General features: G+C 45.5%; 2 protein-coding genes and 1 pseudogene across 3 annotated transcripts; 1 reads left to right on the top strand and 2 right to left on the bottom strand.

Annotated features, from left to right (window-relative positions):
• Positions 1-29087: 29087 nt before the first annotated feature.
• LOC125516322 (autophagy-like protein) lies at positions 29088-34866 on the top strand. Its single transcript, XM_048681801.2, has 5 exons — positions 29088-30713; positions 31216-32887; positions 32996-33213; positions 33749-33962; positions 34246-34866. Exons 1-5 carry the CDS (start codon positions 29749-29751, stop codon positions 34606-34608), a joined length of 3432 nt encoding a protein of 1143 aa, XP_048537758.1. The 5' UTR covers positions 29088-29748; the 3' UTR covers positions 34609-34866.
• A 20548-nt stretch (positions 34867-55414) lies between these two features.
• Positions 55415-56729, bottom strand: LOC147964477 (uncharacterized). The gene has a single exon (XM_087531119.1). It carries the CDS (start codon positions 56671-56673, stop codon positions 55627-55629), a length of 1047 nt encoding a protein of 348 aa, XP_087387245.1. The 5' UTR covers positions 56674-56729; the 3' UTR covers positions 55415-55626.
• Positions 56730-62656: 5927 nt separating this feature from the next.
• LOC125517387 (protein SRG1-like) lies at positions 62657-64148 on the bottom strand (annotated as a pseudogene). Its single transcript, XR_015609361.1, has 3 exons — positions 63639-64148; positions 63223-63550; positions 62657-63121 (listed from the first exon to the last, which is right to left on the bottom strand). The product of XR_015609361.1 is annotated as a protein SRG1-like (transcript).
• Between the last annotated feature and the right edge of the window lie 7941 nt (positions 64149-72089).

The following is a 72089-nucleotide window of genomic DNA, read 5'->3' as shown; positions in this document are numbered from 1 at the left end:
CTTTTTGACTTCTACCTCTGCTGATTTCAGCATTGCAAATACTTCAGGAATGGTCTTTTCCATCCCCTGCATATTGAAGTTCATCACAAAGCTCTTATAGCTCGGTGGGAGCGACTGAAGGATTCTGTCAATGACCGCGTCATCCGGGAGATTAACTCCCAGCTGAGTCAAGTGGTTATGCAACCCAGACATTTTGAGTATGTGCTCACTGACAGAACTATTTTCCTCCATCTTACAGCTGAAGAACTTGTCAGAGACTTCATATCTCTCGACTCGGGCATGAGCTTGGAAAACCATTTTCAGCTCTTCGAACATCTCATATGCTCTGTGTTGCTCAAAACGCTTTTGGAACCCCGGTTCTATGCTATAAAGTATGCCGCACTGAACGAGGGAGTAATCATCAGCACGTGTCTGCCAAGCGTTCATAACGTCTTGGTTCTGTGGGACGGGTGCGTCACCTAGCGGTGCTTCTAGGACATAATCTTTCTTGGCAGCTATGAGGATGATCCTCAGGTTCCGGACCCACTCCGTATAGTTGCTGCCATCGTCTTTCAGCTTGGTTTTCTCTAGGAACGCATTGAAGTTGAGGACAACGTTGGCCATTTGATCTACAATACATATTGTAAAGATTTTAGACTAAGTTCATGATAATTGAGTTCATCTAATCAAATTATTCAATGAACTCCCACTTAGATAGACATCCCTCCAGTCATCTAAGTATAACATGATCCGAGTTAGATAGGTCGTGTCCGATCATCACGTGAGACGGACTAGTCAACATCGGTGAACATCTTCATGTTGATCGTATCTTCTATACGACTCATGCTCGACCTTTCGATCTTCTGTGTTCCGAGGCCATGTCTGTACATGCTAGGCTCGTCAAGTCAACCTAAGTGTATTGCGTGTGTAAATCTGTCTTACACCCATTGTATTCGAACGTTAGAATCTATCACACCCGATCATCACGTGGTGCTTCGAAACAACGAACCTTCGCAACGGTGCACAGTTAGGGGGAACACTTTCTTGAAATTATTACGAGGGATCATCTTATTTAAGCTACTGTCGTTCTAAGCAAATAAGATGTAAAACATGATAAACATCACATGCAATCAAATAGTGACATGATATGGCCAATATCATATAGCTCCTTTGACCTCCATCTTGGGGCTCCATGATCATCTTGTCACTGGCATGACACCATGATCTCCATCATCATGATCTCCATCATCGTTTCTTCTTGAAGTTGTCTCGTCATCTATTACTTCTACTACTATGGCTATAAATAAATAATTATAAAGTAAAGTAATTACATGACGTTTATGTTGACACGCAGGTCATAAATAAATAAAGACAACTCCTATGGCTCCTGCCGGTTGTCATACTCATTGACATGCAAGTCGTGATTCCTATTACAAGAACATGATCAATCTCATACATCACATATATCATTCATCACAACCTTTGGCCATATCACATCACAAAACACTTGCTGCAAAAACAAGTTAGACGTCCTCTAATTGTTGTTGCAAGTTTTTACGTGGCTGCTATAGGTTTCTAGCAAGAAAGTTTCTTACCTACGCCAAAACCACAACGTGAATTGCCAATTTCTATTTACCCTTCATAAGGACCCTGTTCATCGAATCCGATCCGACTAAAGTGGGAGAGACGGACACCCGCCAGCCACCTTATGCAACTAGTGCATGTCAGTCGGTGGAACCGGTCTCACGTAAGCGTACGTGTAAGGTTGGTCCGGGCTGCTTCATCCCACGATGCCGCCGAATCAAGATAAGACTAGTAACGGCAAGCAAATTGACAATATCGACGCCCGCAACTACTTTGTGTTCTACTCGTGCATAGTAACTACGCATAGACCTAGCTCATGATGCCACTGTTGGGGAACGTTGCAGAAAACAAAAAAAATTCCTACGTTTAACCAATATCAATCTATGGAGTCAACTAGCAACGAGAGGAGAGTGCATCTACATAACCTTGTAGATCGCGTGTGGAAGCGTTCCAGAGAACGGGGATGATGGAGTTGTACTCGCCGTGATCCAAATCACCGATGACCAAGTGCCGAACGGACGGCACCTCCGCGTTCAACACACGTACGGAGCGGATGACATCTCCTCCTTCTTGATCCAGCAAGGGGGAAGGAGAGGTTGATGAAGATCCAGCAGCACAACGGCGTGGTGGTGGATGCAGCAGTGAATGCAGCAAGGCTTCGCCGAGCTTCTGCGAGAGGGAGAGGTGTAGCAGGGGAGAGGAAGGCGCCAAGGCTTGAGGTGTGGCTGCCCTCCCTCCCCCCTTTTATATAGGCCCCCTAGGGGGTGCGCCGGCCCTAGGAGATGGGATCTCCTAGGGGGGGCGGCGGCCTAGGGGGTGGAGTACCCCCAAAGGCAAGTGGAGGCGCCCCTTCCCTAGGGTTCCCAACCCTAGGCGCATGCGGGGCCCAAGGGGGGGCGCACCAGCCCACTATGGGCTGGTTCCCCTCCCCACTTCAGCCCATGGGGCCCTCCGGGATGGGTGGCCCCACCCGGTGGATCCCCAGGACCCATCCGGTGGTCCCGGTACAATACCGGTGACCCCGAAACTTTCCCGATGGCCGAAACTACACTTCCTATATATAATTCTTCACCTCCGGACAATTCCGGAACTCCTCGTGACGTCCAGGATCTCATCCGGGACTCCGAACAACTTTCGGATTACTGCACACTCATATCTATACAACCCTAGCGTCACCGAACCTTAAGTGTGTAGACCCTACGGGTTCGGGAGACAAGCAGACATGACCGAGACGACTCTCTGGTCAATAACCAATAGCGGGATCTGGATACCCATGTTGGCTCCCACATGCTCCTCGATGATCTCATCGGATGAACCACGATGTCGAGGACCTAATCAATCCCGTACTCAATTCCCTTTGTCAATCGGTATGTTACTTGCCCGAGACTCGATCGTCGGTATCCCAATACCTTGCTCAGTCTCATTACCGGCAAGTCACTTTACTAGTACTGTAATGCATGATCCCGTGATCAACCACTTGATCACATTGAGCTCATTATGATGATGCATTACCGAGTGGGCCCAGAGATACCTCTCCGTCATACGGAGTGACAAATCCCAGTCTCGATTCGTGCCAACCCAACAGACACTTTCGGAGATACCTGTAATGTACCTTTATAGTCACCCAGTTATGTTGTGACGTTTGGCACACCCAAGGCACTCTTACGGTATCCAGGAGTTGCACAATCTCATGGTCTAAGGAAATGATACTTGACATCCAGAAAAGCTACAGCAAATGAACTACACGATCTTTGTGCTATGCTTAGGTTTGGGTCTTGTCCATCACATCATTCTCCTAATGATGTGATCCCGTTACCAATGACATCCCCATGTCCATAGCCAGGAAACCATGACTATCTGTTGATCAACGAGCTAGTCAACTAGAGGCTCACTAGGGACACATTGTGGTCTATGTATTCACACATGTATTACGATTTCCGAATAATACAATTATAGCATGAATAATAGACAATTATCATGAACAAGGAAATATAATAATCATTTTATTATTGCCTCTAGGGCATATTTCCAACATACTGTCACTGGGAAAGAACACCGCAATATTGAACCCAAAGCTAAGCACTTCTTCCATTGCAAGAAAGATCAATCTAGTAGGCCAAACTAAACTGATAATTCGAAGAGACTTGCAAAGATATCAAATCATGCATATAAGAATTCAGAGAAGAACCAAATAATATTCATAGATAATCTTGCTCATAAACGCACAATTCATCGGATCTCGGCAAACACACCGCAAAAGAGTATTACATCGAATAGATCTCCAAGAACATCGAGGAAAACTTTGTATTGAGAATTAAAGGGAGAGAAGAAGACATCTAGCTAATAACTATGGACCCGAAGGTCTATGGTAAACTACTCAAGCTTCATCGGAGAGGCTATGGTGTTGATGTAGAAGCCCTCCGTGATCGATTCCCCCTCCGGCAGATCGCCGAAAAAGGCCCCAAGATGGGATCTCACAAGTATAGAAGGTTGCAGCGGTGGAAAAGTGGTTTCGTGGCTCTCTGTGATCGATCTAGGGTATAAGAGTATATATAGGCGGAAGAAGTACGTCGGTGGAGCTACGTGGGGCCCACGAGGGTGGGGGCGCGCCTACCCCCCTGGGCGCGCCCTCCTGCCTCGTGGCCGCCTCATGGAGTTCCATACTTCGACTCCAAGCCTTCTGGTTTGCTTTCGGTCCAAGAAAGATCATCACGAAGGTTTCATTCCGTTTGGATTCGTTTGGTATTCCTTTTCTGTGAAACTCTAAAATAGGCAAAAAAATAGAAACTGGCACTGGGCCTCCGGTTAATAGGTTAGTCCCAAAAATAATATAAAAGAGCATATTAAAGCCCATTAAACATCCAAAACATATAATATAATAGCATGGAATAATTAAAAATTATAGATACGTTGGAGACGTATCACACCTCTATTGGTGCCTCTCTGATGATGCGCGAGTAGTTCTTTGTAGACCTTCGGGTCCGTAGTTACTAGCTAGATGGCTTCCTCTCTCTCGTTTGATTCTCAATACAATGGTCTCTTGGAGATCCATATGATGTAACTCTTTTTGCGGTGTGTTTGTTGGGATCGGATGAACTTTGAGTTTATGATCAGATCTATCTTTTTATATCCATGAAATTATTTGAGTTTCTTTGATCTCTTTTATGCATGATTGCTTATAGCCTCGTATTTCTCTCCGATATTTGGGTTTTGTTTGGCCAACTTGATCTATTTATCTTGCAATGGGAAGAGGTGCTTTGTAGTGGGTTCGATCTTACGGTGCTTGATCCCAGTGATAGAAGGGGAACCGACACATATGTACCGTTGCTACTAAGGATAAAACAATGGGGTCTATCACTCTATATATAGATCTTGTCTACATCATGTCATCGTTCTTATTGCATTACTCCGTTTCTCCATGAACTTAATACACTAGATGCATGCTGGATAGTTGTCGATGTGTGGAGTAATTGTAGTAGATGCAGGCAGGAGTCAGTCTACTAATCTTGGACATGATGCCTATATAATGATCATTGCCTGGATATCTTCATGACTGTTTGAAGTTCTATCGATTGCCCAACAATAATTTGTTTACCCACCGTATGCTATTTTTCTCGAGAGAAGGCACTAGTGAAACCTACGGCCCCCAGGTCTTTTTCTCATATTATTTCCCTTCGCGATCTATTTTATTTGCCTTTTATTTTCAGATCTACTAAACCAAAAATACCCTGCTGCAATTTATTTTATTTGGCGTTTGATCTATCAATATTTACAACTTTCCCCCGTCCACACACCAATTTGTAGTGCCATTACCCGGAAGGGGACAACCCCTTTAACATGTCGGGTTGCGAGTGCTTGTTATTTGTGTGCAGGGGATGTTTACGTTGTGTTGCTTGGTTCTCCTACCGGTTCAATAACCTTGGTTTCATATCTGAGGGAAATACCTACCGTCGTTGTGCTGCATCATCCCTTCCTCTTTGGGGAAATACCGATGAAGCTTCAAGCGACATCAAAAGGAATTTCTGGCGCCGTTGCCGGGCAGGATCTTCAACATATACCAGGTTCCTAATCACAAATCTCATTGTCAGATCTGCTACTCCATTTAGGTTTTTGTCATTTTTGCCATGATTATTGTGTGCATGATATGCCCTGATGCTCTACACATGTTTTGTTAAGGGTTTTGTCATCTTTCCAGAGGTGCAACCCATGTATTTTTGTGATGTGTGAGGTGACTAGTACAAGCTTGCAAAGTGGTTCACTTGTTAATTCTGTTTTCAGGGACTTAGCAATTCCACTAAGTCCTTGATCTGTTTATCTCATATGACCATATGTTCATGTTGTTTCCTAGTGATCCGTGCCTCTTTTGAGGATGATCAGTAAGGATGTTTTGTTAATATTGTAGTGCTCTATCCATCCATGTCTTTGTTTGCAATTATGGAGCACCCTAGCTTGAGTCAATCGAGCTCTACTTTTGCTACTTTGTGAATCTGGGCAGATTGTCAACTTGTTTGCAATTTTGCCGATGATGTTGTAGTTGATCCGTGCATGCTATGCTATTGTTCTTGCCATGTCTAGCTTGAATTTTGTGCCTTCTTGATGGATGTATGCTTATCTTGTCATGACTTGCACCGTAGTGAGTGCATCGATCTCGTAAACATGCCTACTTGAGTTGTGTTCCAGCATGTGTCAGTTTTCACTAAGTCTGAAAACTGATTATGTTTTTGCTATGTTCACATGCTTGCAATTGTATTTTCTGATCCCTTTTGGCTCAAGGTCACTAAGGGACTTTTGTTAAGCTCTTTGAGTAGCTCCATGCCATGCTTTACTTTGCCATGTTCAGTTCCTGTAGCATGTAGTTTTGTTGCTCCGAAGAGTGCTACCTGATCTGAAATTCCAGACAAGTGTTAATTTCACTAAGTCTGAGATCTGTTTGTCATATGCATTTTTTCCATGCTTGTTTGAACCTGTTAATGGATGAATTGGCCGTAGCTCAGTGCTAGACTTTTGTTAAGCATCTTGAATACATCCCTGCCATGTATTTTGTTGTCATGTTTGGGTGCTATAGCATGTTCATATCATTGCATTTAGATGGCTACTTGCTGTAAATCGCAGACCGGTGTCATATTTGAATCGCTTGCCATTTCCAAACCGTAACTCCGATTCCGGTGTTCTTTATATCGTTTTCAAGCGATTTCATCTCATCTTTCCAGTGGAACACTTGGATTTCCAAGTTGAGTCCAGGTTCTTGCTTTTCCTGTCATATCTTGCATTTTGCATCCCGCATAGCATATCATCATTGCATCATATTGCTTGATCCTTGCACGTGGTTGATTGTGTCCTTGTTGCTTGTTTGTCTTGTTTGGGTAGAGCCGGGAGACGAGTTTTCTAATGAGGAGCCCGTTGAGTTGGATTTTGAGGATCCAGTCAACTCTGACAACTGTGCAGGCAAGATGATCATACCCTCGAAATCACTACTATCTTTGCTATACTAGTTTGCTCGCTCTTTTGCTATGCCAATGCTACGATGCCTACCACTTGCTTTCAAGCCTCCTGAATTGCCATGTCAAACCTCTAACCCACCATGTCCTAGCAAACCGTTGATTGGCTATGTTACCGCTTTGCTCAGCCCCTCTTATAGCGTTGCTAGTTGCAGGTGAATATTGGAGGCCGTTCCTTGTTGGAACATTTATTTACTTGTTGGGATATCATTATATTGCTATGTTATCTTAATGCATCTATATACTTGGTAAAGGGTGGAAGGCTCGGCCTCTCGCCTAGTGTTTTGTTCCACTCTTGCTGTTGGAAATATGCCCTAGAGGCAATAATAAATTGGTTATTATTATATTTCCTTGTTCATGATAATCGTTTATTATCCATGCTAGAATTGTATTGATAGGAAACTCAGATACATGTGTGGATACATAGACAACACCATGTCCCTAGTAAGCCTCTAGTTGACTAGCTCGTTGATCAATAGATGGTTACGGTTTCCTGACCATGGACATTGGATGTCGTTGATAACGGGATCACATCATTAGGAGAATGATGTGATGGACAAGACCCAATCCTAAGCCTAGCACAAAGATCGTGTAGTTCGTTCGCTAAAGCTTTTCTAATGTCAAGTATCATTTCATTAGACCATGAGATTATGCAACTCCCGGATACCGTAGGAATACTTTGGGTGTGCCAAACGTCACAACGTAACTGGGTGGCTATAAAAGTACACTACAGGTATCTCCGAAAGTGTCTGTTGGGTTGGCACGAATCGAGACTGGGATTTGTCACTCCGTGTAAACGGAGAGGTATCTCTGGGCCCACTCGGTAGGACATCATCATAATGTGCACAATGTGATCAAGGAGTTGATCACGGGATGATGTGTTACGGAACGAGTAAAGAGACTTGCCGGTAACGAGATTGAACAAAGGTATCGGCATACCGACGATCGAATCTCGGGCAAGTATCGTACCGCTAGACAAAGGGAATTGTATACGGGATTGATTAAGTCCTTGACATCGTGGTTCATCCGATGAGATCATCGTGGAACATGTGGGAACCAACATGGGTATCCAGATCCCGTTGTTGGTTATTGACCGGAGGACATCTCAGTCATGTCGGCATGGTTCCCGAACCCGTAGGGTCTTCACACTTAAGGTTCGATGACGCTAGGGTTATAAAGGAAGTTTGTATGTGGTTACCGAATGTTGTTCGGAGTCCCGGATGAGATCCCGGACGTCACGAGGAGTTCTGGAATGGTCCGGAGGTAAAGATTTATATATGGGAAGTCCTGTTTTGGTCACCAGAAAAGTTTCGGGGTTTATCGGTAACGTACCGGGACCACCGGGAGGGTCCCGGGGGTCCACCAAGTGGGGCCACAAGCCCCGGAGGGCTGCATGGGCCAAGTGTGGGAGGGGACCAGCCCCAGGTGGGCTGGTGCGCCCCCCCACAAGGGCCCAAGGCGCCTCCAAGAGGGAAGGGGGGCAAACCCTAGGGCAGATGGGCCCTAAGGCCCACCCCAGGTGCGCCTCCCCCTCTCCCCCCTTGGCCGCCCCACCAGATGGGATCTGGGCTGGCCGCCGCCCCTAGGGTGGAACCCTAGGTGGGGGCGCAGCCCCCTCCCTCTCCCCTATATATAGTTGAGGTCTTTGGGGCTGCCAACACACGAGTTCCTCTCCTTCTTGGTGCAGCCCTACCCCTCTCCCTCCTCATCTCTTGCGGTGCTTGGCGAAGCCCTGCAGGAGTTCCACGCTCCTCCACCACCACCACGCCGTTGTGCTGCTGCTGGATGGAGTCTTCCTCAACCTCTCCCTCTCTCCTTGCTGGATCAAGGCATGGGAGACGTCACCGGGCTGTACGTGTGTTGAACGTGGAGGTGCCGTCCGTTCGGCACTAGGATCTCCGGTGATTTGGATCACGACGAGTACGACTCCTTCAACCCCGTTCTCTTGAACGCTTCCGCTTAGCGATCTACAAGGGTATGTAGATGCACTCTCCTTCCCCTCGTTGCTGGTCTCTCCATAGATAGATCTTGGTGACACGTAGGAAAATTTTTGAATTTCTGCTACGTTCCCCAACAGTGGCATCATGAGCTAGGTCTATGCGTAGTTACTATGCACGAGTAGAACACAAAGTAGTTGTGGGCGTCGATATTGTCAATTATCTTGCCGTTACTAGTCTTATCTTGATTCGGCGGCATCGTGGGATGAAGCGGCCCGGACCAACCTTACACGTACGCTTACGTGAGATCGGTTCCACCGACTGACATGCACTAGTTGCATAAGGTGGCTGGCGGGTGTCTGTCTCTCCCACTTTAGTCGGATCGGATTCGATGAACAGGGTCCTTATGAAGGGTAAATAGAAATTGGCAATTCACGTTGTGGTTTTGGCGTAGGTAAGAAACGTTCTTGCTAGAAACCTATAGCAGCCACGTAAAAACTTGCAACAACAATTAGAGGACATCTAACTTGTTTTTGCAGCAAGTGTTTTGTGATGTGATATGGCCAAAGGATGTGATGAATGTTATATATGTGATGTATGAGATCATGTTCTTGTAATAGGAATCACGACTTGCATGTCGATGAGTATGACAACCGGCAGGAGCCATAGGAGTTGTCTTTATTTTTTGTATGACCTGCGTGTCATTGAGAAACGCCACGTAAATTACTTTACTTTATTGCTAAACGTGTTAGCCATAGTAGTAGAAGTAATAGTTGGCGAGCAACTTCATGAAGACACGATGATGGAGATCATGATGATGGAGATCATGGTGTCATGCCGGTGACGATGATGATCATGGAGCCCCGAAGATGGAGATCAAAAGGAGCAATATGATATTGGCCATATCATGTCACTATTTGATTGCATGTGATGTTTATCATGTTTATACATCTTATTTGCTTAGAACGACGGTAGTAAATAAGATGATCCCTCATTAAAATTTCAAGAAAGTGTTCCCCCTAACTGTGCACCGTTGCGAAAGTTCGTCGTTTCGAAGCACCACATGATGATCGGGTGTGATAGATTCTTACGTTCGAATACAACGGGTGTTGACGAGCCTAGCATGTACAGACATGGCCTCGGAACACATGCAAGACACTTAGGTTGACTTGACGAGCCTAGCATGTACAGACATGGCCTCGGAACACAAGAGACCGAAAGGTCGAGCATGAGTCGCATGGTAGATACGATCAACATGAAGATGTTCACCGATGTTGACTAGTCCGTCTCACGTGATGATCGGACACGGCCTAGTTGACTCAGATCATGTAATCACTTAGATGACTAGAGGGATGTCTATCTGAGTGGGAGTTTATAAGATGAACTTATTTATCCTGAACATAGTCAAAAGGTCTTCGCAAATCATGTCGTAGCTCGCGCTTCAGTTCTACTGTTTAGATATGTTCCTAGAGAAAATTTAGTTGAAAGTTGATAGTAGCAATTATGCGGACTAGGTCCGTAAACTGAGGATTGTCCTCATTGCTTCATAGAAGGATTATGTCCTTAATGCACCGCTCAGTGTGCTGAGCCTCGAATGTCGTCTGTAGATGTTGCGAACATCTGACATACACATTTTGATAACTATGTGATAGTTCAGTTAAACGGTTTAGAGTTGAGGTACCGAAGATGTTTTTGAAACGTCGCGAAACATATGAGATGTTTCGAGGGCTGAAATTGGGATTTCAGGCTCGTGCCCACGTCAAGAGGTATAAGACCTCCGACGATTTTCTTAGCCTGCAAACTAAGGGAGAAAAGCTCAATTGTTGAGCTTGTGCTCAGATTGTCTGAGTACAACAATCATTTGAATCAAGTGGGAGTTGATCTTCCAGATGAGATAGTGATGTTTCTCTGAAGTCATTACCACCAAGCTGCTAGAGCTTCATGATGAACTATAATATATCAAGGACATATATGATGATCCTTGAGATATTTGCGATGTTTGACACCACAAAAGTAGAAATCAAGAAGGAGCATCAATTGTTGATGGTTGGTGAAACCACTAGTTTCAAGAAGGGCAAGGGAAAGAAGGGATACTTCATGAAACGGCAAATCAGCTGCTGCTCTAGTGAAGAAACCCAAAGTTGAACCCAAGCCCGAGACTAAGTGCTTCTGTAATAAGGGGAACAGTCACTGAAGCAGAACCACCCTAGATACTTGGTAGATGAGAAGGCTGGCAAGGTCGACAGAAGTATATTGGATATGCATTATAATGTGTACTTTACTAGTACTCCTAGTAGCACCAGGGTATTAGATACTGGTTCGGTTGCTAAGTGTTAGTAACTCGAAACAAAAGGTTACGGAATAAACGGAGACTAGCTAAAAGGTGAGATGACGATATGTGTTGGAAGTATTTCCAAGGTTGATCAAATATCGTACGCTCCCTCTACCATCAAGATTGGTATTAAAACCTAAATAATTGTTATTTGGTGTTTGCGTTGAGCATAGACATGATTGGATTATATCTATCGTGATACGCTTATTCATTTAAGGAGAATAATGGTTACTCTGTTTATTTGAATAATACCATCCCGATCGTAGTGATACACATTTTCAAGCCAAAGGTATAAGATAGTAATGATAGTACCACACTAATGTGGCACTGCAATTTGAGTCATATTGGTATAAAACGCATGAAGAAGCTCCATGTTGATGGATCTTTGGACTCACTCATTTTTGAAAGGATTGAGACATGCGAACCATGTTTGTTGGTAGATATGCATGAAGAAACTCTATACAGATGGATCGTTTGGACTCACTTGATTTTGAATCACTTGATACATGCAAATCACACCACATGGGCAAGATGACTGAAAGCCTCATTTTCAGTAAAATGGAACAAGAAAGCAACTTATTGGAAGTAATACATTTTGATGTGTGCAGTCCAATGAGTGCTGAGGCGTGTAGTGGATATCGTTATGTTCTTACTTCACAGATGATTTGAGTAGATGTTGAGTACATTTACTTGATGAATCACGAGTCTGAATTATTGAAAGGTTCAAGTAATTTCAGGGTGAAGTTGAAAGATCGTCGTGACAAGAGGATAAAATATCTATGATATGATCATAGAGATGAATATCTGAATTACGAGTTTGGCACAGAATTAAGACATTGTGGAAATTGTTTCACAACTAATATAGCCTAGAACACCATAGTGTGATGGTGTCTCTGAACATCATAACTGCACCCTATTGGATATGATGCATACCATGATGTTTCTTATCGTATTACCACGATAGTTTATGGGTTAGGCATTAGAGACAACCACATTCACTTTAAATAGGGCACCACGTAATTCTGATGAGATGACACCGTATGAACTATGGTTTAGAGAAACCTAAGCTGTCATTTCTTAAAAGTTTGGGGCTGCGACGCTTATGTGAAAAAGTTTCAGGCTGATAAGCTCGAACCCAAAGCGGATAAATGCATCTTCATAGGACACCCAAAACAGTTGGGTATACCTCCTGTCTCAGATCCGAAAGCAATAAGGGATTGTTTCTAGAATCGGGTCCTTTCTCGAGGAAAGGTTTCTCTCGAAAGAATTGAGTGGGAGGATGGTGGAGACTTGATGAGGTTATTGAACCGTCTCTTCAACTAGTGTGTGGCAGGGCACAGGGAGTTATTCCTGCGGCACCTACACCAATTGAAGTGGAAGCTTATGATAGTGATCATGAAACTTCAGATCAAGTCACTACCAAACCTCGTGGGATGACAAGGATGCGTACTACTTCAGAGTGGTACGTAATCCTGTCTTGGAAGTCATGTTGCTAGACAACAATGAACCTACGAGCTATGGAGAAGCGTTGGTGGGCCTGGATTCCAAAATGGCTCGAGGCCATATAATCCGAGAGAGGATCCATGTATGAAAACAAAGTGTAGACTTTGGAAGAGCTACTTGATGGTCGTAAGGCTGTTAGGTACATATGGATTTTAAAAGGAAGACGGACAATGATGGTAAGTATCACCATTAAGAAAGCTCGACTTGTCGTTAAGATGTTTTCCGACAAGTTCAAGGAGTTGACTACGACGAGACTTTCTCACTCGTAGCGATGCTAAGAGTCTGTTGGAATTATATTAGCGATTACTGCATTATTTATGAAATCTTGCAGATAGGATGTCAAAACATTGTTTCCTCGACGATTTTCTTGAGGAAAGGTTGTATGTGATACAACCGGAAGGTTTTGTCAATCCTGAAAGATGCTAATAAGTATGCAAAGCTCCAGCAATCCTTCTAAGGACTGGAGTAAGCATCTCGGAGTTGGAATGTATGCTTTGATGAGATGATCAAAGATTTTGGGTGTATACAAAGTTTATGAGAAGCTTGTATTTCCAAAAAGGTGAGTGGGAGCACTATAGAATTTCTGATGAATATACGTTGTTGACATATTGTTGATCAGAAATGACGTAGAATTTCTGGAAAGCAAATAGGGTTATTTGGAAAGTGTTTTTCAATGGAAAGCCTGGATTAAGCTACTTGAACATTGAGCATCAAGATCTATAAGGATAGATCAAAACGCTTAATGGTACTTTCAAATGAGCACATACCTTGACATGATCTTGAAGGTGTTCAAGATGGATCAGTCAAAGAAGGAGTTCTTGCCTGAGTTGTAAGGTATGAAGTTAAGACTTAAAGCTCGACCACGGCAGAAGAAAGAGGAAGGACGAAGGTCCTCCCCTATGCTTTTGTCATAGGCTCCATACGGTATGCCATGCTGAGTACCACACCTGATGTGTGCCTTGCCACATATTTGGCAAGAGGGTACGAAGGTGATCTAGGAGTAGATCACCAGATAGCGGCCTAAATTATCCTTAGAGGAATAAGGATATGTTTCTCGGTTATGGAGGTGATAAAGAGTTCGACGTAAAGAGTTACGTCGATGCAAGCTTAACACCTATCCGGATAGCTCTGAGTAGAGATACCGGATATGTATAATGGAGCAACAATTTAGAATAGCTCCAAGTAGAACAGTTATTTGAAATGGCTCCAAATGTAGCGTAGTAGTTGCATCTACAAGATGACATAGAAATTTGCGAAGTACATACGGATCTGAATGTTGCAGACCCGTTGACTGAAACCTCTCTCACAAGCATAACATGATCAAACCCAGAACTCTTGGGTGTTAGTCACATGGGGATGTGACCTTGAGTGTTAATCACATATCGATGTGAACTGGATTATTGACTCTAGTGCAAGTGGGAGACTGTTGGAAATATGCCCTAGAGGCAATAATAAATTGGTTATTATTATATTTCCTTGTTCATGATAATCGTTTATTATCCATGCTAGAATTGTATTGATAGGAAACTCAGATACATGTGTGGATACATAGACAACACCATGTCCCTAGTAAGCCTCTAGTTGACTAGCTCGTTGATCAATAGATGGTTACGGTTTCCTGACCATGGACATTGGATGTCGTTGATAACGGGATCACATCATTAGGAGAATGATGTGATGGACAAGACCCAATCCTAAGACTAGCACAAAGATCGTGTAGTTCGTTCGCTAAAGCTTTTCTAATGTCAAGTATCATTTCCTTAGACCATGAGATTGTGCAACTCCCGGATACCGTAGGAATACTTTGGGTGTGCCAAACATCACAACATAACTGGGTGGCTATAAAGGTACACTACAGGTATCTCCGAAAGTGTCTGTTGGGTTGGCACGAATCGAGACTGGGATTTGTCACTCATGTAAACGGAGAGGTATCTCTGGGCCCACTCAGTAGGACATCATCATAATGTGCACAATGTGATCAAGGATTTGATCACGGGATGATGTGTTACGGAACGAGTAAAGAGACTTGCCGGTAACGAGATTGAACAAAGGTATCGGGATACCGACGATCGAATCTCGGGCAAGTATTGTACCGCTAGACAAAGGGAATTGTATACAGGATTGATTAAGTCCTTGACATCGTGGTTCATCCGATGAGATCATCATGGAACATGTGGGAACCAACATGGGTATCCAGATCCCGCTGTTGGTTATTGACCGGAGGACGTCTCGGTCATGTCTGCATGGTTCCCGAACCCGTAGGGTCTACACACTTAAGGTTCGATGACGCTAGGGTTATAAAGGAAGTTTATATGTGGTTACCGAATGTTGTTCGGAGTCCGGGATGAGATCCCGGACGTCACGAGGAGTTCCGGAATGGTCCGGAGGTAAAGATTTATATATGGGAAGTCCTGTTTTGGTCACCGGAAAAGTTTTGGGGTTTATCGGTAACGTACCGAGACCACCAGGAGGGTCCCGGGGGTCCACCAAGTGGGGCCACAAGCCCCGGAGGGCTGCATGGGCCAAGTGTGGGAGGGGACCAGCCCCAGGTGGGCTGGTGCGCCCCCCCACAAGGGCCCAAGGCGCCTCCAAGAGGGAAGGGGGGCAAACCCTAGGGCAGATGGGCCCTAAGGCCCACCCCAGGTGCGCCTCCCCCTCTCCCCCCTTGGCCGCCCCACCAGATGGGATCTGGGCTGGCCGCCGCCCCTAGGGTGGAACCCTAGGTGGGGGCGCAGCCCCCTCCCTCTCCCCTATATATAGTTGAGGTCTTTGGGGCTGCCAACACACGAGTTCCTCTCCTTCTTGGCGCAGCCCTACCCCTCTCCCTCCTCATCTCTTGCGGTGCTTGGCGAAGCCCTACTGGAGTTCCACGCTCCTCCACCACCACCACGCCGTTGTGCTGCTGCTGGATGGAGTCTTCCTCAACCTCTCCCTCTCTCCTTGCTGGATCAAGGCATGGGAGACGTCACCGGGCTGTACGTGTGTTGAACGCGGAGGTGCCGTCCGTTCGGCACTAGGATCTCCGGTGATTTGGATCACAATGAGTACGACTCCTTCAACCCCGTTCTCTTGAACGCTTCCGCTTAGTGATCTACAAGGATATGTAGATGCACTCTCCTTCCCCTTGTTGCTGGTCTCTCCATAGATAGATCTTGGTGACACGTAGGAAATTTTTTGAATTTCTGCTACGTTTCCCAACACTTGCCGCCCTAGTTTCCGTCATATCGGTGTTATGTTCCCGGATTTTGCATTCCTTACGCGGTTGGGTTATAATGGGAACCCCTTGATAGTTCGCCTTTATTAAAACTTTTCCAGCAATGCCCAACCTTGGTTTTACCATTCGCCACCTAGCCTCTTTGTTTCCCTTGGGTTTCCGGAGCCCGAGGGTCATCTTATTTTAAACCCCCCCTGGGCCAGTGCTCCTCTGAGTGTTGGTCCAAACTAGAGTCCTGTGCAGCGCCCCCTCGGGGAAACTCGAGGTTTGGTTTTAGTTATATGGAGCACTCATCTGAGTGTGCCCTGAGAAAGAGATATGTGCAGCTCCTATCACATTCGGGCGGTGTTGCTGGTCTTGTTTTAACCTGTCGAAGTGTCTTGAAGAACCGAGATACCGAGTCTGATCGGAACGTCTTGGGAGGAGGTCTATTCCTTCGTTGACCGTGAGAGCTTGTCATGGGCTAAGTTGGGACTCCCCTGCAGGGATTGAACTTTCGAAAGCCGTGCCCGCGGTTATGGGCAGATGGGAATTTGTTAATGTCCGGTTGTAGATAACTTGAACCTTAACTTAATTAAAATGAATCAACTGAGTGTGTTACCGTGATGGCCTCTTCTCGGCGGAGTCCAGGAAGCGGACACGGTGTTGGAGTAATGTTTGCGCAGGTTGCTCTCTAGTTTCTCGCTCGCGCTTTGCCTCCTCTTCTCGCTCTCTTTTGCGTATAAGTTAGCCACCATACTTTGCTAGTCGCTTGCTGCAGCTCCACATATTTTTACCTTGCCATACCTATAAGCTTAAATAGTCTTGATCGCGAGGGTGCGAGATTGCTGAGTCCCTGTGGCTCACAGATTACTATTACACCAGATGCAGGGCCTGATGATTCCGCTCCAGGAGACGCGCTTGAGCTCAAGTGGGAGTTCGACGAGGACTCTCAACGTTACTATGTTTCTTTTCCCGATGATCAGTAGTGGTGCCCAGTTGGGGGTGATTGGGACCGTGTCGCATGTTGGGTTCTCTTTTATTTTGGCACCGTAGTCGGGCCATGAGTGTTTGGATAATGTAATGTTATTTATGTACTTGTTTGATGTGGCGAGTGTAAGCCAACTATGTTATCTCCCCTTTTATTATCATATTACATGGGATGTTGTGAAGATTGCCTAACTTGCGACATATGCCTTCAATGCGATTATGCCTCTAAGTCATGCCTCGACACGTGGGAGATATAGTCGCATCGAGGGTGTTACACTCATCTCCTCGTAATTTACCTTATTTGCCATTTGCCTCTCCCCCACTTCACAAAAAATGTCGTTTTATTCGCCCCTGTTTTCCATTCACCGTTTTCTTGCCGGGTCTGTTTTTGTGTGTGTTCTTGTTTGCATAGTCATGATGCCTCAAAGAAAATATTTTGATGTTCCTTACCCCAATGTTTTTGCTTGAAATTGAGAAAAGTACTAAGGAATATATGACTACACAACTTGAGCATAATAAGTATTTTATCGAAGAACTTAAGGAGCATTTCGTTGCGCTAGATGCTATAACAAAATAACTTGATGATATTAGTAGAGAAGTTTGCAATCTCCAATCTAAGTATGCTTTTGCTGAAAGTTTGTTAGGAAAAATATCCGATGCACAAGCTACTCTAGTAAATCAAATGGCCGCTAAACCAATCTCGCTAGAGGATAAAAGTGATGAAGATCTTAAAATGATTGGTGTTTCTTATATTGATTCCTTGTTTAGTAAAGTTAAGATTGATGAAAAAGGGACTAGAGAAGAGTCAACTTTAGTTAGAAGGCGTCCCGATGATTCGGAGGGTGAAAATCTTGTTGAGAAAATTGATTAAAGTGGGTTTGAAGAGGTCAAAACTTTAGCTAGTGATGTGCCCACACTTTTGGATTACAAAGACTTTAATTATGATAGTTGCTCTTTGATTGATTGTATTTCTTTGTTGTAATCCATGATAAATTCACCCCATGCTTATGAACAAAATAAAGCTTTTACTAAACATATTGTTGATGCTATGATGAAAGCTCTTGAAGAAAAGTTGGAATTAGAAGTTTCAATTCCTAGAAAATTGTGTGATGAATGGGAACCTACTATCAAAGTCAAGATTAAAAATTATGAGTGTTTTGCTTTATGTGACTTGGGTGCTAGTGTTTCTACTATTCTGAAATCTTTATATGATGTGCTTGGTCTTGCCGATATTGAATCATGTTCTTTGAATTTGCATTTGGCGGATTCTACTATTAAAAATCCTATGGGAATAATTAATGATGTTCTTATTCTTGAAAATAGGAATTATGTGCCCATAGATTTTATTGTTCTTGATATTGATTGCAATCCGTCTTGTCCAATTATTCTTGGTAGACCGTTTTTACGCACCATTGGTGCCGTGATTGATATGAAAGAAGACAATATTAAGTTCCAATTTCCTTTGAGGAAGGGTATGGAACACTTCCCTAGAACAAGAATAAGGCCACCATGATGAATCAATCATGAGGGCATCTTATGGATCTTGAACCAAAGATGACAAAACTTAGATCTTTGCTTTATGCCTAGCTAAGGGCGTAAAACTATAGCGCTTGCTGGGAGGCAACCCAATGAATAAATTAAATTTTTTTACTTTTTGCTTCCTGTTTTTGAGTGTTAGCACAATTATGCTACTGTTATGATTGTGTTTTTATGTTTTAATTAGTGTTTGTGCCAAGTAAATCCTTTAGGATCTTCTTGGGCGATAGTTGTTTGATCTTACTGAAAAAACAGAAACTTTTACGCTCGCGAAAACAATTCTCATTTTTAACCAAAGAGTGATAAAATACCCATTCCTTTTGCAGGAGATCAATATACAAATTTATCAGGTCATCCTAACTTTTCAGAATTTTTGGAGTAACATAAGTATTCTAAACACCCAGATTACTACAGACTGTTCTGTTTTTGACAAATTCTGTTTTCTTTGCGTTGTGTGCTTGTTTTGATGGCTCTATGGTTTTCTTTGATGAGTTTTTGCCATAGAAAAGTTGGAATGCAGTAGATATAATGCAAGAACAGAATATGAATTGGTTTGATACAACACTTATAGTAGTGATTTATTTTCTTATACTAACGGATCTCATGAAGGTTTTGTTGAGTTTTATGTGATTGGAGTTTTCAAGTTTTGGGTTATCTTACGATGGATGAAGGAATAAGGAGTAAGAAGAGCCTAAGCTTGGGGATGCCCCATCATCCCCTGATATTATCCAAAAGAGAGCAAGCAACTAAGCTTGGGGATGCCCCCGAGTGGCATCCCCTCTTTCTTCTAACGACCATCGGTATTTTACTCGAAGCTATATTTTTATTCTCACATACTATGTGTTTTGCTTGGAGCGTCTTGTATGATATGAGTCTTCGATTGTTTTATTTTGTGTTTTAAGTCTTGATTCATTGCTGAAGACACCTATTTGAGAGAGCCAAAATTATGTCATGACTTGTTAGAATTGCTCTCTATGCTCCACTTAAATTTTTTATAAGCTATGGACTTGCTCTATTGCTTCACTTATATCTTTTTTAGCACGGTGTGCTTTAGTATTTTTGAACAAATGCTCTCTTGCTTCACTTAGATTTATTTGAGAGTTAGTAAAATTTTCACACCGATAATAATTGCAAACCCGCGTCCTGTCACATTCCAAATTACTACCACGCTATATTTAATTGCAAACCTGTTCACACTGATCAAAACCTAAACGGTTTCCCACTTAGGAGCGTATTAGTACTCGGTTATAAATACTTCTACTCCAATATGACTGCGCATTCCTCCTCAACTCCTCATCCAAAAAAACAAACAAGTCATTCATCATCGTTCCCTTGCGTCTGCCATGGCCAGCGTGAGTTCTGGGTCAAGAGATTGCCACTAGGGAGAGGCGAGCATGAAAGCGGAAGCACGAGAGATGTCCCACCTCACCGCAAAAGCAGCCATCATGTCCCGCCGCGCGGTCGTAGCAGCATAGAGGTCCCGCCGCGCCGCCGAAGCAACACGGAGGTCCCGCCGCACCGTCGATGCAGCAGACTGGTCCGGCCACGCCGCGAAAGCAGAAGAGATGTCCTGCTGCGTCGCGGCGGCCTGGGAAAATGTATCGCGGGCAGGCGACGACTCTTACAGGGGCATGCATGTGATCGTCCATAGCCAGATGGATCAGATCTCTGGCTGGGCGAGGGTGCAGGACGACATAAAAGCCTCATTTGAACAGGCTACCAGCGTCATCCGGCAACTATGGGAGGGCAATGCGAAGCTTCGGGCCGAAAGGGCGAAGCAGGCGGAGGAGACCGCTGCTTTGTTGAAGAGGACGGGTGCCATCGTCAAGAAACTTATGGACGAGAATGCCATGCTCCGCATCGAGCGCGAAAGGCTAGTAAAGGAATTCGTGGATGCTGCCAGGCAGCATGTTAAGGACATGAATCTGATGAAAGAGATCATCGCAGCTCGACGCGAGAACTAGTCTCCGCAACCTGCAACGCATCAAGAAAGTAGAGATTAGCGAGCTAGATCGTTGTATGTGTCTTCCTTCTTCTTTTTCCCTTGTGTATTTCGGGCGTAGCCGCATGTGGCTTTTTTATTTATCTTTCTAATTATGTAAGACAATTATTATGCACTATCATCATCTTTATATTCATCAGTCTTGCTATAAGTCGCATTCGATGCTATATGGGTCCGTCGGATCTTACATCAAGATCCGCGCAAAACTTTCTTTTCAGATTTTTTTCTCTCTCTTAAATCTAAGTCCAGTGAGGCATTGCCACGCCATGAAACAGGGGCTCGGGCGCCATTAATGGAGACGTTGGATGGGAGGTGCGCGGCCGATAGAGGTCAAAGCGCACTCCTCCCGATGAGCACGCATAGGGGTCTGATAGCATGCCTCCCGTACTCAAATAGCTACCCCGCACGGCACCTCCTAGCCAATAAAAAATGGGACGTGTGGCCGCACGTAAATGGTAAGTAGAACGCCCACTGTTTCAATAATATTTGTGTTTCCGATTTGTAACGTGACATCACTTGTTCCAAATGACTTTGTTGATTGTTAATGTGTGCGCCTTTGCAAATCGCACAGAAAAATTACCACATCATGTTGGTGCCATGTCATGACACCATGCCAAGTTTCATGATTTCCAGGCGTGTTTTGGATTTATAGGAATTAAAAACCAAGTTTCTCAATATTTCCAGCCGAGCCACGATGCCCAGATGTTTGAGTTTCTTTCCCATTTCTTGCATGGGACCTAGAAATTCACCCAAGGACACACATGTGATTTTTCAACCAACTTTGGTGCACTGGAGCATGTGCTTGTAGTTCAAATTTGAATTATGCACATTAAATGCCCAGAATTCAAGTAATGTATAAAAGGCCAAACGAACCCGAAATAATTCCAAAATTTAGCACGATACTTCTATTTGGTCTAATCTACCTGTGTAAAAAAATAAGGCTGGAGAAGGCAGTTTATGTCATTTCGCACACGAATGTGACACATTCCCTCTCGGAACCACGAGTCTTCTTGAGAGAAGCTCCAGTTTACAAGAAGCTTATACCAATGCTTGTCCCAATTCGGCCAAAAAAATTTACCACGGCATGTTGGTGCCATGTCATGACACCATGCCAAGTTTCATGATTTCCAGCCATGTTTTGGATTTACATGAATTAAAAAACCAAGTTTCTCAATCTTTCCGGCTGAGCCACGACAACCAGATGTTTGAATTTCATTCTCATTTCTTGCAGGGGACCTAGAAATTCACCTAAGGGCACACATGTGATTTTTCGACCAACTTTGATGCACTGGAGCATGTGCTTGTAGTTCAAATTTGAACTATGCACATTAAATGACCATAAATTCAATTAATGTATAAGAAAGTCCAAACGAACCCAGAATAATTCCAAATTTTAGCATGATACTCATATAGTTCTATGTTGCCTCTGTAAAAAATCAAGGGGGGAGGCAGCGTATATCGTTTCGCACACAAAGGTGACACGTCCCCCCTCGGGAACCATGAGTCTTCTCGAGAGAAGCTTTGGTTTGCAAGAAGCTTATACCAAAAAACTTGTCCAAATGTGGCCAATTTTTTTACCACAACATGTTGGTGCCATGAAATGATACTATGCCAAGTTTCATGATTTTCAGGCTAGTTTTTGATTTCCAGGAATTTAAAAACCAAGTTTCTCAATGTTTTCGACCAAGCCACGACGCCCAGATGTTTGAATTTCATTCCCATTTCTTGCATGGGACCTATAAATTCACCCAAAGACACACATGTGATTTTTTTAACAAACTTTGGTGCACCGGAGCATGTGCTTGTAGTTCAAATTTGAATTATGCACATTAAATGCCTAGAAACTCAATTAATGCATAAAAATGTCAAACGAACCCGAAATAATTCCAAACTTAAGCTCGACACTCATGTAGTTGCATGTTCACTGTACATAAATGTTCTAGCATACACTTCACCATCCTTTTCCCTCCGTAAAACCATTTTGTCTTTCAAAACATAATGGAAAAATCAGGTATACTACAAACAGTTTACTAGAAAGAATCGTGTGGGATGCGATATAAAATAACTTGGAACACCGTCTTGTCTGGCTTACGCAGGAAGCTTCATCGTCTACAGTCCACCGCCCCCGCTTGAACCACACTTGCGCGCCAGTTTCTCGCGGCACCGAGCGAATTTTTTCTGCCATCGTGGAAATATCTATCTTCCCGCCCCCTCCCTCCCACCAAAAGCCACATTTCCACTGTTCCTCCTTGCTTTCCAAGTTCAAACCTTCACTGCTACTTACTGGTAGCTCAGCTTCCTTGCCGGCGACCCTTCTTCTTGCAACGCTGCTTCCTTGCCGGCTACCCTTCTTCTTGCAGCGCCGCCTCCTCGCCGGTGACCCTTCTTCTTGCAGCGCCACCTCCTTGCCGGTGACCCTTATTCTTGTTGCGCGGCCTCCTCGCCGTCGATCCTTCTTCTTGTTGTGCGGCCTCGTTGATATGGTCAGGTAATCCACACCCTACCCACACCATCCTCCTCCTTCCTTGTCCCACATGGCCCGACCGACGGCGCGACACCTTCCGTCGAAATCACCGTCCTCCTCCTCCAATTAAGCGTTGCCCACAGACATTTTGCACGCAGTATAACGTGGAGCTTAGTAGCATCTGGCAGCGGAGAAGCAAATCACGGCCGCATGCATGCACGAGGTCGCTATGGCTGCCATGCGTGTCGACTGCCAGATCTTGGAGGAGCACCTCGTCTTCGAGGCCACCGTCGACACCGCCATGCGGTTGTCTACTTTAAAACAAAGTTCATGTTGTTTTCTCGAGGCCACTGCCAGTGCCTTCTAGTGATTTGTCCTCTGTAATGTTAATATGCAATCTGATGTTCAGTTAACAGTTTGGTCCTCTGAATTGTAATGTTCAGTTAACAGTTTGGTCCAACAATTGCTACATTTCGTAGTACTGTTCTCAAGCATTCTTTATTTTGTTAACTGTCTTATCTTCTAGTACATATTTCTATTCTGCAATGTCGTGCTCAGTTAACTGTTTTGGTTCATTTGGTCTGCTGTCCATTTAATTGTTTGGTTCATTTCTGCAATTTGATTTTCATTTGATGTGGGTACAATTTTGTATTGTTATGCATGTGAAATAAATCGAATTTGGCTGTACTCAATACATATTCTACTGATAGTATGGCAACTCTCAGTTAACCTGATCAAGATCTTCCTTATGTGTGTTGCAGGGAAACAATGGGAGAAACTGCGGTTTACCATCGAGGTATGCTCATGCATGGTCCTTTCGCTAATAGCACATTGTTGTGCAGTTGCAGGAATCATTCTAATATTTAGGTTTCTTACAATTTGGTCTTGCACATGTAGGTCCTGCTGTCATAGGCTTAGACCCACTGTCCGGCCTGTTCTGCATATGGGGAAATGAGATGTCCATGAATATCAGTTGATAACCCACAAGTATAGGGGACCAATTGTAGCCTCTTTCGATAAGTAAGAGTGTCGAACCCAATGAGAAGCTAAATGTAGAACAAATATTCCCTCAAGTTCTATCGACCACCGATACAACTCTACGCACGCTTAACGTTCGCTTTATCTAGAACAAGTATGAAACTAGAAGTACTTTGTAGGTGTAACGGGATAGGTTTGCAAGAATAAAAAGAGCACGTAAATAAAAACTAGGGGCTGTTTTAGGTAAAGAAGCAATAAAGTTAGTATAACGAGTGTGGAAAAGTGATGGTAGGAGTTGCGAAATTGTCCCTAAGCAATTGACTGCTTTACTAGACCGATAGCAAGTTTTATGTGGGAGAGGCTACTGCTAGCATGTCATCTCTGACTTGGAATTCTATGCACTTATGATTGGAACTATTAGCAAGCATCCGCAACTATTAACGTTCATTAAGGTAAAACCCAACCATAGCATTAAGATATATTGGTCCCCCTTCAATCCCGTATGCATCAATTTCTATGCTAGGTTGAAGCTTCTATCACTCTTGCCCTCCAATACATAGTCCTATCAACATACAACTAACCCTATGGTGTGATCCACACGCGCGCTCATATGATGGGCGCCAAAGGATAGCAACATAACCACAAGCAAATTAAACCAATCATAGCAATTCACCAATTACCGATAGAACAACGAAAATCTACTCAGACATCATAGGATGGCAACACATCATTGGATAATAATATGAAGCATAAAGCACCATGTTCAACTAGAGGGTACAATGGGTTGCGGGAGAGTGGACCGCTATAGATAGATGGGGGAAGGTGATGAAGATGTTGGTGAATATGACGGAGGTATTGGTGTAGATCGCTGTCACACGATGATGGTCCCGGCGGCGTTCCGGTGCCACTGAGAGAGAGGGGGAGAGGGGCCCCTTCTTCTTCTTCCTTGACCTTCTCCCTAGATGGGAGAAGGGTTTCCCCTCTGGTCCTTGGCTTCCATGGCATGGGAGTGGCGAGAGCCCCTCCGAGATTGGATCTGTCTCTCTGTCTCTCTCTGTTTCCGCGTTCCAGATTCTGGCCTTTCACAGTTTCTTATACTCCTGGAGATCCGTAACTCCGATTGGGCTGAAATTTTAACACGATTTCTATCCAGATATTGGCTTTCTTGCGGCAAAAGAAGGGCACCAACCGCCTTACGGGGTGGCCACGAGGGTTAGGGGCGCGCCCACCCCCTGGGACATGCCCCCTGCCTCGTGGCCCCCTCGAGCATCGTATCGCGTTGATTCTTCTTCCCAAAATCACATATATTCCAAAAAAATCTCTGTAAGTTTTTATCCCGTTTGGACTCCGTTTGATATGGATTTTCTGCAAAACAAAAAACATGCAACAAACAGGAACTGGCACTGGGCACTGAATCAATATGTTAGTCCCAAAAATAGTATAAAAAGTTGCCAAAAGTATATGAAAGTTGTATAATATTGGCATGGAACAATCAAAAATTATAGATACGACGGAGACGTATCATCAGTCAAGTCAAGAAACTCAGAAGATTGTTAGTATGAAGAAACTTGTGACAAATAACAACAAGATCTTTGTTTGCACAATGAAGAAGACATCAGTCAACTATAGGATGGTACTAACTCTTTTACCTTGTTTTTACCCCTTGCGCCATTTCAAAATCTATAACAGCGGTTTATGCATATCTTTGTTTTTAGTACTTTTCAAAGTAGTTCACCGATGATTACCTCTCAAACCACCTGCATGGTCAAGAGGCGAGGAAGGTATTCATTCAACACCCATGGTACAATATTGAAGTCTTCCTGAAGAGGACGAAGGTTGGGCGGACAATTATCCATAGCCACTGGCCTAAAGTCGCAAGGACATTCAACATCACTAAAGGCTCAATATTTGCCTTCCGTTTCTGCAGTTTCCCAGATGAGATTCATCTGTCTATTTACCGTGTATGATGCTACTTTCCAAAGGTTTTCGATGTTGCATGTGAAACCTGGTGCTGTTGTGTAATGGCATAACCGAGTGCCGAAGCTATCTGATGTAATTCGATTATGAAATCCTGGTTGCAGTTATACGGATATGAAATATCTAGTGTGTTTTATGAGAAATATCAATTTGATTACTACATGGATTATCAATAATAGGGTAATTACCCTGCTTATTGGGGTTTTCTATTGCAGACAGTTACTCAGACAACACCGTGGATGATGAACTCTAACAACCCACACAGTTCCTAGAAAGTAGGCGTGTTCGATCAATTAACAATCACACACGGCTTCCGGCAGAGAACTGTTTGCGTTAGGCCACCTTGCATAAATATTTCTACACAAAAAAACTGTGTGCGATACACATATGGACGGAAATGTTTTTCTGGGATTCGCCGTGTGGGATGTACATACAAACGGAAACGATTGGGTTTCGATGCCTCGCCAGATCGCACACGAGCTCATTTTGTGTGCCAGGAGGGCCTATCCCCGACGGTTTTATGGGTCGCGTGGGAAGGGCCCCCTATCGCCCACACTCACTTGGCGATGGTTCCAAGTGCCGTCGCGGAAAGGGGTTGAAAACCGTCTGCATAGCAGGTCTCTGCACCAGTGACGCCCAATATGCGATCGATCCTATCCGAGAGGAACTCGAAGGTCCCACCAAGGATAGAGCCGCATATTGAAGACACTTTTGCAAGGTGGATATCATTACATCGTACCATATACAACTCAAATGGGGATACAGACAAAGGCATACAATTGGCACATTAATACATCAAACATCATACAGAGCAGCATCCAACTACGGATGAAATCAAATGAAAAACACTAGCGACATCCACCCTGCTAGTCCAGGATGCCGACTAGGAACCTAGCCCTTGATCGAAGAAGAAGAAGAAGAAGAAGAACCACAAAACAAGCAAGCATCGCTCTCACGTCGAATCATCGCATTACCTGTACCTGCATTTGTTGTTGTAGTAATATGCGAGTCACGAGGACTCAGCAATCTCATTACCATGGGTATCAAGACTAGCAAAGCTTAATGGGTATGGAATGGATAAGTTGTGAGGTTGCAACAAGTACTAAGCATTATATGGTGGCTAACTTACGAGTACAAGAGTAAAAACATAACCCCACTGTGTTCTTTTCTTGAACTCACTCGAAAACAGACGGTCACGGTTATACATGCGATTGGTGTATTTTAATTCGGATCTGGCGTCTCTATGAGATTTGGTAATCTATAGGAAGCTCGTGAACAGGGCATGAGTGTGACTAATATGCTCCACCCGTGGGTTTTACCTTCGGTAGCCACGTACCGGACGACAATTGGCGAAACATCCGCATGCCAAACTGACAATTCAAGGCATGGTCCACTGTTCAGTTATGAAGAGGTCTAATCATGTTGCTCTAGGTGGAAGTTCAACTTAACAGTCTCCACTAAAAATTCTGGCATATCAAATATTATTTGGAACCGCTGACAAATTTATGTGCCTTGAGATCTGGTGGGGGATTGTTGGATTGTAGATGGGCTTAGACCCGTATAAGACAATAATCCCTGGATAATCTATAAGGTCCATTTAGGTGCATGGCAAGTGATGGAAAGTTTAGTACTCCCTCCGTTCCAAAATAAGTGTCTCAAGCTTAGTATAACTTTGTACTAAAGTTAGTACAAAGTTGAGACACTTATTCTGAGACGGGGTATACTGCTAGTGGAGTGAGAGTAAGACCCCTTTATAAGAGTTGCTCTACCACATGCCATGGAGAGCTTGGGAAAAGGAGTTATACACGCGCGTTCCTCCTCCTTCGCCGCCTGCCTCGCCTCGGCTCGTCACGACACACGTGCACCGCGGCTTGCAGGAATGAGCTAAGCCGAAATTTATTTTTGCCGGTTAGGAATGGTTAATTAATCTCGAATTAATTGACGAGTCGCCACTGTCCAAGACGTTGGACTGTGGGCTATACATGGACTCGGTTGTGGGCCTGAGCCCAGGCCCATCTACAGACGGTGGCGAGTGGAGTGAATCGTAACTCAGTTCACTCCCTCCTTCTTGCACAATCCTACCCGTTATCTACTGTTCCTCTCAGTGTGCTGCTTCCGGCGATCCCATCCCGACGACCGCGTGCACGGTTGGTTGGAAGAGCAGGTGCCTCCGGAACCCCGTCGTTCGAGATTCTGCCCGGAGAATGACAATAAGGTTTTTGGGGAGCGTCTCGACGCGACTGCTCCCAACCCGCTCCTGTCTCCGTCTGCCTCTGCCTCCACTACTTCTCCTGCATCGACTCCATGGCTGACGATGAAGTCGCCAAGAAGAAGGCCTCGACCGATGCCGAGGCTACAGCCGCCACGTTGGCCTGGCCAACCGAAGGGTATGACTCGTTCATCCCCTACTTGCTCGTTCATATGCTGGTCGTATATATATTGTTTATAGATATTTTGGTTTTATATACTGTACGTGCTCACATGCTTAGGTATCGATATAAAATGCATATCGTATTTGCCATACTTATTACTCATGGATTAGTCTAATCAGGATAATATTTCCAACAGGATATACCCTGTGAGACTTGTAGCATCTGCGTGGATACCATCACACAATAATAGAGGGACTCACACTCACACATGACCTCGCATACACCACGTAGATCATGTACATGTACATGATGCTTGTAGCTTCGAACAAAATTAGGATATGCTAACAATTTTCCCCACAGTGAGGACCAACTGAGCTGACCATGATCATCTAATCTAAGATCATGTGGGCAAAATAGAAAAAAAATGATCATGTGACAAAAATACTTATAGATACATCTGACAAAGAGTATTACATATTACCTTCGGTCCGAATTAATCAACTCAGATTATCTATATATACAGATACGTACATCTAGACACGTTTTTTTTGTTAATAATTATATTAATTAAATATACAATGTACTATCCTTGCTACCGGCCACCGGTTCTACCCTTGCGAGAGAAGCAAGCTCTCTCTCCTCCAATGCAAAAAAAAAAAGCTCTCTCTCCTCCAATAATTCACACCACGTCAATTAGCGGAACCGAGAAGGACCCCTCCGCGAAACACCCCGCAACATTGTACTCCCACACGGCAGCATACCCCACTCTTTCATCCGCCCCCTGTAAACTTTCCCTTTTTGTTCTCCCCCTCCCTCCTCGTCTGCTCGTCTTCCTTCCTGACGCCACTGCCCAATCCTTCCCAAGCAGGGGAGAAAGAAAATCCCAACTCATCTCGTCTCGTCTCCGCCCCCAACCTCCGCGACCGAATCAAACGCAGCCGGAGCCGGAGTCGTACCCCGGGAGGACTCAGATTTGGGTTGGAGGAGGTCGCTTCCGTCCGCCCGCAAGGGAGGGTGGGAAACCCCGAAAGCTATCCATCCCCAGCCCAAATCCGTGCGGGGTTGGTGAACCGGCCGAATTGGGGGCGAGACACGTCGATCCCACCCAGGAGCCCCCGTCTCTCGCCGGAATTTCCAAGGGAGCCGCCGCCTTCCCGCCGCACGGGTCGGAGATTGGGTGCGCGCGATCGGTGGGAAGGCAGGCCGCGGGCTTCGTGCGCGACTGGGCGCCGAGAGATTGAGGATTTGGTGCCTGGGCTACGACTCCGTGCCGTTTGGTGGCTGCCTTGTTTGGTGGCGTGGTAGAACCGCAGATTTTTAATCTGAAGGGGCGTGAGGCAGAAAAGGAAAGCAGGGAAAAAAAAGTACAGCAAAATCTGGTGGAGGGGAACTTGTCCGGGAAGATGAGTTCCGGGTCGGCGGTGACGGCGGGCGGCAGCGCCGGCGCGGAGGGCGCGGCGCTGGGGCAGAAGCTGATGGTGCACGTGGCGGAGAACGGCCACAGCATGGAGTTCGAGTGCGGGGGCGGCACGCGGGTCGAGGCCATCCAGCGCGCCATCGAGCACGTCTGCGGCGTCCCGCCCGCCGACCAGCTCCTCCTCTGCGGCAACATCCCCCTCGACGGCGCCAACCACCTCGCCCACTACAACCTCCCCCGCGACGACCGCGAGGTCTTCCTCTACAACAAGGCTCGCCTCCATGCCGATGCGCCGCCACCGGCGCCGGAGTCTATCGACATCCCTGAGCCATCGATTCCGCCGCCGCCCCGGCCGCAGGACACCGCACTGGAGGTGTCTGCTGACCCGGCCTTGAAGGCGCTGGTGTCTTACGAAGTCAGGTTCAGGTATGACTTCCAGGTGGCCAACGCGCTGTACCAATCTAGCGTGGCCAAGTACGAGGTGTGCAGGAGGCTGCTGCGGGAGTGGCAGGTGCAGGAGCGTGCTCTGGACATGGCTAGGAGCAACCTGGAGCAAGCATTCCGCAAGCCCTCACTGCGCTATTCAAATTTCATGCGGTCCTTTGCTCAGCAGCACCGTGGATACGACGAAGTTCTGTCAACCTTCGAGAGAGATGTGCAGAGGTTGCGTGCTATTAAGTTGCATCCACACCTTCAGTGTGAGGGCAGACGGTGCTTGCTGGACCTTATGGATGAGAATAGATTGAGGAAGCTGGCAGATGAGTACTTAAGCTCACAGAGGGGTTTTGAGGATTTTGTCTCGCCGCTGAAGGCAAAATTTCAGGAGTTAAAGAGGAGGGTGGAGAGCTTGTTGAACTCTATGAGCTCGAGTGCATGGAAGGATCTGGAGGCACTGATAAAGGAGCATCATAGAGTCATCGGTGACCAGAAGAGCATCATGCAGTCTCTAAGGTTAGACTGAAGCAATGACCATATATTTAACTAGTTGTTGCTTTTCTGTGCGTACTTCAGGAGAACTATTACTGACCTTGAGTTAATGACTAGTTGACTACCATGTAGATTGGCTTGAATTTGAGTTGCTGGTAATTAAACTACTTACAAAACGCTGGAAAATGGTTTTGCATGGTGGAGTAAACAATGGATTGCCATTTTATTGTGTAGAAAATATGTTGGTTCTACCAAAAAGTTTCTAAGTTCTTATGATTTGCATTAGTAATATGTTAACAGTGTAACAAGCGAGATCGGCACTTATCTGAATGAAGGGATAACAGTTTATTGGGATATGTTATCTGGTCTTTATATGCTATGAACTTATGGTACCACTACCACATAACAGTTTCTTATCCTGAGTCTTAATTAATCTGGTAACTACTATATTTATTATCCATCTTTTGTGCCATAATTGAAACATGATTCTTTCACACTATATTCTGAGAACTCTTATGTTCTGCAGTAAAGACGTGGATACATCAAAGAAGCTTGTTGATGAATGCTCAAGGAGCCAGCTGTCCGCTTCTGTCCGACCTCATGATGCAGTTTCAGCAGTTGGTCGTATCTATGAGGTACATGAAAAGGATAATTTGCCCAGCGTACGTAAGTTTGATCGCATGCTTACAAACTTGCTTCAGAAATGCAAGACCAAGAAAAACGAAACAAATACTCTAGTACATGTTTGCGTGAAAGGGGTCAAATCTGCTCAAATTGATATCAAGGACATGATGATGAGTCAGTTCATTTTATACGAAGAGGCAATAGATAGTCGAGACAAAGAATTTTCTTATCTGAAACTACTGGGTGGCTTGGGCCATGCATACAAGGCTTGTCTTGCCGAGGTCGTGCGAAGAAGGCATTCTTTCAAGCTGTATACTGGCTTGGCTGGACAGCTTGCTGAAAAACTAGCAGCAGAGCGTGAAGTGGAGATAAGGAGACGCGAGGTTTTCCTTCGTACATGGCGTAAGTACATTCGAGGAGAAATCATGGGTTCCATGGGGCTGTTTGGTTCACCTAGCCAGTGTGATGTAAACATTGCACCGTTTGATTGCGATCTACTTCCAATTGATGTTGATGATCTGGAAAAGCTCGCCCCCCGGTCTTTAGTGGGGTCTCTTTCGAAACCTGAGAGGTCACAGCAACATAAGTCTTCATCAAGTGATTCTAGTACCACTGGAAATTTCACTAACGCCGAACAAAACAGTCTGAATACTGATGGCCAAATGGATTCCCAGGATTTTTTTGGGGGCTGTGATACTGTTGATATAACAGGGACTAGTGTATTAGAAGTAGAGAACGCCAGATTAAAAGCAGAGCTCGCTTCTGCAATTGCAGTTCTCTGCACTTTTGGTGCTGAATACGCACATGAATCTATTGATGAAGGGCAGAATGATAATGTGTTGAGAAATGCAAGAGAGAAAACAGCTCAGGCACTTTCCGCGAAGGATGAATATGCCAACCAGCTTCAGTCAGTGTTGAAAGCAAAGCAGGAGCAGTGCTTGTCCTTTGAAAAGCGTATACAGGAGCTTGAGGAACAATTAGCGAATCAGTACATACACGGGCAAATGGTTTCAGGAAGCAAAAGCGCATCAGATTTCCTTCTTTCTACATTCAAAGGTAATGACTGCAACCTGGATGGAGGTAGGCAAACCCATCTGCGTGACGAATCAAGTGTGGCCATGGATGAGACATCATCAACATCTGAACAGCCATCTAAACAAACAGAAGGTGGTGATGAGAATATGACTGACGTTTCAGGCGCACTGAACTTGCAATTACTTAACTCAGCAGGATGCGGTAATCTGGATGCTCCCATGGCAGAATTTTCACGTGATAATGAACATAAGGTTGTCAATATTGATAAGGAAGGGCAGATGTTGACTCACCTCACTATGGTGGATACTTCGGATATTCCTGTAGAAGGTCCTCTTGGCATCTTAAACTCCAAAACCAATGAACATCATACTTTGGAGTTTAGGAATAACGAGCTCTTTGTGTCAGAGTTGCAAAACACAATAGATAAAAAATCAAAACAGTTGGATGAGGCAGAAAGTAAACTTAGCTCTGTGATGGGCGAAGTTAACTCTCTTAAGGAAGAACTTGAAAATGCTCGTGTTCTACTTGACGAGTCTCAGGTAAGATATACAGATTAATCTTCACCTGCTTTCTGCAAATTGAAGTATTCCTTCCATGCTTACATAAAGCAACATTACTTATTTTGTATTTTATAAATCTTGATACAGATTAATTGTGCGCACCTGGAAAACTGCTTGCATGAGGCAAGGGAAGAGGCTCGTACCAACAAATGTTCCGCTGATAGAAGGGCTGTTGAGTATGATGCTTTGAGGTCATCTGCTCTGAGGATACATGGTCTGTTTGAAAGACTAAATAATTGTGTCACCGCACCGGGCATGTCTGGCTTTGCAGACTCTTTGCGAACTTTAGCCCTCTCCTTAGCAAGGTATCATGTTTCTCTCATTTGCGTTAATTTGTGTCAAGTTATATGTATACTGACTGCTCAGTGTGTATCATTTCAAGCCCATTGTGGTACACATATCTGATTTATCAGCAATGCATGATGATTGGGCTTTCTTTAGAACTAATGAATAATCCAACTGAATGTAAATCATTTATTGGAAGCAGGTGCAGATTGTTGTATTTTGTGTTAGTGTCTTGATGTGAGACTAAAGAGACATTTGCTGTTCTTGGCCAAAGGATTTGAGTATTTCATTACAAAAGTGTATCTGCTCCTAGGGAGAAAATGAATTGTCGGAGGGATAATGTCAAGCACATCGTATTTTAGAATCTGGTGTTAAAATCATAGTCAGTGCCTCCAGAGAATTAGTTATTTTTGCCAATTTTTATGTTACTAGTTACTAACCTAGAGATATGTTTGTTTTTAATGTCCTTGGCTTTGATCCTTTTCCTACTGAAAGAGATATCTAAGTGTTGTTCTGTACTTGCTGGCCCCTTTGTAATGGCTTGTTTTGTTCCAGTTCTGTAAAGAAGGATGAAGCTGATTCTACCACTCAGTTCCAGCAATGCATTAAGATCCTTGCGGACAAGGTTAGTTTCCTGTCACGGCAGAGTGAGGAGCTGATAGAACGCTACTCAAGGGTGGAAGCAGCACATGGGATTCTTATAAAAGAGTTGGAGGAGAAGAAAACACTGGTCAACAATCTATATAGTAAATTTCAACTGGAAAAACAGGTACGGAATTCAGCTTCTCTAATCATAGAATGTGAATATTTTCGTTGGTAAGATACTCATAAAAAATCAGACAAACCTTGAATTTGGTAAAATAATGAACTACCCAAAAGTAATGACATAACATGACTCGTGAACATGAGTGAGTATTAACAGGCATGCTGTGGATTTGAAATCTATTATAAAGTTAGACCTGATTGAATTTGTATGAGTTAATCTCTTGTACTGTTAATTTGCGGTAACGAGCAAGTAAGGTGTAGCGTGTGCTTCAAAACTGTTTCAACAGGCCAGCAAGGAGAAGATATCGGTTGGGCATTTCGACGTCCACGAGCTTGCGGTGTTTGTCCGGAACCCTGCTGGGCACTACGAGGCGATCAACCGGAGCCGGTCGAACTACTACCTCTCCGAGGAGTCGGTAGCCCTGTTCACGGAGCCCCACCTTCCTCGGCAGCCCGCCTACATAATCGGCCAGATCGTGCACATTGAGCGGCGCGCGGTAAAGCACACCGACCAGAACGAAGCCTCGCCGCGCCCTGGCGGCCATCGGCGGTCCGCGCTGAACAGCAACCCCTATGGCCTGCCGGCAGGCCGCGAGTACTTCGTGGTGACGGTGGCGATGCTGCCTGACACTGCTGCCACTGCTCGTTGAAGCAAGAACGCCTTCCTGATCCTGCCTAGCCATGGCTGCTGAAATGAAGGGAGAAAAAAAACCTCAACTGTAAATATACAGCCACTTGTTTAAAGTTTATTTATGGCTTTGCTCAGTTGCTTCGTCTGCGTTTGCTTGCTGCCTTGTGTACATAATGCTCGGATTCCTGTGTAAATATGACTCGGCCACTGCTGTTATTATCAGCTTGGTTCGTTCAAGGAGACTGAATAATAGTGACATTCTTCCACTTTTGTTTTATCCCTGTGTACTGCTGGTTCCCAACACTATTTCCTCTTGAGCATGGTATCCGACTGCAAGAATGGTCTTAAGAATTCAGAAGAGGTTGCTTAGAAGAGATAGATGTATCCCATCCTCTATTGCTCTCGCGTAAAGACTTTTATCTTTCACACAACAGAAAAGAAAGTGAGAATGAATTCTTTTTTGACTTCTTTTTTGTTTGTAAATCCCTGTTTGTATTCTCTGAACGCATGCCCATAATGAGTGATAAAATCAAGAAAATCGGTCCTAATACCATGCTAGCCCAAATTGTAATCTTGGCCAACTTGAATTTGGTTTTCTTGCCTGCTTTTGCAAACTACTTCCTCTTGAACATCTACTAAGAAGCAAGTCAAGGGAGCCGGCCCTGGCAAAAGATAATCTATATGCTGATATTACAATAAGAAGTGAACAGCGATTCGGTGCCAGCTCATCTGCACCCGATCAGAAAAATAAAATAAAAAAATACTAGAAATATTCAAAAAAAAAATCCAGTTCTTTTTCCCATGGTAGACAATTTATTGCGTAAGGTTTGCTCCAAAAATTAGCTTATTTGGACATATGAGTAACTCTCAGCAAAAAAGACAAATCGAGTCAAAACAGTACCTGAACAGTAAACTTTTTTACATACCCTGAATTTGTCTTTCTTGCCGAGAGTTGCTCAGTTGTCCAAATTATTTGAAAATTGGGCTAGACTTCACGCACCAAATTGTCTACTATGAGAAATTTTTTGGAATTTTTAAAAAATTCTAGTATTTGTTTTGATTTTTTTTATTCAACACGGGTGCAAACGAGTCCGGACTCAGAAAAGGATGATTCCTTAGAGCATCTCCAACACGTTTACAGCTCGCGGAGCGTCTATTTTTGCGCGGTGGGCTGCGTTTGCTCCAGCGGCCGCTGCAAATTTTAAGGCGCGCGAGCCGCTCTAGCAGCCGCTGCAAAAAAAAAAACGCTCTCGCACAAACAACATATGCACTCCGAACAAATATAAAAGAAACATATGCATAGATTAAAAATAGATAAGAAAGACGATTCATAGATAGTTCACAGAGGTAATATCACGGCCAATTATAGAACTTGCACTGGATGTTCAATTTGATGCTAGAACTTTGAAAATATGGAAATGCAGTCACTCAACTTGACTCAAACATGCACATTGTTGGGGATCATAGTAGAAAACAAAAAAAAATTCTACGTTTCACCAAGATCAATCTATGGAGTCAACTAGCAACGAGAGAAGAGTGCATCTACATACCCTTGTAGATCGCGAGCGGAAGCGTTCAAGAGAACAGGGATGATGGAGTCGTACTCGCCGTGATCCAAATCACCGATGACCAAGTGCCGAACGGAAGGCACCTCCGCGTTCAACACACGTACGGAGCGGATGACGTCTTCTCCTTCTTGATCCAGCAAGGGGGAAGGAGAGGTTGATGAAGATCCAGCAGCACGACGGCGTGGTGGTGGATGCAGCAGTGATCGCAGCAGGGCTTTGCCGAGCTTCTGCGAGAGGGAAAGGTGTAGCAGGGGAGAGGGAGGCACCAGGACTTCAGGTGCGGCTGCCCTCCCTCCCCTCCTTTATATAGGCCCCCTGGGGGGGGGGGCTCCGGCCCTAGGAGATGGGATCTCCTTGGGGGGGCGGCCAAGGGGGGTGGAGTGCCCCCCAAGGCAAGTGGAGGCGCCCCCACCCTAGGGTTTCCAACCCTAGGCGCAGGGGGGCCCAAGGGGGGGGGGGCGCACCAGCCCACTATGGGCTGGTTCCCCTCCCTACTTCAGCCCATGGGGCCCTCCGGGATGGGTGGCCCCACCCGGTGGACCCCCGGGACCCATCCGGTGGTCTCGGTACAATACCGGTGACCTCGAATCTTTCCCGATGGCCGAAACTACACTTCCTATATATAATTCTTCACCTCCGGACCATTCCGGAACTCCTTGTGACGTCCAGGATCTCATCCGGGACTCCGAACAACTTTCGGATTACTGCATACTCATATCTCTACAACCCTAGCGTCACCGAACCTTAAGTGTGTAGACCCTACGGGTTCGGGAGACACGTAGACATGACCGAGATGGCTCTCCGGCCAATAACCAACAGCGGGATCTGGATACCCATGTTGGCTCCCACATGCTCCTCGATGATCTCATCGGATGAACCACGATGTCGAGGACTTAATCAATCCCGTATTCAATTCCCTTTGTCAATCGGTACGTTACTTGCCCGAGACTCGATCGTCGGTATCCCAATACCTTGTTCAGTCTCGTTACCGGCAAGTCACTTTACTCGTACCGTAATGCATGATCCCATGATCAACCACTTGATCACATTGAGCTCATTATGATGATGCATTACCGAGTGGGCCCAGAGATACCTCTCCGTCATACGGAGTGACAAATCCCAGTCTCGATTCGTGCAAACCCAACAGACACTTTCGGAGATACCTGTAATGTACCTTTATATTCACCCAGTTACGTTGTGACGTTTGGCATACCCAAGGCACTCCTACAGTATCCGGGAGTTGCACAATTCTCATGGTCTAAGGAAATGATACTTGACATTCAGAAAAGCTACAGCAAACGAACTACACGATCTTTATGCTATGCTTAGGTTTGGGTCTTGTCCATCACATCATTCTCCTAATGATGTGATCTCGTTATCAATGACATCCCCATGTCCATAGCCAGGAAACCATGACTATCTGTTGATCAACGAGCTAGTCAACTAGAGGTTCACTAGGGACACATTGTGGTCTATGTATTCACACATGTATTACGATTTTCGGATAATACAATTATAGCATGAATAATAGACAATTATCATGAACAAGGAAATATAATAATCATTTTATTATTGCCTCTAGGGCATATTTTCAACAGTCTCCCACTTGCACTAGAGTCAATCATCTAGTTACATTGTGATGAATCGAACACCCATGGAATTCTGCTGTTGATCATGTTTTGCTTTAGGGAGATGTTTAGTCAACGGATCTGCTACATTCAGGTCCGTATGTACTTTACAAATCTCTATGTCTCCATTTTGAACACTTTCACGAATGGAGTTGAAGCGACGCTTGATATGCCTGGTCTTCCTGTGAAACCTGGGCTCCTTGGCAAGGGCAATAGCTCCAGTGTTGTCACAGAAGAGAGTCATCGGGCCCGACGCATTGGGTATGACTCCTAGGTCGGTAATGAACTCATTCACCTAGACTGCTTCGTGTGCTGCCTCCGAGGCTGCCATGTACTCCGCTTCACATGTAGATCCCGCCACAACGCTTAGCTTGCAACTGCACCAGCTTACTGCCCCACCATTCAAAATATACACGTATCTGGTTTGTGACTTAGAGTCATCCAGATCTATGTCGAAGCTAGCATCGATGTAACCCTTTACGACGAGCTCTTGGTCACCTCCATAAACGAGAAACATTTCCTTGGTCCTTTTCAGGTACTTCAGAATATTCTTGACCGCTGTCCAGTGTTCCATGCCGGGATTACTTTGGTACCTTCCTACCAAATTCACGGCAAGGTTTACATCAGGTCTGGTACACAGCATAGCATACATGATAGACCCTATGGCCGAGGCATAGGGGACGACACTCATCTTTTCTCTATCTTCCGCCGTGGTCGGGCATTGAGCCATGCTCAATCTCGTACCTTGCAATACAGGCAAGAACCCCTTCTTTGACTGATCCATTTTGAACTTCTTCAATATCTTGTCAAGGTACGTACTCTATGAAAGACCAATGAGGCGTCTCGATCTATCTCTATAGATCTTGATGCCTAATATATAAGCAGCTTCTCCAAGGTCCTTCATTGAAAAACACTTGTTCAAGTAGGCCTTTATGCTTTCCAAGAATTCTATATCATTTCCCATCAACAGTATGTCATCTACATACAATATGAGAAATGCTACAGAGCTCCCACTCACTTTCTTGTAAATGCAGGCTTCTCCATAAGTCTGCATAAACCCAAACGCTTTGATCAACTCATCAAAGCGAATGTTCCAACTCCGAGATGCTTGCACCAGCCCATAAATCGAGCGTTGGAGCTTGCACACCTTGTCAGCATTCTTAGGATCGACAAAACCTTCCGGCTGCATCATATACAATTCTTACTTAAGGAAACCATTAAGGAATGCCGTTTTGACGTTCATTTGCGATATCTCATAATCATAGAATGCGGCAATTGCTAACATGATTCGGACGGACTTCAGCTTCGCTACGGGTGAGAAAGTCTCATCGTAATCAACCCCTTGAACTTGTCGATAACCCTTAGCGACAAGCCGAGCTTTATAGATGGTCACATTACCATCCGTGTCTGTCTTCTTCTTAAAGATCCATTTATTTTATATGGCTCACCGATCATCAGGCAAGTCAGTCAAAGTCCATACTTTGTTTTCATACATGGATCCTATCTCGGATTTCATGGCTTCCAGCCATTTGTCGGAATCCGGGCCCGCCATCGCTTCTTCATAGTTCAAAGGTTCACCGTTGTCTAACAATATGATTTCCAAGACAGGGTTTCCGTACCACTCTGATGCGGAACGTGTCCTTGTGGACCTACGAAGTTCAGTAGCAACTTGATCTGAAGTTTCATGATCATCATCAACTTCCTCTCTAGTCGATGCAGGCACCTCAGGAACATTTTCTTGAGCTGCGCCACTTACCGGTTCAAGAGGTAATACTTCATCAAGTTCTACCTTCCTCCCACTTATTTCTTTCGAGAGAAACTCTTTCTCTAGAAAAGATCCATTCTTGGCAACAAAGATCTTGCCTTCGGATCTGAGGTAGAAGGTATACCCAATAGTTTATTTAGGGTATCCTATGAAGACGCATTTTTCCGACTTGGGTTCGAGCTTTTCAGGTTGAAGTTTCTTGACATAAGCATCGCATCCCCAAACTTTTAGAAATGACAGCTTAGGTTTCTTCCCAAACCATAATTCATACGGTGTCGTCTCAATGGATTTCGACGGAGCCCTATTTAAAGTGAATGCGGCAGTCTCTAAAGCATAGCCCCAAAATGATAGCGGTAAATCGGTAAGAGACATCATAGATCGCACCATATCTAATAGAGTGCGATTACGATGTTCGGACACACCATTACGCTGAGGTGTTCCAGGCGGCGTGAGTTGTGAAACTATTCCACATTTTCTTAAGTGTGTGCCAAATTCGTGACTCAAGTATTCTCCCCCATGATCTGATCGCAAGAACTTGATTTTCCTGTCACGTTGATTCTCAACCTCACTCTGAAATTCCTTGAATTTTTCAAAGGTCTCAGACTTGTGTTTCATTAAGTAGACATACCCATATCTACTCAAGTCATCAGTGAGGGTGAGAACATAACGATAACCACCACGAGCCTCAACACTCATTGGACCGCACACATCTGTATGTATGATTTCCAATAAGTTGGTTGCTCGCTCCATTGTTCCTGAGAACAGAGTCTTGGTCATCTTACCCATGAGGCATGGTTCGCACGTGTCAAATGATTCGTAATCAAGAGACTCTAAAAGTCCATCTGCATGGAGCTTCTTCATGCGTTTGACACCTATGTGACCAAGGCGGCAGTGTCACAAGTATGTGGGACTATCATTATCAACCTTACATCTTTTGGTATTCACACTATGAATATGTGTAGCATTACGCTTGAGATTCATTAAGAATAAACCATTCACCATTGGAGCATGACCATAAAACATATCTCTCATATAAATAGAACAACCATTATTCTCGGATTTAAATGAGTAGCCATCTTGAATTAAACGAGATCCTGATACAATGTTCATGCTCAAAGCTGGCACTAAATAACAATTATTGAGGTTTAAAACTAATCCCGTAGGTAAATGTAGAGGTAGCGTGCCGACGGCGATCACATCGACCTTGGAACCATTCCCGACGCGCATCGTCACCTCGTCCTTCGCCAGTCTCCGCTTATTCCGCAGCTCCTGCTTTGAGTTACAAATGTGAGCAACCGCACCGGTATCAAATACCCAGGAGCTACTACGAGTACTGGTAAGGTACACATCAATTACATGTATATCACATATACCTTTTGTGATGCCGGCCTTCTTGTCCGCTAAGTATTTGGGGCGGTTCCGCTTCCAGTGACCACTTCTCTTGCAATAAAAACACTCAGTCTCGGGCTTGGGTCCATTCTTTGGCTTCTTCCCGGCAGCTTGCTTACCGGGCGCGGCAACTCCCTTGCCGTCCTTCTTGAAGTTCTTCTTACCCTTGCCTTTCTTGAACTTAGTGGTTTTATTCACCATCAACACTTGATGTTCCTTTTTGACTTCTACCTCTGCTGATTTCAGCATTGCAAATACTTCAGGAATGGTCTTTTCCATCCCCTGCATATTGAAGTTCATCACAAAGCTCTTGTAGCTCGGTGGGAGCGACTGAAGGATTCTGTCAATGACCGCGTCATCCGGGAGATTAACTCCCAGCCGAGTCAAGCGGTTATGCAACCCAGACATTTTGAGTGTGTGCTCACTGACAGAACTATTTTCCTCCATCTTACAGCTGAAGAACTTGTCGGAGACTTCATATCTCTCGACTCGGGCATGAGCTCTGAAAACCATTTTCAGCTCTTCGAACATCTCATATGCTCCGTGTCGCTCAAAACGCTTTTGGAGCCCCGGTTCTAAGCTGTAAAGCATGCCGCACTGAACGAGGGAGTAATCATCAGCACGTGTCTGCCAAGTGTTCATAACGTCTTGGTTTTGTGGGACGGGTGCGTCACCTAGCGGTGCTTCTAGGACATAATCTTTCTTGGCAGCTATGAGGATGATCCTCAGGTTCCGGACCCAGTCCGTATAGTTGCTGCCATCGTCTTTCAGCTTGGTTTTTTCTAGGAACGCGTTGAAGTTGAGGACAACGTTGGCCATTTGGTCTACAAGACATATTGTAAAGATTTTAGACTAATTTCATGATAATTGAGTTCATCTAATCAAATTATTCAATGAACTCCCACTTAGATAGACATCCCTCTAGTCATCTAAGTATAACATGATCCGAGTTAACTAGGCCGTGTCCGATCATCACGTGACACGGACTAGTCAACATCGGTGAACATCTTCATGTTGATCGTATCTTCTATACGACTCATGCACGACCTTTTGGTCTTCTGTGTTCCGAGGCCATGTCTGTACATGCTAGGCTCGTCAAGTCAACCTAAGTGTATTGCGTGTGTAAATCTGTCTTACACCCGTTGTATTCGAACGTTAGAATCTATCACACCCGATCATCACATGGTGCTTCGAAACAACGAACCTTCGCAACAGTGCACAGTTAGGGGGAACACTTTCTTGAAATTATTACGAGGGATCATCTTATTTAAGCTACCGTCGTTCTAAGCAAATAAGATGTAAAACATGCTAAACATCACATGCAATCAAATAGTGACATGATATGGCCAATATCATTTGCTCCTTTGATCTCCATCTTCGGGGCTCCATGATCATCGTTGTCACCGGCATGACACCATGATCTCCATCATCATGATCTCCATCATCGTGTCTTCTTGAAGTTGTCTCGTCATCTATTACTTCTACTACTATGGCTAACGCTTTAGCAATAAAGTAAAGTAATTACATGACGTTTATATTGACACGCAGGTCATAAATAAATAAAGACAACTCCTATGGCTCCTGCCGGTTGTCATACTCATCGACATGCAAGTCGTGATTCCTATTACAAGAACATGATCAATCTCATACATCACATATATCATTCATCATTCATCACAATCTTTGGCCATATCACATCACAAAACACTTGCTGCAAAAACAAGTTAGACGTCCTCTAATTGTTGTTGCAAGTTTTTACGTGGCTGCTATAGGTTGCTAGCAAGAACGTTTCTTACCTACGCCAAAACCACAACATGAATTGCCAATTTCTATTTACCCTTCATAAGGACACTGTTCATCGAATCCGATCCGACTAAAGTGGGAGAGACAGACACCCGCCAGCCACCTTATGCAACTAGTGCATGTCAGTCGGTGGAACCGGTCTCACGTAAGCATACGTGTAAGGTTGGTCCGGGCCGCTTCATCCCACGATGCCGCCGAATCAAGATAAGACTAGTAACGGCAAGCAAATTGACAATATCGACGCCCACAACTACTTTGTGTTCTACTTGTGCATAGTAACTACGCATAGACCTAGCTCATGATGCCACTATTGGGGATCGTAGCAGAAAACAAAAAAATTTCCTACGTTTCACCAAGATCAATCTATGGAGTCAACTAGCAACGAGAGAAGAGTGCATCTACATACCCTTGTAGATCGCGAGCAGAAGCGTTCAAGAAAACGGGGATGATGGAGTCGTACTCGCCGTGATCCAAATCACCGATGACCAAGTGCTGAACGGACGGCACCTCCGCGTTCAACACACGTACGGAGCAGATGACGTCTCCTCCTTCTTGATCCAGCAAGGAGGAAGGAGAGGTTGATGAAGATCCAGCAACACGACGGCGTGTTGGTGGATGCAACAGTGATCGCAGCAGGGCTTCGCCGAGCTTCTGCGAGAGGGAGAGGTGTAGCAGGGGAGAGGGAGGCGCCAGGACTTCAGGTGCGGCTGCCCTCCCTCCCCCCTTTATATAGGCCCCCTGGGGGGGCGCCGGCCCTAGTAGATGGGATCTCCTTGGGGGGGGCGGCCAAGGGGGGTGGAGTGCCCCCCAAGGCAAGTGGAGGCGCCCCCACCCTAGGGTTTCCAACCCTAGGCGCAGGGGGGCCCAAGGGGGGGTGCACCAGCCCACTATGGGCTGGTTCCCCTCCCCACTTCAGCCCATGGGGCCCTCCGGGATGGGTGGCCCCACCCGGTGGACCCCCGGAACCCATCCGGTGGTCCCGGTACAATATCGGTGACCCCGAATCTTTCCCAATGGCCGAAACTACACTTCATATATATAATTCTTCACCTCCGGACCATTCCGGAACTCCTCGTGACGTCCAGGATCTCATCCGGGACTCCGAACAACTTTCGGATTACTGCATACTCATATCTCTATAACCCTAGCGTCACCGAACCTTAAGTGTGTAGACCCTACGGGTTCGGGAGACACGTAGACATGACCGAGACGGCTCTCCGGCCAATAACCAATAGCGGGATCTGGATACCCATGTTGGCTCCCACATGCTCCTCGATGATCTCATCGGATGAACCACGATGTCGAGGACTTAATCAATCCCGTATTCAATTCCCTTTGTCAATCGGTACGTTACTTGCCCGAGACTCGATCGTCGGTATCCCAATACCTTGTTCAGTCTCATTACCGGCAAGTCACTTTACTCGTACCGTAATGCATGATCCCGTGATCAACCACTTGATCACATTGAGTTCATTATGATGATGCATTACCGAGTGGGCCCAGAGATACCTCTCCGTCATACGGAGTGACAAATCCCAGTCTCGATTCGTGCCAACCCAACAGACACTTTCGGAGATACCTGTAATGTACCTTTATAGTCTCCCAGTTACGTTGTGACGTTTGGCATACCCAAGGCACTCCTACGGTATCCGGGAGTTGCACAATTCTCATGGTCTAAGGAAATGATACTTGACATTCAGAAAAGCTACAACAAACGAACTACACGATCTTTGTGCTATGCTTAGGTTTGGGTCTTGTCCATCACATCATTCTCCTAATGATGTGATCCCATTATCAATGACATCCCCATGTCCATAGCCAGGAAACCATGACTATCTGTTGATCAACGAGCTAGTCAACTAGAGGCTCACTAGGGACACATTGTGGTCTATGTATTCACACATGTATTACGATTTCCGGATAATACAATTATAGCATGAATAATAGACAATTATCATGAACAAGGAAATATAATAATCATTTTATTATTGCCTCTAGGGCATATTTCCAACACACATACGGTCACATAATACGTATGCTGGCGTATTGGTGTGTATGGCCCCACCTGTCATTGACTGGAGGTGCTTGACCAAGAGTTTCACCCTTGCATTTTTTTTATCCATGGGAAAGGTCGATCGCCGTGATGTATTTTTGCATAAAATCACTTCATATTCTTTTTATTTGCAGGAAAGTTAAACACTGTCCTGTGAAACTTAACACAAAAAATTGGGCGCACAAGGTCTGGAACGCACTACCCAGGATTACCACACTAGCAAGTCTAGCCACTACACCAGTCGCATTCAGATGCCCGCTAAGAGCAATTCTAGCAGACCCCGCAAAACACCCCGGCCCGCAAAAATTCCGGCGAGTATGCGGGCTCGGGCCAATTTTGCGGCCAGAGCAGAGCCCGCATACTCGCCCGACCCGTAAAAACTTTTACCATAGCCCGCAAACCGCACGCCCCGGGCACTATAAGTGCGGTTCCGCGACCCTTTTGCGGGTCCAAACCCTATCCCCCGCCGCCCCGAGCCAGCCGATCCCCCTTTCTCCTGTCCCAATGTCTCGCCGCCGACGACCCTCCGCCCCGCCTCCAGCCGCCATGTGGGGGGCGAATGTGGAGCTCCGGACGTGGCTCCGGCAGTCGATCCGTCCGTGAGAGGGACACGGAGCGCGAGCGGCGCGTCTGGTCCGACGGCGCAAGGAAGTGCGGCGCGCGGAAGTGGACCAACCGCGGGCTTTCGCCGTCAGCGAGCTTCGACCGCCGCGAGACGGTGGAGTACGACCGCCGGCGCGCGTCGTTCTCCTCCGCGCATTCTTCGTACGCTGGATCCTCCTCCTCCTTCGCCGCGGGCTTCCTCCCCGTGAAGAGGGAGTGGTCGGACGAGGAGGAGGAGGAGCCGGAGCGCCGGCGCCGTTCCCCTTCATGCCGGTGAAGGAGGAGCCCGAGGAGCCTGCTCCGCTCGGCCGCCGTGGGGTCGTCGGGCCCGAGGACTACGTCACGGAGTTCGCCGCCGTCGCCGCCGCCATCGCCGAGCGGAGCATGCGCGAGGAGGAGGAGCGCCGCCGCCATCGCCGAGCGGAGCGTGCGCGAGGAGGAGGAGCGCCGCCACCACGCCGAGGAGCTCGAAGCCCTCGAGTGGCGGCAGGCGGTTGCCGCCAACCTCGCCGCCAAGGAGAAGGTCGAGTAGTGCGCCGCATCCGCCCGAAGCAGGCGGAGAAGTCATTGATCTCTGCAGCTCCGGCGAGGAGGAGTGAGCGTCCAACTCCTCCACGGCGTCGTCTAGTTGCCGCGACCTCGCCGCCGTTTAGATCCGACCCCCTAGTACTAGCTTAACGTAGTATGTATGCTTGTAATGTGATGAACTATATAGTATGCGATGAACAATGTAGTATGTGATGAACCGTGTTTATGCAATTTCTCCCGCGAAAGAAGTTTTTCAAATTATACAGGTTTAGATACGGGTTCTGCTCGGACGCGTATGTTTTTGACCCGCAAAAGCAATTTTCGTGAACCCGCAAATGCGTTTTGCTGGTCGTATTTTTGCGGGGTCTGCTAGAATTGCTCTAAGGATAAAAAGTCTATATGTACTGGTACGTGTCCCACATGTTATTATAGAATGGAAATTAACATAAATAAGTGTAGCTACCAAGTCTCCAACTTACGACCAGAGGCTAGCACAAAAGAAACCCTGGCCACTACAACATGCACCTGTATATGTCGATAATTGATGACTAGCGAGATATGAATTTAAATTTCTTTTTTTAAGCGAAGGATATGAATTTAATAGGACAAAGGCGCTCATGCAGCCCATTTTGCACCTGTTCAGTATTTTAGAAATTTGTAGATAGTTTGTAAATTATAATTTCAGTAATAAAAATAATCTTTAAATATTTGTGTGTTATAGAAATTGTACATACACATGAGTAACCTAATTTCAAAAAATATTATATATTATTTAAAAATATTTCTATATTTATATTAATATTTACGAGTTATAAAAATGTTGTATGATGAACAATCTTTCCCTAATATAAAACGAAAAGTGTTGATATGAATATTAAATCATATATAAAATTTAAATTATATTAAAAATCATAAATATTTAGTAAATGTTTGTATTCATCATTTTGTATAGTTTAAATATAAGACATGAGTATATATTTTTTATGGACTCACTAAACATATTTACTTAATAAACATTTTCATTGTACGTATTAACTAAATATTTTTATAGAATAGACAAGTTTATATTTAAATGTTTTTATTTACTATTGAACGTTTGTATGTATAATATTTTCAAAACACGTATATTTGAACATGAATTTATGACTTAAGTTTTACAAATATCTTAAATATTTTTGTCTTATGTTTATTAAAATACAGTTTTTCAGAATAAACATTTTTATATTTAAAATAATATCTACTAATCATCGTATGTATGTAAAATATTTTTAACTCACAAATATTTGAAAAACAAATTTGTACTTATGTTTTGCAAATATCTTTAAAATAGCGCGTGCTTTCTTGTCCTGTACGTATAATGTTGTTATCCAGATCAGAGATCCAAACTTGATGGTTGGAGTGGCTAGTCTCAGTAATGTTGCTAGAGCGTGTAGCTTGTTTGAGACCTTGCGCGCGCATTTTAGGCATTAATTATTGCAGTATAGTGGTCTGCTTTTTTGCAAATAAAAAAATACAAGGAGGTTTCATGCAAAAATGCATCTGCTGACTGACTGACAGGTGGGGCCTATACACGGATATACCCGCAAAGGTACTTTGTGACATATGTGCACGATTGAGTCAGTTATGTGATTACAATTCCGTATTTTTAAAGTTCTAGCATCAAATTGAACATCAAGCGCAAGTTTTATGACTATCGGTGATATTACCTCTTGATCCCCACTGTTTTTTTAGAAGAAACCTCGCCACTTTATTATTTAAGGATGTTCATAGGCACATGTGCTGGGTCATAGGGGTTACCTAGCCATACGTGCCTACCTACATTCAGATTACAAGCAAATTTGACGAGGTTATGAGCCTCAAAGTTGTGGTTTCTAGTCTCATGAACAAAGGAACATAAATCAAAATATTACAATGACTTGATATTTCATGAACAATGGCAGCATGAACTCCTAAGATAGAAAAATCTAGAAAATATAATACGAATGAACGGACAAAAAAACGAAGAAACGTACCTTGCTTTATGGAAAACGCTATAAATTTAAAAAGAAAAGTACGTGAACAGATATGAATATATATTTTTGCGAGGAGGCAAAGGTCATATATTAAAATTGTCATATGTACCATATATATGTACCAGTGTTGATAGTGGAAAACCCCAGTCTCGACCTTCAAATACATTTGATGCACTAGAACCAATCATGTTATCACTTATGATGCATTTGCAGTGACTAAATTCCAACAATCATTTAATTACTTCCCCTTAGTGACAATTGTGTCGGGAGATATAAGAAATAAAATTCATGTGGCAGTGGTTGTGTGCATCTACGATGTGGAGTTGGAGAAAAACTCTTCCTCTCGTTTTTTTGCATGGATTTTGACTGAAAATATCCCTGGAATCTAATGGTGCCCTGTACACATGTTAAAAAATTACTTGAATATTTGAATAATAATCTTTGGTTTACTAATACTACTAACTACTCCCTCCGTTCCGAATTACTTGTCGTAGGTATGGATGTATCTAGATGTATTTTAGTTCTAGATACATCCATTTCTGCGACGAGTAATTTAGAACGGAGGGAGTTGTATATAGAAAACTCAGTCTAAAATCGATAAAACCTTAGTAGCACACCATCATGAATTTGTACACCATAAAGAACAAAAATTGTGTCCCGCAAAAAAATAAAATCATAAAGCTCATTCTGGATTAGCTGTAGCTCCTTGATTTGCTTGTCTATTTAACCTGTTCAAGGTGAAATCAGACAAGGCTAATGGCAAATTATAATGCCCGGCCAGGCTCTCCAAAACAGAAGGATAATTATCAGCTTATGCATGCTAAATTGTACGTATAAAACATTTTCTTTCAACTGACAATCGAAATCAAAGTACTCCCTCCATGCCATAGTATATAAGAGCGTACGGACGGAGTAGTAGTTTACTTGGTTTTTCAGGCTAATAAAAGAGCATCATAGAAGTTTAGACCAAGATCGGTAGCTCAGGCACTCGAGCTTCCTAGCATGGCAGGACCTCGGGAAGTGGTGCTTTTTTGTATCAGTGGAGATGCGGCATCCGCTAGCTGAAGTAACATTACAGGTAGGCTCACCTGCAAAAAATAAAATTACAGACAGGCCACGTCTGTTTATCATGATATCATTATTTGTACGCATATGGCAAATCACCTCAGTGACAGACTGCTGGTTATACAATACTAATCAAACATGAGCTAGCCTGGCCGAATGACAGTGGTTCGATGATCTCTTGCTCGAACACAACATGTTTTCTGGACTGCAAATCGGATACGCCTTCCTTTCGAAATATAGAACATCTCTATAGGTTGCAAGTTCCAGCTAGAAGTTAAAGGCCATCTACTGTGTTAGGGAGCCTCGGGAAATGATGCACTCCTCGTTACCAAAGGAAAAACATCATGGTTTCGCTTCCTGACACGCTCGCTGCTCATGAGCATTCCAACTGAAGAACCTGAAGATCAACCTGGCAACTTTCTCAGCCCGAAAAGTGTGGCATTCATCGTAGTTGGAAAACCCAAATTTTCCTGTTGCACCACCCGAAACAGCATCATCAGTATCCAGCAGACAGCAGTAAGCAAACAGCAAAGAGTGGACACGATTCCACACACAACTGGAGAACCTAAAGATCAACCTGGCGACTTTCTCGGCCCTGAGAAGCGGCACAGAAGCAGACATCCTGATGCAGCCAGTGGGAGCTTTACAGGACAGAACAGGCGAAAGCTAAAAACCATTCCTGCGGCTATGTATCAGGGAAAAGTAGGAAGTGTAACTTTATCAAAGGAGAGGAAGCTGATATGCCCATTATCAACTTGACAGAATTTAAGAGGAATGCCGTCAAACTTGTTCTCTACCGTTTCCAGTTCATCCCTTGAAGGTGGCTTGTCCCTGCGCCAAATCCAACAACAAAAATACCGATCGGCAGGTCATACTATACTTCTAGACGAAAGGCATTATGCCCGGCTTATAAATAAAGTCCCAAAGCCACGATAGCATATGATAGAGCAAATAATCACACCGCATCATTACGGCAGTTCATCGAACAGGTGGTGTACCTGATCTCCTCCACACGCGTCGGCTCTCAGCTACGCCGGTGGTCTCCAGAGGCTGCCCCAGGAGCGCGTCCCTTTCGCCGCCGGTTGAGCCCCGCAGCCGCCAAAACTTTCAAGGCTAATTGATAAAACGATAATACTACACGCACGGACCAAAATGTCCCTTCTTTCTCTGCTACACGCCTTGTCTGAGGCCTCAAGAACAACATCAAGTGTCAGCATGTTGCTAGTAGACAAGATGGCAACCAAATCAGTCAGCTGCCGTCGTCACACCACAAACATGTGTACACACAAAAGAAAATCACTATCTGAGCTGAGACTCGAACTAATCGATCCAGTATTTTCATACATTTTCAATCATGTTAAGCAGCACAAGAGAACTACAGTATTACAAGCTACGACGTGTTGTTGTTGTGGATTCAGAACGAAGCCGAGAGAGAACTCAAGAGGCGAGAGAGATTTGCGCTGCGAACTGTTGCAGCTTTTCTGGTTTCTGCTCCTTTTATTCAGAGAACGAAACAAACATGCAGCGAGACTCGCTTAGGCTACCAGATCGTGCCATCCCACGACCTCGAGCGCACTCCTGCCACTCCTACTATATCGCCACAGATCGCACAGAACGCATCTTGCGGCCTAAGCTAACTAATCAAGCGAATCCAAAGTTAACTGAAAGATAATTGAACCTAGCTACGGCTGCCACTGCAGCGTTATTCTCTGAACCTGACGAAACTGACAGAAAAACAACAGGGCAGGATTAGGCTAACAATTCACCCCCTTAAGCCTGCCACACCAATCTTCGCCCGCATCTCCACGAACATGATCTTCCCCAGCGCCTTGGTGAGGATATCTGCGAGCTGCTCGTCAGTGCCGACGTGATCAACGTCGAGCTTGTTCTCTTCCAAACACTGACGGATGAAATGATACTTGATGTCGATGTGTTTGCTCCGGTCGTGATGCACCGGGTTCTTGCTCAGGGCAATTGCGGATTTGTTGTCGATGTAGAGTTGAAACTTTTCCACCGACCGCCCCGTCAGATCAGCCAGGAGGCGACTCAGCCACACCCCTTGGCATGTCGCCACCGCCGCGGCCACGTACTCTGCCTCGCAGGACGAAGTTGCCACCACCTTCTGCTTCTGCGAGGTCCAGGTGACTACGCTGCCACCGAGGAAGAACACCACGCCTGATGTGCTCTTGCGATCGTCCACATCGCCACCGTGATCACTGTCGCTGAAGCCGACGAGTGACGGAGCTCCGGAGCCCTTCATGTAGCTGCACCCATAGTGCAAAGTGCCGCGGATGTACCTGAGGATCTGCTTCACCGCGGTCCAATGGCGTGTGCTGGGCGCCTCCATGTACCGGCTTGTCACTCCGACGGCCAGAGCGATGTCGGGGCGTGTGTTGACGAGGTAGCGCAGGCATCCTATGATGCTGCGATATTCAGTTGCGTCCGCCGGTGGCGAACCGTCCTCCTTGCAGAGCTTGAGCCTCACCTCCATGGAAGTTTGGCCCGGGTTGCACCCGGCCATGCCGGCGCGCTCAAGCACCTTCTCGGCGTACCCACGCTGGCAGAGAGTGATCCTACCGTGCTCCTGCTTCACCTCAATCCCGAGATAGTAAGATAACAACCCGAGGTCGCTCATCTTGAACAAGTGCTGCATCTCGGCCTTGAACGCAGCGATGTCGATGCCGTCTGTCCCCGTAATGATCAGATCATCAACGTAGACCCCAACCAGCAGGAATGAGGTCTCGCTACCGCGCCTGTACACGGCATGCTCCAGGGGACTGCGCACAAAACCAAGCTCACAGAGTGATGCGTCGAGCTTTGCATACCATGCCCGTGGTGCCTGTCGCAGCCCATACAACGCCTTGCTGAGCCTGAGGACGCCGTGCGGGTTGTCGTCGTTGATGAACCCTTCTGGTTGGTGGACGAAGACCTCCTCAGCGAGATCGCCGTTCAGGAAGGCCGACTTGACGTCCATGTGGTGAACAGGCCAGCCGGCATGCGCGGCGAGCGCGATCAGCACGCGCACCGTCTCCATCCGTGCCACTGGTGCAAATACCTCGTCGAAGTCCACCCCCTGGCGCTGGGCGTACCCCTTGACGACGAGTCTGGCCTTGTGCTTCACCACGTTCCCGTCGGCGTCCTTTTTCAACTTGAAGACCCACTTCAGCCCGATCGCTCGCGACCCGGTGGGCAGCGCTGCGGGCGTCCACGTGTTGTTGTCGGCGATGGCCTTCATCTCCTCCTCCATTGCTGCCCTCCACTCGAGGGAGGACAGCGCCTCCTCGACGCACACCGGCTCGTCCACCGTGGCGAGGCACAGAGTCTCGAGCTCGTCGTCGTCGAACGCTGGATCGGGCGCCTCTGGTGGAGTGGGCACGGGCTTGGTGGCGTCGTACACACTCGCCAGGCGCCTGTATCTCTGGACCGCGTCAGCGTCCAGGGCGCTGTCGTGTGTGGGAGGAGTGCGCCGGTCCCCTGTCGGCAAGGGTGTAGCATTCGTTGGCGTGGCGACCGCCGGCGATGAATGTCTGACATCGTCAGGCGATCCCGAGTGCCCGTCCGTGTCACCGGCGTCGACCAGGTGCTCTCCGGTCTCGGTGCTGTACGTCACAGAGAAGGATGGCGACAGCGGTTCGCCGCCGCCTGCAGAGCCGGTGTCGCCCGCCCATTTCCACGCGCGCCGTTCCTCGAACACCAGGTCGCGAGTGACATGCACTCGCTTTGCCGCCGGGCCGTACACTCGATAGGCCTTCGCGCCCTCCTCATACCCGATGAACACGGTGAGCACGGAGCGATCTGAGAGTTTCGTCACTCCGGGTCCTGTCTTCTTCATGTGAGCCACACAGCCGAACGTGCGCAGGTGTTCGATAGTGGGGCTTCTCTTGTTCCAGGCCTCGTACGGCGTCACGCCGTTGAGGCTTCTGGTCGAAGCTCTGTTGAGGATGTAGACGGCGCACTTTACCGCCTCGCCCCAGAACGTGGCCGGCATGCCCATGCCTTTCAGCATGCACCGGGCCATCTCAACCACCGTCTGGTTGCGGCGCTCGACGATGCCGTTCTGCTGCGGCGAGTAGGGCGCGGTGGTGTGGTGGGCGATGCCGTTCGTCTCACAATGGGCCTTGAACTCACCAGAATTGAACTCGCCCCCTCTGTCAGAGCGGAACGCGCGCAGGCGACAGCTCTGCTTCGCCTCCGCGATTGCCTGGATCTTCTTGAAGCGGGAAAACGCCTCGTCCTTGGACCTGAGGACCTCGAGCCACATATATCTGCTATAATCATCAACTACTAATAGGAAATACTGGTTACCGCCTGTTGTAGCTGGTTTGATCGGGCCGCAGAGGTCGATGTGCACGAGATCCAGTGCACGCTCTGAACGGTGTGGACTCGCGCGCGGGAATGCCAGGCGATGCTGCTTCCCGAGTGTGTAGCCGTCGCAGATCTCGTGGACGTGATCGACCTGCGGCATCCCACGCACCATGCCCCTCGTGGACATGGCTTTCACCGCCCGAAAGTGAAGATGCCCGAGCCGTGCGTGCCACAGCCACGCTGGCTCATCCAGCTTGGCCACCAAGCAGACAGGCATGGCCAGGTCCAGCCGCAGCACGTACAGCCGGTTCGCCGTGCGTTTGACACGGACGAGCAGCTGCCGCTGCTGGTCGTACACGCAGAGATGTCCGTCCTCGATCACGGACCTGCAACCCTTCTCGTCGAGCTGCCCGAGAGAGATGATGTTGGCCTGCAGCTTGGGGATGTAGTACATGTCCGCGAGCACGCGCTGGTTGCCGTTCGCGCACTGAAACATGACGCTCCCCTTGCCACTGATCGTGACGAGGGAGCCGTCCCCGAAACGCACGGAGCCATGCAGGTGTCGTCGAGGCTGGTGAACGCGTCGCGCGCCCCGGTCATATGGCTGCTGGCCCCGGTGTCCAGGTACCAGGCGCCGCGCGCTCCAGTGGTGACCGGAACCATGCGTTCCTCGTTGAGGTAGACTGCCTGGGCGCGAACTGGTGCCGCCTGCACCTTGCCCGCCGTGCCCGAGGCCTCGATCGGGAGTTTGCCCTCTTCGACGGTGGCCAGCAGGAGCGCGGGAGGCTCCACATCCGCCTCGCCCAGGTTCGCCGCCTCGCCCTGGTTCTGGCGATCGCGTTCCGCCTTCCTGCACTCCCTGGCCCAGTGGCCAGGAATATTGCAGTAACGGCACTTTCCCTTCCGCTTTCCGCCGGCGGGCTTCTTGCCGCCGTCGCGTCCACTGCCCCGCTCGCCGCCTTGCGGTCGCGGACCGGACTGCCCCTTCCCCTCCTTTGCGCCGGAGGAGGAGGAGGAGCCTTGGCCTTGATGGTGACTCCGAGCGATCCACTCCCTCTCCGTGAGGAGGAGTTCGCCGACGCCGCGGTCGACGTCATCCAGAGCGTAGCTCTCCTCCACGGACCGCAGACGCCCGCAGAGCTCTTTGATCGACAGCGTGCGCAGGTCGACGAAGGACTCGATGGCTAATGCCATCTGCCGGAATTTGCGAGGCACCGCGCGGAGGAACTTGAGCACGGCGCGGTACTCGGTCACCGGGTCGTTCAGGAGCTCCAGCTCGTTGACGATCGCTGTAAGACGAAGAGAAAAATCCTCTATGGACTCACCATCACGGAAGCGTATCTCCTCGAACTCGCGTCGGCGGGTCTGCGCCCTGGCCTCCCGCACGCGTTCGCTACCCATGCGCATCGTGCGCAAGGTGTCCCACGCCTCCTTAGCCGAGTCCTTGCCGGCGGGGGCGCGGATCATCTCCGGAGGCACCGCGCGGAGCAGCGCGGCCAGCGCGGCGCGATCATCGCGGTCGCCGTCGCCGTACTCCACGGCCTCCCACAGGCCCTGTGCCTGCAGTTGCACGCGCATCACCATAGCCCAGTCGACGTAGTTGGTGCGAGTGAGTGTCGGATATTGTGCAGAGCCGCCGCTCTCCCTCACCACTCGCTCGCGCACCACCAGCTCGCCGTGCCGCCCACGACGCGGCGGAGGAGAGCGCGACAACCTGCGATGGCGCGCCGGTGACCTGGAGCCGAGGCGTTGCGCACCGTCACCAGCGCCGCCGGTGCCCTGCGACTCGTTGCCGCTAGGTTCCTGCTGGACGCCATTGCCGTCGCCTTGCTGCTCGCTCCCAGCGCCGCCATGCGGAGCGACGCCACCAGCGCCATGCCGCGTCCCACGCCCTCCAGCCATGGATCTCAGAAGGCTCTGATGCCAATTGTTGTTGTTGTGGATTCAGAACGAAGCCGAGAGAGAACTCAAGAGGCGAGAGAGATTTGCGCTGCGAACTGTTGCAGTTTTTCTGGTTTCTGCTCCTTTTATTCAGAGAACGAAACAAACATGCAGCGAGACTCGCTCAGGCTACCAGATCGTGCCATCCCACGACCTCGAGCGCACTCCTGCCACTCCTACTATGTCGCCACAGATCGCACAGAATGCATCTTGCGGCCTAAGCTAACTAATCAAGCGAATCCAAAGTTAACTGAAAGATAACTGAACCTAGCTACGGCTGCCACTGCAGCGTTATTCTCTGAACCTGACGAAACTGACACAAAAACAACAGGGCAGGATTAGGCTAACACGACGCTCACAAAAAAGGAAAACGATGATCACAGCCGAATCTCCCCTTCCTCTAAATCTTCTTGGCAGCTTTGGTGCTGGTGGTGGTGCTGCTGCTTCAGGTCGTGGTCGTCAAGCTTGAGGAAGAGTCCCATCCGTCGCAACAAGTTGTCCGGCCGGGCCGTGTTGTGCTGATCAATGCCAAGGGCCTTCACGTCCTCGTCCAGGGTGTCCTTCGGCATTGCCGTCCTCTCCATCTGGAGCAGCTCCTGACGGGCCTTCTCCCTCGCCCGGGACGTCTCCTCTTTTCGCCGCCTTTCCAAAATCTCGTTGGCACGGGCGATCAGGTCGCGTGTTGGAGGCGTGGTGTTGGCGGCGCGCTGTGCCGGAGCTGGACTGTCGACGCTCTGGCGAGAAGAATCAGAATCCGAACCGCTGCTGCCGCTGATGGTTGCATCTCCGCCAAGATTCTTCGACGAGCTGCAGATGTCCACGTACTCCTCGTCCTCTTCGACGAGCTGAACTGGTGTCGGCCTGACCGGCAAAGGGGAGACGCCGCCGACGATGTCCACGTCTTCGTCCTCCTCTTGGTCTTGGGCCATCATCTGTTTGTGCTGATGACGCGTCGACGGATTCTTGCTTTCGCGAACGAACTTGTCCAGCTGCTTCTGCATCTCCACAAGGGCCGCGTCTTGGACGGCGTGCATCTCGATCTCGATGTAATCGTTGCAGATGCCGCGGCGGCTGTGCTTCTTCAGCAGCTCCAGGATATGAGCAGGGAGTACATGGGATTCAGACAGCTTGGCTAGCTTCGCGAGGTCCCCGTAGAGTTGGTTCCTCTCCTTGAGCGTCATCTTCTTCACGGGAACGGGAGGGGACGCCTTCCTCTTCTTGGCTGGAGGCTCCTCGGCTTGACGGACGCGCACGCGGGGAGCCGACGGGGACGAGGCGGGAAGCACGGTGGCCGCCTCGGCGAGGAGGCGACGGACCGCGGCGACCTCTGACTGGAACCGCTGGCGAAGGTTCTCCAGCGGGCGCGGGTGCTTCCGGCCGGACATGACGCTGAAGGGCTCCCGGTTCCGGTGGGCAATCTCCATGGGAGCAGCGGAAGATGCGAGAGGATGCGGAGGAGGAGAGGAGATGATGGGACAGATTGGAAGTGCCCCGGAGAAGATCGACTCAAGGCAAGGCCTTTTAAAGCTTTGTGATCATGATGGGAATCGAAGCCGTGTTTGCTCGATGTGAAGAAATCGAAATGTTTACTACATTTCGAGTCAGTTTCAGCATCGGATTTGGTTGCATTGCGTGCATCTCAAGATTATTATGTCACTGACGCCTGGTTTTGTTCATATGGAGTTTAAATCAAATACAGCCCTTTGGCTTGAAGTCCAGTCATTCATTACAATGCCTTCTAAAATAATCTATTCACTACAAGTCATTTAATTAAATTGACTCCCTTTCCAGAAATTATTTTTTATTCATGTCGACACGAATTTCAAATTTTATGATCGGTTGCCCGTTTGGAAGCGAATTGAAAACCACGGGGCCGGGGCGTGACAAATAGTTGGGCAGCCCCGCACTATGCGGAGTGTGAGAGGACAGTGTAGCGGGAGCAGGGTAGGTGTGTGTAGCATGTGGCCAGCAGTCGGCAGTAAGGGTACTCGCCTGAAGGGGCTGGCAAGCAAGACCGCAAGGGGCTTGGCTCTAGTGTCGCAATGGACTCCATGACGCTTCGAGTACTCACCTTGGTGCTCGCACGGAATGGATCCTAACATGAAGCTCCGGGTCCCCACCTTGAGCGCTCGCACAGGACGACGTCTCACCAAGAAGAGGTGAGGTGAACTCAACGGTGTCACCCACCAGCAATGGGATAGAGCATGAGTCGCGGATGAGGCTGGATGTGGAGAAAATATGCCCTAGAGACAATAATAAAGTTGTTATTTATATTTCCTTATATCATGATAAATGTTTATTATTCATACTAGAATTGTATTAACCGAAAACTTAGTACATGTGTGAATACATAGACAAACAGAGTGTCACTAGTATGCCTCTACTTGACTAGCTCGTTGAATCAATGATGGTTATGTTTCTTAACCATAGACATGAGTTGTCATTTGATTAACGGGATCACATCATTAGAGAATGATGTGATTGACTTGACCCATCCGTTAGCTTAGCACGATGGTCATTTGGTTTGTTGCTATTGCTTTCTTCATGGCTTATACATGTTCCTATGACTATGAGATTATGCAACTCCCGGATACCGGAGGAATACTTTGTGTGCTACCAAACGTCACAACTTAACTGGGTGATTATAAAGGTGCTCTACAGGTGTTTCCGATGGTACTTGTTGAGTTGACATAGATCGAGATTAGGATTTGTCACTCCGATTGTCGGAGAGGTATCTCTCGGCCCTCTCGGTAATGCACATCACTATAAGCCTTGCAAGCAATGTGACTAATGAGTTAGTTGCAGGATGATGCATTACAGAACGAGTAAAGAGACTTGCCGGTAACGAGATTGGACTAGGTATTGAGATACCGACGATCGAATCTCGGGCAAGTAACATACCGATGACAAAGGAAACAACGTATGTTGTTATGCGGTTTGACCGATAAAGATCTTCGTAGAATATGTAGGAACCAATATGAGCATCCAGGTTCCGCTATTGGTTATTGACCGGAGACATGTCTCGGTCATGTCTACATAGTTCTCGAACCCGTAGGGTCCGCGCGCTTAACATTCGATGATGATCGGTTTTATGAGTTTATATGTTCTAATGTACCGAAGGTAGTTCGGAGTCTCGGATATGATCACGGACATGACAAGGAGTCTCGAAATGGTCGAGACGTAAAGATCGATATATTGGACGACTATATTCGGACATCGGAAAGGTTCCAAGTGATTCGGGTATTTTTCAATGTACCGGAGAGTTATGGGAATTCGTCGGGAGGGTCAATGGGCCTTTGTGGGCTTTAGTGGAAACAGAGGGCAGCAAGGAAGTGTGGGGTGCGCCCCCTAGGCCCAAACCAAATTGGTTTAGGGCTTTGGGGGCTGGCCCCCTCTTTCCTTCTCCTCTCCTCCTCTTTCCTCCCCCTTCTAGTTGGACTAGGAAAGGGGGAACCTACTCCTAGTAGGAGTAGGATTCCCCCCTTGGGGCGCACCCTATGAGGCCGCCGACCCCCTCCCCTTGCTCTTTTATATACGTGGTCAGGGGGCACCCCATAGACACACAAATTGATCATTGATATTTTAGCCGTGTGTGGTGCCCCCTCCACCATAATCCACCTCGGTCATATCGTAGCGGTGCTTAGGCAAAGCCCTGCGTCGGTAGCTTCATCAACACCGTCATCACGCCGTCGTGCTAATGGAACTCTCCCTCGAAACTCTACTGGATCTTGAGTTTGTGGGACGTCACCGAGCTGAACATGTGCTGAATTCGGAGGTGCCGTACGTTCGGTACTTGGATCGGTCGGATCGTGAAGACGTACGACTACATCAACCACGTTCTCATAACACTTCCGCTTACGATCTACGAGGGTACGTAGACAGTACTCTCCCCTCTCGTTGCTATGCATCACCATGATCTTGCGTGTGCGTAGGAAATTTTTGAAATTACTGCGTTCCCCAACAGGGTGAGGCCGGTGACTGTGAGGATGTGCCATTGCCCGGAAAGGAGTCGGGGTGGGAGAGGACAAAGTGTCGGGGCAGAGAGAGTGGGAGATTCCAAACAATGACGACTTTATTGACAGGAATCCACTTTCCATACCGCAATCAAAAGTGGGGCGAAAGACTATTTCGATTAAATATTACATGCATCTTCATCTTGTCTGTTTAATCTATGCAAATTTACTAACCGATAGTTTTACAAGAGATACTTTAACAACAATCATTGTCATATACTCTCACTTTAGAAAAATATGTAAACTACAAGGTTGTTACTCGACTAGTGATGGTCTAACCCTAGGTAAAACTTGTGCCTTGTGTCACAGCCCAAATTTCCCCTAAATTTTGGTTGTGAAATTAGAAGCATATCCATCCATGATTCCTTGCATATTTGTTTTTAGGCCAATAAGGACAACATTTGAATTCAAATCACCATTTGAATTTAATTGGAAGCCATGAAGGGCTCACCCAAAACTTTAATCAGAAAACTTGCATAAGGGCAGGAAATAAATTTCCTACAAATTATATATATTTGCCCTAATTATTCTTGAGTGAACCAGAGTTTGAAAATAGTTTAGTTTGTGAAATTAAACTACAAGTAAATCTCTGGAATAATAAATAAAAAAGAAATAAAAACAACTTTGCATATGGGCCCACTAGTTAATTTGACAAATTATAGTTTGTCAAAAACCCTTGGATAAATGTTCAGATAGCAAGAAATATTCCCAAGGTAATTTAGGAATACTTTATCTTTTGAAAGAAAATTCAAAATCAAATTTGAAAAAAATGGAAATAGAAGGAAGAAACAGGAAACATAAAAGAAAAGAAAGAGGGAGAAAAAGAGAAGGCCCAGCCAGCCGACAAGGCGCGCGCCGACTCTCTCTCTCTCTCACTCTTCTCTCATTGACGCATGGGCCCCACAACATTCCTGCTTGGCAAGAAAACTGTAGTATTTCCGGCCACAGTCCTCAACCAGGCATGAGCATGTCCACCTCAAGGGGCACCAATCTGTGTAATTGATAGCTCTTTGATAAGAATGTCAACGAGAATAGAAATAGAAATATTTGAGGTGAAATGGTGATTGTTTGGATGAACTTGCATGCATTGACACTCAACACCTTTAGCATCCACACAAAAGACAAGAAACCATGCGAGTATCTCAAATCAGATGTATGTTACAGCAGTTTTATCAGCCGAAAAGCTCCATGGTTCTGGTAGTTTCTTAGGCAGCACATTTGTTGTAGTTTGTCCACACAGATGATGTTCATCCGCTAATGTTTTGCATAATGTTTATTTGCTCGGAGAACTCTAGCTAGTAGCTTCAGTAGCAGTTTATCTCAGGTTTGCATAACGTTTTGAACCAGTTGTGTGGTATAACTTCTTCGCTATCTTATATATGTCAAGGCGTCTTATTCTGACAACATCAGCTTATGGTTTTTGCTCTCTATTCGGTAAAAAATCGGAATCATATTAATATTTACTTTCCCATTTCTCTATTTACATCACATGCACAAAATTTAATAGTAACAAAAAAGCGAACAGAATGCTTTACTTGTCAAAGATATATGGAACCCATTTGGTTTTCCTCATTAGTCAGGCTAGTTATATGCATACACTCTAGCATATCCACTCTGGTATAAACTACAAAAAAAACTTGGTCAATAAAAACAAGAATATACCCAAGTACATACCAAATTGAAGATCAATGAAATCTGATATGGGTGAACCATGAAACGGTGTTTACATCAACTTATAATCATGGAAATCACCTAGTGAATCTCAAAATAAGAAAGCTCCCAGCTTCTAAATTTTAAATCAAGGATACTTGTTGAATTGGGGGTGGTAAGGGTGTACACCTTGAAGACAGATGATGCATGTGGGAGTCACATTGTGACAAGATGGAGAAGGGCGGTGATTCAATGCAAAATCACCCCCCCCCCCCCCCCCCAAGTCGACCGGTCGCTTCTCGGGCTCGTGCGGTAGACCCGCTAGAAATCCCGCTGAAGCAGTACTAAGAATATTTATTGAAAGCTCTATCGTGGTTCTTTTTTAGATGAATCATGAGGCGAAATCTCCAATCTAGCCAATAAAAAATGATGTATGTGAGATGGTAGCTTTATTACTTTGCTTTGAAATCTACACTTATGTGATTTTGTTTTTAATTGAAGATTGTTCATTTTGATTTAAAAATCTCTAGTTATTTAGTCGAAACTTTTTAGCTTTTAGTTGGAAGCACAAGTTTATAGAGTTCTAATTCTCTGCTGAAAGCAAGTTTAGTGAACTAAAAGTTAGTAGCTGTAATAAATTGGGAGCTCGGGATAAAAATAAAATAAAATACAATTAAAAATGTTCACGTAATTTCGTAACTGTTCGCTTATTAATTTTAATTATATAAAATATACATATATTAAATTTTGTGTTATAAAAATTAAAAATAAATTATATAAAATATATTTGTACAAGTAATTTTAAAAAGTACATGTATATTTGAATATATTCTCATATAAGTTTAGAAATGATCACCATTTTAATAAAAACATTCATGCTTTAATATAAAATTATTCTTCCTTAAAAAGTTATTTAAATAAAAGTTTGTGTGTTTTATTAAAAAATTATTATAAAAAATTAATAGAAAAATAAGTATGGATAAATAAATAAGAGCCTAGTGTCCCACCAGACTGCCGATCCTCAAATGAATATTATTTAATATATAAAAATAATTTCATAATTATATGAATATATTTTATAATAATACATCATTTTAATGGAAATTTGTTAATTTAACATATTTGTATGGATATTATTTATAACATACGAATATTATAACTTCATTTTTATTACTGTGATTATAATTTATATGTTTTTTAAAAAATCTAAAAAAGTCTAACTTGTGAAAAATAGACCGGACTGACTGCAGCCAATTATTATATTTCATAATATAAATATGTGGATATAATTATAATTAGTAAGTGGTTTTTTCTGAAATTACACGAAATTTTCTGAAATGTAGTTTATTTTATTTTTTGTATATTATTTAGAAGATATGATTATAATTTACATGCAGAAAGATTAATTATCCTTTATAGGCAAGATACGTTCTCGGTTCAGTGGCAAGCACCTGTTGTAGGTTTCCATAAGGTCATCAATTTGATTTCCTCTACCATAATTTTTCATAATGGATAAAATTTGTATTCACTGTTTCACTTCAAAGGCTATAAAAAATCCGTATCCATATTAGACAACATATGGTAATGATTGGGATGGCTACGCATGCTCGCAAAATATAGAGGATCACAAAAAAAAGGCCCCAAGCCTCGCTTGGAGCCTAGTTAGCGTCAATTTTGTATCCAGCCGTGATTAAAACCGTATTTGCATGTTCACCAGTTCAATATATGCCGTAAGTTTTAGTACTAAAGTGACCATTTTGACCAAGTTTAAGCACCGGTTGTGCACTTGGCTCTTTATTTGATTCCATGGAGGTGATCATATACGAAGTACATCGATCAACTCCTATTCACACTACAGTTATGGGAGGGAGAGAGGAACATCATGCACTCACTCCCCACAACAAATTATTTAGTTGTTTGCAACCACTGCGCGCCCCTCCAGTTCGGTGTCGGCCTCAGCATTGATCCTGACATTGAGGAAGTCGACGGTGCGATCTCCCGCTGCAAACGCATCCCAGTATCCATCGGCCAAGGTCTGGACCAGGCAGTTCTTGAACATGGCCGGGCGCTTCTCGTGAACCAGCACCCCCGGAGGCCCTATGATCCTCTCCGGCTCCGGCTGGTAGAACATCGCCAGTGACAGCCTCTCCTTGTTAGCACTCGTCCCCACACGGTGCCATGGTGCCTTGAAGATTGCATTGCTGACGATCTGTGTGCATAGAAATGAGAGTCTCGGTCATGATCAATGCAAACAATTGCATATTCTTCCATTATAGAAGTTCTTAAGTAATTGTGTGTGTATATGCATACCTCCATGCCCTCAGCTACGACGACCAACAGGTCATTACCGAGCACGGGGACATCAACCCAGTGGCCGTCCTTGAGCACCTGGAGGCCGCCGACGTCCTTGTCCATGAGGATGAGTGTGATGACGGAGTTGTCGGTGTGCGGCTTCAGCCCGTTCACGAGGTCCGGCCATGGGCAGGGAGGGTAGTAGGTGAACCTCGAGTATGACTTGAACCTCTCACCCACCATGTTGATGAAGAATCCCTCCTCCTAGTTCAGAAGCTTTGCCATGGCCTTCAACACATTCATGGTCACTCTCCCACTCTCTAAGGTGTACTCGTGTAGGAGATCCCTGCAGATTATATATGATCTCCAATATAAATGCAATAAGAAAAAGATTTTAAATCACCGAGGGTACAATTAATGTGTAGATCGAGTGCCTTAGATTATGTGGCCAGAACTGGAGCCGCCTCTCGTCCTCCGGCTGGAGCTGGAGCCAGAGCCGGTCATACCAGTCAAGGATCTGCTTATCGGAGTCGATGCGGTCGATGCCATACCCTTCGTTCTGGAACTTGACGCCGTCGATCACGTTGCCGCACTTCTGCTTCTCCTCCAGCGGCAGGTGGAAGAACTTCCTCGTCGCCTCGGGGATCTCGTTGAGGAACTCCTTTGACATGCCATGGCCAGTCACCACAAAGAGGCCCCATGACTGCAGCGCAGAGCGAAGCTTGGCCGCCTCCTCAACATCGTCGGGCATGGCCAGACGGCTCACGTCCACGATGGGGATAACCAGCTTGGCTTGCTGAGCGACAGTGGTCGGTCGGTTCTCCTCACTTAGCATGTACCTGCTCGGCGGCGCCACAAGTCCAACGTTCGCGGCCACCACCTGCACCAGCTTTCCCTGATCCTGATGAACCATCTTGACGCTAGAATAAGTCTTTTAAACCAAGTGCACATACTCTTTTGTTTTGCGGTATATATATAGGCTTCAGGTGTGCGCCTATTTCAACGTTATCTATCTTGTATTTGGAGGCCACAGGCTTATCATATCCATACTAGATATAAATCCATATCTACATTCAACAGATCTCACCCGTCCACCCATGTCGATCCAACGGCCTATGTTGCTTTGAATCTTGGCACCGAATTAATTGCCTTAGGTTCTTCGTATGTAGACAAATGTAAGACAATTAATTTAGGACTAAGGAAATATTATAGATAGATATGTAGATATAGGTATGGACGAAGAAAGAGCGGAACAGAAACCTCGTGTCCTTTTCAAGTGGTATATATAGATATATAGATATAGGTATGGATATATAGATATAGATAGATAGATAGATAGATGTAGATATAGATAGAGATAGAGAGAAAGTCAAAAAGACATGGGACGGTTGAGGTGTTTTTAGAGAAAACCCGATGGAAGAAAAACCAGAGATGAGAGGGGAAATCAATAGTGGGAGGAGAGAGGGGACAACATAGGGATTTTTTGTCATTTTGGACCACCTACTATGAACAGCCTAATGGGTAGTATCATAAGTTAGTATCATGCAAGACCTTAATGCATAGTATTAGTATCTTAGATGAAATTATTTATTGCCATGTAAGACACATGCTAGTGCATTATTTATTATTATACAGTATCAAAATATGATACTCAATCCTCATTTTTTTCATTTACTTCATTAAAATTGCCTAATTGACATACGTGTACTCTCATTACGAGCAGCCTTGTCACATACCTTTAAGACATAATCTTCCCTTTAAATCAGCTGCATCCGTATCTGAGCTCACAATCTTTCTTTTAAATATCCCATCTTTTACCGCAATCCCTCTTTCAAGCCCACAATCCATTCTTTAGTTCGAAAATCCATCTATTTATCCCGCAAAAAAATCCATCTATTTATTGATTCCTGGGGGGCGGTATATTAACCGGTGCGAGTCGGCTTCAAAGAAAAACTCGGTGCGAGCTGGTTCAAAAATTGGAGGTGGGACTAATCAACATCAAAATTTGTAGCTTAGTTGGTTGTTGTCGCTGGGAGACTCGAAAGGTCCTGAGTTTAATCCTCAAGGTAATACCATGGGTAGTCATAAAACTACACTCGATGTTCAGTTGGGTGCTAGAACTTTAAAAATACGGAATACAGTCACTCAACTTGACTCAAGTGTGCACATATGGTCACAGAATATGCATGCTGGCGTATTGGTGTGTATGGCCCCACCTGTCATTGACTGGAGGTGCTTGACCAAGAGTTTTTTTTTCATAAAACACCCTTGCAATTTTTTACCCATGGGAAAAGTCGACCACTGCGATGTATTTTTGCACAAAACCACTTCATATTTTTTTATTTGCAGGAAAGTCAAACACCGTACTAGAAAATTTAACACAAAAAATTGGGCGCACAAGGTTTCGAACGCACTACCCGGAATTACCACACTAGCAAGTGTAGCCACTACACCAATCACATTAAGATGCCTGCTAAGGATAAAAAGTCTATATGTACTGGTAAATGTCCCACCTGCTATTCTCACAACCAGAGGCTAGCACAAAAGAAACCCTGGGCACTACAACATGCACCTGTATATGTCGATAATTGATAACTAGCGAGATATGAATTTAAATTTCTTTTTTTAGCGGAGGATATGAATTACATAGGACAAAGGCGCTCATGCAGCCCATTTTGCACCTGTTTGGTATTTTAGAAATTGGTAGATAGTATGTAAATTATAATTTCAGTAATAAAAATAATCTTTAAATATTTGTGTGTTATAAAAATTGTACATATAAATGAATAACCTACTTTCAAAAAACATTATATTTTATTTAAACCTTTTTCTATATTTATATTAATATTTATGAATTATAAAAATGTATGTATGATAAAAAATATTCATAATATAAAATGAAAAGTGTTGATATGAATATTAAATCATATATAATATTTAAATTATATTATTAAATCATAAATATTTAGTAAATGTATGTATTCATCATTTTGTATAGTTTAAAAATAAGACATGAGTGTATATTTTATATGGATTCATTAAACATATTTACTTAATAAACATTTTCAATGTCTGCATTAACTAAATATTTTATAGAATAGACAAGTTTATATTTAAATGTTTTACTTACTAATGATCGTTTGTATGTATAATATTTTTTAAACACAGATATTTGAACATAAATTTATGACTTAAGTTTTACAAATATCTTAAATATTTGTTTCTTATGTTTATAAAATACTGTTTTTCATAATAAACAGGTTTATATTTAAAACAATATCTACTAATCATCGTATGTATGTAAAATATTTTTAACACACAAATATTTGAAAATAAAAATTGTACTTACATTTTGCAAATATCTTTAAAAATAGCGCGTGCAAAATGGGTCATATTATCTGCAGCCCATATGAACTCCACATGCTTTCTTGTCCTATATATAATGTTCTTATCCAAATCAGACATCCAAACTTGATGGTTGGAGTGGCTAGGCTCGGTAATGTTGCTAGAGTGTTTCGCTTGTTTGAGACCTTGTGCGCACACATTTTAGGCATTAATTATTGCAGTATAGTGGTGTTGATACCCGATTTTGACACGACCAAGAACTTATTTAAGATGGCCTCCAATGAAGAAGTGGTCTAAATTAAGGAGTTCCGTATTGTTGATATGAACATCTTTGAAGTTTGGGCCATCGCCGTCCGATTTCATCTCAAAGGCCGAACTATGCTCAAAGTACCAAGATCTTATATTCAGAGTACAGTTTGGCCGATTAAGCCCCCAAGACGACCTCATATGAAAAAATGATCTACATGAATTATCTTCGTCTCATCGAACCGATCAATTTTGATATAAAAATTGTCCCAATACGTGTTCGTATGCAAAAGTTAGAGGCAACACTTCGCGGACCGGTCCTAAGTGAAAAAGTGACGGGAGGGACCAGACACCCACCTAGGTGGTGTCTGATGGGTCGCGTGGGTTATTCGGCCTTTGCCGGCTGAATGAAGCTTGCCGGAATGGAGACCTTGCCGGGGTGGAGACCTTGCCGGCGTGGAAAGCTTGCAGGCGTGGAAGCTTGCCGGTGTGAAAGCTTCCCGGGGTGGAAAACTTGCCGGGGTGGAAACCTTGCCGGGGTGGAGACTGTAAAAGTCAATCCAACCAGAAGTTAGAGATGGGCTCGAAAGGTTATTCAGATGGCCTCGTATGGAAAAGTATTCTACACGGAAGTTGTACATATCGTAACTTTGCTTTTGGAGTCATCATCATCGAAGATAGTATACGTCCTGCAGAATTGTTACAAGACTTGGACAGTTCAGAAAACTGCATAATTGAATTCGACCCACATTTAAAGATAGGCCCTGAAAAACATAAAGATGACCATAAAAGGAGAAGTGGCCTGTGCTGTCTTATACAGATCGTCGAGGCGGACAAGTTTGATGTTGAACTCGACTCCATCCGAGTTAGTATGTGATTTCTATGGCCAACACAAGAAGCAGGACAGAAGTATAGGACAGATTCGGGATGGATCCGAGTTGGACTGAAACTGGAACTGTAGGACGTGAATTGATGTAATTTTCTTGTAAGGAAAGCCTAGATGAATCTTTTACTTGTACGGGAAGTCCAGCCGCCTCTTATATATGTTGGGGGTGACGGCCGATTGAAACAACATACAATCGAACAAATCAATCTACTACTTTCTCGTGTTCATCTACTTTTTATCTCTCCCTTGTATATTTCTTCTCGTTCTTCGCTAGTTCTTCATGCTGGAGGGCTACAGATCCACGAGGATCTAGGGGCGAGCGAATCGACTTGGAGCAGCCCATAGCCACCGCGAGCCCTGACGGGTGCTACCTCTTGAGCACCGTGTTGGTTTTCCCTTGAAGAGGAAAGGGTGATGCAGTAAAGCAGCATAAGTATTTCTCTCAGTTTTTGAGAAATAAGGTATCAATCCAGTAGGAGACCACGCGCGAGTCACCTCATACCTACCTAAACAAATAAGAACCTCGCAACCAATGCGATAAAGGGGTTGTCAATCCCTTCACGGCCACTTGCAAGAGTGAGATCTGATAGAGATGATAATAATAAGATAAATATTTTTGGTATTTTTATGATATAGATTGAAAGTAAAGATTGCAAAATAAAATAGATTGGAAACTTGTATGATGGAGAATAGACCCGGGGGTCATAGTTTCACTAGTGGCTTCTCTCAAGATAGCATAAGTATTATGGTGGGTGAACAAATTACTGTCGAGCAATTGATAGAAAAGCGAATAATTATGAGAATATCTAGGCATGATCATGTATATAGGCATCACGTCCGCGACAAGTAGACCAACTCCTGCCTGCATCTACTACAATTACTCCACACATCTATCGCTATCCAGCATGCATCAAGAGTATTAAGTTCATAAGAACAGAGTAACGCCTTAAGCAAGATGACATGATGTAGGGGGGGGGTAAACTCATGCAATATGATATAAACCTCATCTTTTTATCCTTGATGGCAACAATACAATACGTGTGGTTTCCCTTTCTGTCACTGGGATCGAGCACCACAAGATTGAACCCAAAGCTAAGCACTTCTCCCATTGCAAGAAAGATCAATCTAATAGGCCAAACCAAACTGATAATTCGAAGAGACTTGCAAAGATAAACCAATCATACATAAAAGAATTCAGAGGAGATTCAAATATTGTTCATAGATAATCTGGATCATAAACCCACAATTCATTGGATCTCGACAAACACACCGCAAAAGAAGATTACATCGAATAGATCTCCAAGAGAATTGAGGAGAACTTTGTATTGAGATCCAAAGAGAGAGAAGAAGCCATCTAGCTACTAGCTATGACCCGAAGGTCTGAAGTAAACTACTCACACATCATCGGAGGGGCCATGGAGTTGATGCAGAGGCCCTCCGTGATCAATGCCCCCCCGGCGGAGCTCCGGAAAAGGCCCCAAGATGGGATCTCTTGGGTACAGAAGGTTGCGGCGGTGGAATTAGGTTTTCGCGGTGTTCCTGGATGTTTGCGGGGTACGTGGATATATATAGGAGGAAGAAGTAGGTCGATGGAGCAATGAGGGGCCCACGAGGGTGGAGGGCGCGCCCAGGGGGGTAGGCGCGCCCCCTGCCTCATGGACGCCTCGTTGATTGCTTGATGTCCACTCCAAGTCTCCTGGATCACGTTCGTCGAGAAAATCACGTTCCCGAAGGTTTCATTCCGTTTGGACTCCGTTTGATATTCCTTTTCGATGAAACACTGAAATAGGCAAAACAACAACAATTTGGGCTGGGCCTCCGGTTAATAGGTTCAAATAATATAAAAGTGTAAAAATAAGCCCATTAACATCCAAAATAGATAATATAATAGCATGGAGCAATCACAAATTATAGATACGTTGGAGACCTATCAACGGGGTCCCTCCCGGGTAAGCGGGGCTTCGGGTCTACAAAAGCATCTGCCGGCTGTCCTGCGTATCGCGCTGCCGGTCAGATCTCCTTTGACGCGAGCTGCGGTGCATCTGAAGGAAATATGCCCTATAGGCAATAATAAAGTTATTATTTATTTCCTTATATCATGATAAATGTTTATTATTCATGCCAGAATTGTATTAACCGGAAACATAATACATGTGTGAATACATAGACAAACAGATTGTCACTAGTATGCCTCTACTTGACTAGCTCGTTGATCAAAGATGGTTATGTTTCCTAACCATAGACATGAGTTGTCATTTGATTAACAGGGTCACATCATTAGGAGAATGATGTGATTGACATGACCCATTCCGTTAGCTTAGCACCCGATCGTTTAGTATGTTGCTATTGCTTTCTTCATGACTTATACATGTTCCTATGACCATGAGATTATGCAACTCCCGTTTACCAGAGGAACACTTTGTGTGCTACCAAACGTCACAATGTAACTGGGTGATTATAAAGGTGCTCTATAGGTGTCTCCAAAGGTACTTGTTGGGTTGGCATATTTCGAGATTAGGATTTGTCGCTCCGATTGTCGGAGAGGTATCTCTGGGCCCTCTCGGTAATGCACGTCACTTAAGCCTTGCAAGCATTGCAACTAATGAGTAAGTTGTGGGATGATGTATTACAGAATGAGTAAAGAGACTTGCTGGTAACGAGCTTGAACTAGGTATTGGGATACCGACGATCGAATCTCGGGCAAGTAACATACCGATGACAAAGGGAACAACGTATGTTGTTATGCGGTTTGACCGATAAAGATCTTCGTAGAATATGTGGGAGCTAATATGAACATCCAGGTTCCGCTATTGGTTATTGACCGGAGACATGTCTCGGTCATGTCTACATAGTTGTCGAACCCGTAGGGTCCGCACGCTTAACGTTTCGATGACGGTTATATTATGAGTTTATATGTTTTGATGTACCGAAGGTTGTTCGGAGTCCCGGATGTGATCCCGGACATGACGAGGAGTCTCGAAATGGTTGAGACATGAAGATTGATATATTGGAAGCCTATGTTTGGATATCGGAAGTATTCCGGGTGAAATCGGGATTTTACCGGAGTACCGGGAGGTTACCGGAACCCCCCGGGAGGTAAATGGGCCTTAGTGGGCCTTTACGGAGAAGAGGAGAGGCGGCCAGGGCTGGGCCGCGCGCCCCTCCCCCCTAGTCCGAAGAGGACAAGGAGAGGTGGGCGGCGCCCCCCCTTTCCTTCTCTCCCTTCTCTTTCCCCCTCCCGAATCCTATTCCAACTAGGAAAGGGGGGAGTCCTACTCCCGGTGGGAGTAGGACTCCTCCTTGCGCGCCTCCTCCCTGGCCGGCCGCACCCCCCTTGCTCCTTTATATACGGGGGCACGGGGGCACCCCATAGACACAACAATTGATCAAGTTGATCTTTTAGCCGTGTGCGGTGCCCCCCTCCACCATAGTCCACCTCGATAATACTATAGCGGTGCTTAGGCGAAGCCCTGCGTCGGTAGAACATCAACATCGTCACGACGCCGTCGTGCTGACGGAACTCTCCCTCAACACTCGGCTGGATCGGAGTTCGAGGGACGTCATCGGGCTGAACGTGTGCTGAACTCGGAGGCGTCGTGCGTTCGGTACTTGATCGGTTGGATCGTGAAGACGTACGACTACATCAACCGCGTTGTGCTAACGCTTCCGCTTTCGGTTTACGAGGGTACGTGGACAACACTCTCCCCTCTCATTGCTGTGCATCACCATGATCTTGCGTGTGCGTAGGAATTTTTTATTACTACGTTCCCCAACAGTGGTATCAGAGCCAGGTTTTATGTGTAGATGTCATATACACGAGTAGAACACAAGTGAGTTGTGGGCGATATAAGACATACTGCTTACTAGCATGTCATACTTTGGTTCGGCGGTATTGTTGGATGAAGCGGCCCGGACCGACATTACACGTACACTTACACGAGACTGGTTCTACCGACGTGCTTTGTACAAAGGTGGCCGGCGGGTATTAGTTTCTCCAACTTTAGTTGAACCAAGTGTGGCTATGCCCGGTCCTTTCGAAGGTTAAAACAGCACCAACTTGACAAACTATCGTTGTGGTTTTGATGCGTAGGTAAGAACGGTTCTTGCTAAGCCCGTAGCAGCCACGTAAAACTTGCAACAACAAAGTAGAAGACGTCTAACTTGTTTTTGCAGGGCATGTTGTGATGTGATATGGTCAAGACATGATGCTAAATTTTATTGTATGAGATGATCATGTTTTGTAACCGAGTTATCGGCAACTGGCAGGAGCCATATGGTTGTCGCTTTATTGTATTCAATGCAATCGCCCTGTAATGCTTTACTTTATCACTAAGCGGTAGCGATATCCGTGGAAGCATAAGTTTGGCGAGACGACAATGATGCTACGATGGATATCAAGGTGCCGCGC

The sequence above is a fragment of the Triticum urartu genome, chromosome 6A (assembly GCF_056163025.1).
Source record: "Triticum urartu cultivar PI428250 chromosome 6A, HENAU_Tu73, whole genome shotgun sequence".
Taxonomy (NCBI): domain Eukaryota; kingdom Viridiplantae; phylum Streptophyta; class Magnoliopsida; order Poales; family Poaceae; genus Triticum; species Triticum urartu.
This window is presented reverse-complemented; position numbering and strand designations above follow the sequence as displayed.

Excerpts from the sequence above, each read along its gene's own strand:
- LOC147964477 (XM_087531119.1), bottom strand. The coding sequence starts at position 56,673 with ATGGAGATTGCCCACCGGAACCGGGAGCCCTTCAGCGTCATGTCCGGC.
- LOC125516322 (XM_048681801.2), top strand. The coding sequence starts at position 29,749 with ATGAGTTCCGGGTCGGCGGTGACGGCGGGCGGCAGCGCCGGCGCGGAG. Across the intron at positions 30,714-31,215 it reads AGCATCATGCAGTCTCTAAG|TAAAGACGTGGATACATCAA; the intron begins GTTAGACTGAAG and ends TATGTTCTGCAG. Across the intron at positions 33,214-33,748 it reads TTAGCCCTCTCCTTAGCAAG|TTCTGTAAAGAAGGATGAAG; the intron begins GTATCATGTTTC and ends GTTTTGTTCCAG.